This window comes from Phallusia mammillata, chromosome 6, assembly GCF_965637545.1.
Source record: "Phallusia mammillata chromosome 6, kaPhaMamm4.hap1.1, whole genome shotgun sequence".
Classification (NCBI taxonomy): Eukaryota; Metazoa; Chordata; class Ascidiacea; order Phlebobranchia; family Ascidiidae; genus Phallusia; species Phallusia mammillata.
Window position 1 is genome coordinate 13,417,295 of NC_137257.1, and position 70,757 is coordinate 13,488,051.

General features: G+C 41.9%; 4 protein-coding genes, 1 long non-coding RNA gene and 2 pseudogenes across 9 annotated transcripts; 1 reads left to right on the forward strand and 6 right to left on the reverse strand.

Moving 5' to 3' along the window:
* The first annotated feature begins 7,507 nt into the window (after nt 1-7,507).
* On the forward strand, nt 7,508-11,332 carry LOC145233548 (apoptosis-resistant E3 ubiquitin protein ligase 1-like). Of its 5 annotated transcripts, none has more exons than XM_080098302.1 (10): nt 7,508-8,171; nt 8,412-9,113; nt 9,189-9,263; nt 9,339-9,388; nt 9,515-9,610; nt 9,708-10,024; nt 10,172-10,353; nt 10,430-10,602; nt 10,814-10,888; nt 10,949-11,012. In XM_080098302.1, exons 1-9 carry the CDS (start codon nt 8,016-8,018, stop codon nt 10,884-10,886), a joined length of 1,824 nt encoding a protein of 607 aa, XP_079954428.1. In that variant the 5' UTR covers nt 7,508-8,015; the 3' UTR covers nt 10,887-10,888; nt 10,949-11,012. The 5 variants fall into 5 exon arrangements, with proteins under 5 accessions (XP_079954428.1, XP_079954424.1, XP_079954425.1 ...); XM_080098299.1 differs by having other exon boundaries at nt 7,512-8,171; nt 10,665-10,888; nt 10,949-11,332; XM_080098300.1 differs by having other exon boundaries at nt 7,512-8,171; nt 8,412-8,489; nt 8,580-9,113; nt 10,665-11,332.
* LOC145233549 (uncharacterized) lies at nt 11,324-12,826 on the reverse strand. The gene is made up of 2 exons (XM_080098303.1): nt 12,494-12,826; nt 11,324-12,384 (listed from the first exon to the last, which is right to left on the reverse strand). Exons 1-2 carry the CDS (start codon nt 12,610-12,612, stop codon nt 11,397-11,399), a joined length of 1,107 nt encoding a protein of 368 aa, XP_079954429.1. The 5' UTR covers nt 12,613-12,826; the 3' UTR covers nt 11,324-11,396.
* A 4,667-nt stretch (nt 12,827-17,493) lies between these two features.
* On the reverse strand, nt 17,494-19,163 carry LOC145232891 (CTP synthase 2 pseudogene; annotated as a pseudogene).
* Nucleotides 19,164-24,975: 5,812 nt separating this feature from the next.
* LOC145233721 (uncharacterized) lies at nt 24,976-27,647 on the reverse strand. Its single transcript, XM_080098497.1, has one exon. It carries the CDS (start codon nt 26,532-26,534, stop codon nt 24,981-24,983), a length of 1,554 nt encoding a protein of 517 aa, XP_079954623.1. The 5' UTR covers nt 26,535-27,647; the 3' UTR covers nt 24,976-24,980.
* Nucleotides 27,648-31,182: 3,535 nt separating this feature from the next.
* On the reverse strand, nt 31,183-32,769 carry LOC145234295 (uncharacterized). Its single transcript, XM_080099036.1, has one exon. The coding sequence runs from the start codon at nt 32,767-32,769 to the stop codon at nt 31,183-31,185; it is 1,587 nt and encodes a 528-aa protein (XP_079955162.1).
* Nucleotides 32,770-34,662: 1,893 nt separating this feature from the next.
* On the reverse strand, nt 34,663-36,263 carry LOC145233317 (uncharacterized; annotated as a pseudogene).
* Nucleotides 36,264-55,453: 19,190 nt separating this feature from the next.
* Nucleotides 55,454-56,219, reverse strand: LOC145232396 (uncharacterized). The gene is made up of 2 exons (XR_013860873.1): nt 55,989-56,219; nt 55,454-55,806 (listed from the first exon to the last, which is right to left on the reverse strand). It is a non-coding gene; the product is annotated as an uncharacterized LOC145232396 (long non-coding RNA).
* Between the last annotated feature and the right edge of the window lie 14,538 nt (nt 56,220-70,757).

Genomic DNA, 70,757 nt, shown 5'->3' on the forward strand with positions numbered 1-70,757 from the left:
TGATCGCATCGTTGCTGATGTCAAGCAAAGCCTATGCTGGGCTACCATGGTCGACTAGACAACCGATATTGCTACTTTGCAGCAATATATTACATTTGTTTAGTATGTCAATAAAAAGGGACGCCAGGCAACTGCATTTTTGGATATCCGTCGGATAGACGCTCGCGGGGCAACTGCTGCCAACCTATTCCGACTCTGGAAAGAGGTCGCTGCTGACTACAGTCTTGATGTGGGTAAACAGGTGGCTATTGCATGCGATGGAGCTGCTGCAATGATAGGCCGCCGAAATTCCCTCTCACAGAAATTGACTGCACAAAATCCGATTACCTACACAGTGCACTGCCATGCGCATCGCTTAGCCTTGGCATGTACGGACACGGTAAAGGAGCTACAACACATCCAGGATTGCGAACGTGGCTTAGTCCAGACGTGGAAGTACTTTTCAATTTCGCCGCTCAAGACCGCACAACTACAAGAAATGCAAACTGTTGATATTGATTCGTCTGCGCGAAAATTAGTTAAAGCCTGCCGTACTCGCTGGCTATCTCATGGTCAGGCTGTAATCGCAATGAAAGCAGAACTGCCTGCTGTACACGCTACGCTCCAATATTTTGCTACCGAGAAGAAAGATGCACAGCAGTTGGTATTCTTCATTTAATTTGCTCCAAACGCTTTCTTTTCTCCCTTTACTTGCTGAATGCTGCTTTGGTCCATCTCAACAAGTTATCGTTGTTGTTTCAAAAAGGTAGTTTTCACTTTTCTCACATGCAGTCGGCACTTTCAATATGCAAAAAAGAGATTAGGAGCATTGCCAATTCAGATCAGGTTTTAAACAGCCTAAAACTTGACTGGGAGAAGATTTCAAAAATTTTACCAAGATCTCAAAATACACTTCTTGAAGATGATTTTAAACTGCTGGGATTCACCACAGAAACATACTGTGAGGCACTGCTCTGTAATTTCGAAGAACGTCTCCCTGAGCCTGAGGTACTCTCTGCTTTTCGAGTCTTTGATGCTAATGAGATTCCTCTTGATACCCCTCAGCGCCAGCTTTATGGGAATGATGATCTCTCGCTGCTTATCAGAAGATTTGACATTGTTCCTGCTAGACAAACTTTGAAAGTACTAAATGACCAACAAACGTTGAAAGATAGAATGACAATGTCAGAATTTGAGTTCTGCCAAGATCCCGGTGATGTCTGCAGCAAAATTGCTCGAGACAACGTATTCCAGCAAATGTTTCCAGAGGTTCATCGACTTTGCTGCATTGCATTGTCAATTCCTCTAGCAACCGCCTGGCCAGAGCGAGGATTTTCGACTCTATGTCGTGTTAAAACCAACCAACGAAATAGGCTACTAGATATCACCCTGAATGCTCTAATCAACATTTCGATAAACGGTCCGGAGCAGCTCACTGAAGAGGATGCACAAAAGATAGCTGAGAAGTGGCAAAAAACAAAGGACCGACGAACAGTGACAGTGCGAGCATTGAAGGCGTTGGAATCTGCAAACAACGAAGAAATGGAAGCTGGCGGATGGGAACGGGATTGCGAATCTGTTTTGTTGCATGAGATAGAACCTGATAAATTTGGTCTGTGATTGTGCACTGCCAGTAGCCTAATAAATAATTCGTTTAAACAAATATGGCTATTTTTTGGTATTTAAATGAAACACTTGCGGTCTCTTAAAACTACTTAGCGGTCATCCAAACCAAACCTTTGAAAAAAAAACTGCATGCAGGTATTCGTAAAGTATTCGAATACAGGACGCATGTATTCGACCCCCCTTTTTTTTTTTTTTTTCACTTTTTTTGCTCTGCTATGTAGAGGCCCCACCTCGCCTCAACAAGTGACGACCAACCTGGTCTTGTTAGTGTCGTCTCCTTCCTATAGGAGCTGCTCTTAACTCTCAGGGAGCAAAAAAATTGTCAATAAAAAAATGAAAAGCAAGAAAAAGAATAAATGCACAAAAAAACAACAACATTACATAATGCGAAAAAAAGACAAGCGCATAGCGTTGCGATGAAGGAGAGAAGAGAAAGAAGGGTTTACAAAATTGCGATTTAAAAGTCGCAAGGTTGTGGTTAAAGGGATTAAAAATGTAATAAATATTTGATTTCTATGTTTACGCATTAGAACGTACACTTTTAAACAGGTTATGTTGCCATAACCGAAGTATTTATAGTAAGGTTTTTCGGGTTTATATTAAAGATTAGTTCAAAGTTTGTATCATCAAGGGTATTTGTAAAGTTTTTCAATTGTTCCATTAATATGTCCAAAATTTTTGCTGCCGTTCTTTTTACAAAGGGTTCGGGGAATTCTAAATATTCGTTTTTAATATCGAATTTGATTTTTTGTTTAATAATTTCCGTTCGCCAAATTGCAATCATTTTTAAAACAACTAATGGGATGTTTTTATCAAATAAGTTCAAAAGAATTAAATTTGGATTGATGTCGAATGAGATTTGGAACTGACTGGAAAGAATATATTTTATGTCGTTTAATATTTTTTGGGGTATTATGCATTCCGTTAAGAGGTAAGAGATATTGTCGGTATTTTTTCTACAGAATTTACAGTAAAGGAGTCGGGATCTGCCGGATTTAAGCGTAAAAATTTTCTTTTCTTTAAAGAAGTCGCCCCATTTGAATGCGTTATGGATAGTAAGATAGTAAGGTAGTATTGGCGGTCGTAGTTATTAAAGTAGCGTTTAATTCCTTTTTGGTATAAAAGGGCGTTTTGCCATTTAAAGTCGGGGTTGGAAGTTGGGCTGGTTATAATTTATTTTTTCTTAATCAATTTCGTAGTAAAAATGTCTCAATTTTGCTTTGGTCCAATTAAATTCATTGTTTAAGTCGATTAAGGTTTTATAATGTTCGAAAATGTTTTGCCATTCGGGGTTTGTTTTCCATGCTGTAGGTCTATTGTGATCGAATATGGTGGGTTTAATTTGTCGCAGTTTGAAGCCTAAATTATAGAGGGCCCATTGCTGCCAAATTTCAGGGTTTTTTTCGGGTACAATGAGGTCGCGTAATTTTTCCAATTGCGTTGCGTCGATTTTAGTTTGTAAATCTGGCATTTTAATTCCACCGTTGTTAATTTGCGCGATGAGTTTTTTCCTAGATAATTGTTCAATTTTTTTGGGATGCCAAAGGAATTGGTAGATAATATAATTAAGGTCTTTTAAGTGTTTTTGTTGCGGTGGGAAAGCCCTAGCTAAGAATAAAATTCGGGGAATTATCAGCGTATTAATTACAGATATTTTGCCGAAAAGGGATAAGTTTCTGTTTATAAATTTGGATACAATGTTTCGACTGTGATTAATAAATTCTTTCCAGTTCTTGTTTGTTTGCCAATTGTAGATTGAACATTGGATACCTAAAATTTTAACATTGTTTTTTATAAAATTTGGATAAATTCGCGTAATGTCAGATCTTAGGTTTTGGGAAAAAGAGATAATTTCAGTTTTGCTTTTGTTAATTTTTTGTCCAGATGCATAAAGTTTCATTAGTTCAAAAATTTGGTTCAGAGAAGGTTGGTTTGAGATTACAAAGGTCGAATCGTCAGCATATTGTTGTATTTTTGTTTCAATAGGGTCAATTTTAATTCCATTTATTTTCGAATTGTTGTTTGTTGTTTGAATTAAAGCTTCAGTTATGGCTACATATAAAAGCATTGACAGGCCACAACCCTTCCTCACGCCCCGTAGAATTTTAATTTCTTCCGTAAGTTTACCATTTACATTAATTTGGCTTGTTATGTTTTTGTAGAAAATTTTTATCCAATTCAGGGTATTATCGTTTATTCGTAATTTTTCCAGGACTTTGAAAATAAATTCATGGTTTAGGGCAGGGGTTCCCAACCGGTGGTACGCGTAGTGGTACGCGAAGGTTTTTCAAGTGGTACGCGAGTAGCTTCCGTTTTTTCACAAAAACCTGGATTCACAACTTTATATTTTGTTTATCTGGTTTTGTTTACAATTTTTTTCCTGATCCCTATTGTTACTGTTACGTAACTATTCCTGTTGTTTCGTATCATTACGATCTTCAAAATACAGGTCATGTCAATTTTTAACAAGAAGCACAGTTGCTTTGAAAAGCCGTGCAACGCTGTGGGACAGTGGGCGTTAATTTTGTCAAATGATTGCTCTTGATAGATACTGTTTTATAGCTTAAGCTACAAATAGCGTTTGATTCGATCAAATTAGTTGTTCTGCAGGAAGTGGTACGCGTGGCAGTACAGAGCGTCCAAGTGGTACGAGATCGTAAAAAGGTTGGGAACCCCTGGTTTAGGGTGTCAAAAGCTTTTTCGATATCTATTAAAACGAGGGCCAAAGGGGACGATTTTTGTTTTGCATATTCGATGATAGCTTTAATGTTGTAATGAATGTGTTGTATATATCTTTTTGGAAGGCCGCATTTTTGTTCTATTGCAATTTTATTCTTGAGTTCGTTTTGTAAGCGGTTTGCGATAGTTTTACTTGTAATTTTATAGTCCGAATTTAAAAGTGATATTGGTCGCCAATTTTTGACAAGGGTTTTATCCTGTTTTTTTGGAATTAGTTTAACGATCGCATTTTTAGATGATTTGGGGAGTTCTTTTTGAAGGTATATATTTTGTGTCAATTCGTGAAAACTATGTTTTAGCAGGGGCCAAAATTTTTCATAAAATTCAACTGGTATGCCATCTTGACCGGGTGACGAATTGAGATTCATAGCATTTATTGAGGTTTCTAATTCGATAAGGGTCAAAGGGGAAGTTTGGCTTAAATCGTCAGTTACATCAGTTTTAATATTACGAAGGAAATGATTTTGCGCATTTGCTGTCGATTTACTTTTGATTTGCCATAAGTTTGCGTAGAAATTATGCACCTCGTTTATAATTTGGTCATGGTCCGTTTCCATTCTGTTATTAATATTCAGCGTTCTTATACTGGTTGCTTCTTGTTTGGTATTTTCGACTCTAAAGAAAATTTTGTCAGGTCGTTCTTCGTTTGTTACTTGTTTAACACGGGATCTTATTTGCGCACCTTTCATTTCTTTTTCTTGTTGGGTTTTTAGTTTCTTTTTAATTGCAACGAATTTTATATTAGCTTCAAGGTTATTTGGGTCCATTTTTCCTACAAGGTCATCGAGTTCGTTTTGGTTTTGTTCGAGGTTTTTTTTTTTTTTTTTTCTTTTCTCAATCGCGAAAGTAATTGATTTCTTTTTAATTTTGCGTTTTAATTTTTCCCACCAAGTTATGGCGTTATCTATTTCATCTTTTTCATTTTCGAAATCTAATATAAGGTTATTAATTAAAACGTTATAATTTTGGTCGTTTAAAAGGTCCGAGTTTAATTCCCAAGAGGGTTTACCCCATTGTTTATTGAGATTGAAATTGAATGTCGTGGAGGGCGCGTAACAATGATCGGAAAATATAAATTGGTGGTGGTCGAATTTAATTACTTTGCTTAAAAGATATGTGTTGCAGTAGATTCTGTCTAAACGGGTCGAGGATTTGTTTCCTATTCGGGTGTAGAATTTTTTATTTGGGTAGAAGAAACGAAAGCAGTCGGTAAGTTTAAATCTTTTTATTGTTTGTCGCCAATTTAGGGTATCGCTTTTGATTTGATACGCGGAAGTCAATGAATCAATTTTGTCGTCAAGTAGATTGAAGTCGCCGCCAAGGATTTGGGCTTGGTTTTGGTGCTTTTCTAAAACATCGTTTATTTTATGGATATGTTCTATTCTTTTGTAGAGTGCAAGGTTTCCGGATGGGAGATATAAATTGATTAAAACTATTGGGATATTATTAAAAACAAAGGTTAATTTTTGGATGCGGTAGTCAATTATTATTTCGTGTTGGAAATTTATATCTTGCCCAACACTTTGTTTTATTAAAATTAGGGTGCCGTCGAATTTATGTTCTTTTTGGAATGGGTTAGACCAATGAGAGTTAAAGAAATATATTAAATTGTTTTTCAAAGACCAATTTTCGAAAAAAGTTTTGTTTAATTTGTGTACTTCTTGAAACAAAAAGATATCCGAATTCGATTTACGTATGAAATTTTCAATGTGATTATAATTGCGTTCGAAACCGTTTGTGTTCAAGGATAAAATTTTTAGATTATTGTGCGCCATGATAATTTAGAGGGGGGAGGAGGAGGAGGAGAGTGTTCTGTTTTTAGTTTTTTTAGTTTCTCTGTTGATTAAACTGTTATCGCCACTGCTGCTGCTGCTGTACTTCCGCTTTGTTCCTCCATCTTCTTCTTTGTCTTCTTGTTCTTCGCCTTTTTCTTCTTCTTTGCTTTGCTCTGCAGATTCATCTGTGTTGATTATTAAAGCTTCATTATCATCAGGAGAAGATTCGATGGGAGAGGTGTGTTCGTCAGGGCTGATAGTTGCGTTGGGAATAACTTGGGCGTTTTGGAGTGCATCTTTGTTTGGCTGAAGGGGGGTATGTAACGGAGTCTGAGGTATTTCATCCATAGAAGAGCTGGAATGTGAACCGAAAAGTAATTTTTGGCGGCGCCAACTGCAAAGAGATTTCTAAGTGTAGGACTTTGGTTTGATTGATTGCCAGATAGGTTTTGGTCGGATTTTGGTGTCTGGTTGGATGGTGAAGGGGGGTTTTCAGGTGCAGACTGCAACGCTAGTGGTGCAGAATTTATTAAGACTTCTAACGGTGGGATGTTCCTGATGGGCTGTGGTGTTCTGGTTTGAGGAAGACTAGAATTTGAGACATCTGGAAGAGCTTCTTTTTGTTTTTCCGACTCAGGGTTTATTGGTTGGTTTAGGATTTGTGTCTTTTTTTGTTCGAAACCTGCAATGAAGTGGGCTAAATTTTCTGGTCCTTTGTTGCTGAATTGGAAGCCAAGGGGGGTAGATTGTTTGTTCTTCTGAAATTTGTTCTGTTGCTTTTGGTTGGCATTTTTTGTAGAATTGGAGATATTTGCGCCCTGCTTTTCTATAGGCGAAGCGTATGGGCAGTCAGACAGTTTATGATCGGACGCTTCGCAGAGTTTACATTGGTCCCTTTTTATGCATTGGTTAGACCAATGACCTCTTTGCTTACAGGTTTGGCAAACCGGACCGAATGATTCTCCCGGCTTTACGACTTGAATTGTATGCCCAAATGCTGTTATTTCACTTTGTTTATTGGATAGTTCAATTCTTTCAAGGAATAAGTTCAGATGGCCGTTGCATATTGTAGGGAAATTTCTTTGTGTTAGGAATGTGTGCTTGTAGTAATTTCCCCATCCATATGTTTCGAAAATATGAATGAGATGCCTCTCGTTTATGGGGCGCCGTTTGTAAAAATATTTGTTGTCATTTCCATTCAGATTTACCTAAATCAAAACGGAAATGCCATTCCGCTTTAGTTAAATCAGAACGGGAATAACATTTTCATTCCGATTTAGCTAAATCAGAATGGGAATGTCATTCCGATTTAGCTAAATCAGAACGGGAATAACATTTTCATTCCGATTTAGCTAAATCAGAACGGGAATGCCATTCCGATTTAGCTAAATCAGAACGAGAGTCACATTTTCATTCCGATTTAGCTATATCAGAAAGGGAATGCCATTCCAATTTAGCTAAATCAGAACAGAAATAACATTTCCATTCCGATTTAACTAAATCAGAACGGAAATGCCATTACGATTTAGCTAAATCAGAACGGGAATGCCATTCCGATTTAGCACTGAACCATGACGAACTAAGTGATGGACCGAACCATTATAATCAACAGGGTGTTGGGGCTTAAATTACATGCTACGTTTCTGATTTCGTTCAGAAATCAGCTGTTCATTGACAACTGTACCATTTTATAAAAAATATAACCAAACAGGTTAGGACTGATAGTGACAAATACGGTTAAACATCAGCAATGCAGCGAACGAACGGCGTGAAAAATCTCGGTTCCAAAACCAGAAAAAAAATATTTTTATGTGAACTCCCGGTGGGTGTAACATAGAAGGTACTCGTTATCACGTAGGATTTGTTTCAGTTCGTTTTTTTGGGCGAAACGATAATATGGATGCAAACCTGCAAGAGCACATAAAAAAAGCTGTAGGTGACTTTGCTGCAGCAATTATTGGTACTGTAACCAACAATTCGGATTCTCCAACATGCTCTTCCACAACTGATAAAATTGGACCAGTGACACCCAACCATGAACAACCATCAAAAGTAAACTAAATTTCAATTCTGCCATTTGATTTACATTAGGTAACACCCATACAAAAATAAGTTATCTTTAGGCCAAACATTTTTACACTCCCAAATGGTTCTTGTTGGATTAATATCATTCAGTATTTGACACCTTAAAAATTAAAACAAATAAAAACTTTGTGCCCTGTAGGTATTTTTTGCATTTAAATGTATATAATCACTAGCATTATCATTTAAACATGTTGTACTTTAAATTAGGTGACAAGGCCTGGTGGAAATGAAGCAACAAAGCTGTTGTTTATAGAATCTGACAGTGATGATGACGATTTTAGAAAGGTAGTTTTGTATATGACAGTTAGTGTTTTTCATTCGGTTAATTCGGCTATTTGGGTTGGTTTTGTTGAAAAAAATAAAAATGTTTGGCAGGATTACAAACATTCACTACCCTCGTGCACAAAACAAAGAGGATCTAGGTATGTGCCAACCGCAGTAAAAGGAGGTAGAAGACGAACAAAACCAAAAACAATGTATTACACCCGAACTATAATTTGCATACCTGCAAATATAATGGAGCAAGTACAAAACAACTCGCACAACATTGCGTTTAAAATACCAAGAGGAAAAAACAGAAGTAAACTTGCTGCTATTGGGTTAGTTGCAAAGATTTCAATAAGTAACAGCTGGTCTGAACAGGAAGTAAGAAGAGAGATTTCAGATGTTTTCAAAAGTCAATTTACTCCATTTCAAACACCATTATTGTCAAAAGATTTACTACAGTTTGATTATCTCAGCAATTTGCCTGGTTTGAAAGTACTTGTTAAGCCAAAAGTAAGTGAATCATTTAGATGGGATGCTGCTGCAGTGCTTTCACTCGGTAAAAGCATTATTTACGTCACTGTACAAAAAGAACACCAACTTTTGAAATCCTCCATGAATCTTTTGACAGAAAAAACTGTTGAGGTAATATGAGTATGTAAATGTCAAATTAACAATCATAAAACAATAGGGAATGACAATTTTATAAATTTATTGCAGAAAGGTGACAAAACATGTTCAAACATTTCTTTGCATAAATATAATTCAGTTTTAGATGAAGATTTCAAGTGTGGGGTGAGCAAAACTTTCTAGTTAGATTTTCTAACATTTCAAATTATTTTTTATTGCAAAAATATTTTGTGTTTACAGGAGTGCTCAAATACCAAACCTGGCACATGTCAGACACCTTCTTTGTACATGTAAGTGGACACTTAAATTTATCTCTTAATTTTTTGTGGTTATTTGTAATTACTAAAATTGACTTGCACACAACAAAATAACTTCAGGTTTGTGTATTGGTTACCAAATTGCACTTATGTTGTTAGGGATTATGTAAACTTGATATCTGAGGAAATTGATGAGGACACTCTGATTCAAGAGGCAATTGAGGCTTCATTGCTAGAAACCCCAAACAAAGATAGGTACATGTTTCAGTGTTAGTTTTTTCGATGAGTTTGGAATTTGACACATGGTAGCAATATTTGGTACAAAGAAGGTTAATTAACTGTGTTTCTGAAGGTGCCAAGTTGAGGAATTATCTGCTCATGAGTCTATAAGGTGTATTAGAGACAGCATCGATGAAAGTCAAGTAAACTTCTTTAATGTCAATCGCCAAAATGTTCTGGACTGTGCTGTCCGTGCCATAAAGCGAAAAAGTTTTTGTGCTAATGCAAGAATGAGTGTGAAATTTAGTGATGATATTGGCCAGTCTGAGGGTGCTGTAGATGCAGGTGGACCTACCAGAGAATTTTTAAGATTAGTAATGCAAGCTGTGGCAAACAGCATAATATTTGAAGGAAATGAAACAGCAAAAATTCTCACAAGAAATGAAACAGGTACATAATAGTACATTAGATATACCTTAGTTCTACAGTTTGTTGATTAGCAAACAACTTTGTAAAATGTGTACTTTTGTTACGGTATATTGAAGCAAATTAAGAATGAAAAATACTACCAAATTAATAGTTGTGTTTATTTTATAGCAATTGCCAAGGACCTGTATTATGTGTATGGGTGTATTATCTCCCTTTCAATCATTCATGGTGGGCCTGCTCCACGCTTTTTTTCCCAGTTATTGTATGATCAAGTTCTTGATAGATCAAGAAATTTTTTGGACGCTCTTGCAACTATAAATGACCCTGTCTTGTTTTCCAAGTTAACAAAAGTAAGCGCTAATTCAATTGTATAGTATTTGTATGTTAAACTGTCAACTTTGTAAGATAAATTCAACTTGTCAACAGATCAAAAATACTGATACAGTAGAGGAATTAAATGTGGCATTGTCAGATATGGATGATTTCTTGTCTATTTGTGGTTCCATTACATTTGTGAAGGACCTGTCATGCAAAAATGACATTGTTGAAAAAGCAATTAAATTTTATACAGAGGATCGCCTTACCGAGTTATTGGCCAGGTATGGCTTAAAAGCAATGATTTATATTACTGAGACAGTAAGAGGTTTTTGTTTATTTCAAGGTTTAGACTTGGTCTAATGACACATAATTTGCTACATAAGGCAAAATTGGCACCAAATGGATTTGAGGATATTTTTCTGTGGCAAAACAATAAACCATTGAGTGGCATAGAAATTGTTGACTCAATTTTCATCAATTTAAATCTATCAGAACCTGGAAGCAACGAAAGATGCCAGGAAAATCGGGCGGTTTCCTTCTGGAGGGATTACATACTGGATGTTGAAGGTATTCACATTCAGCACATTAGCATACAACACATGACTTGTGTTTTGACTTTCATTTCAGATGGGGAATCCTTATGTTCAATAAAAGAAATTTTAATATTTGCAACTGGGGCAGATCAAGTGCCTCCTCTTGGTTTTTCTCCAACTCCATCCATTGAGTTCTCGAACGAGTCTATGTACCCTTTGGCAAACACTTGTGCGAACATATTGACTGTACCCACAAGATACAGCAAGTATGAAAACTTCAAAGAAGCAATGGATTTTGCAATCCTGAATTCCCCCGGATTTGGTGTTGCTTAACTGAAATATAACACAAATCTACCCTGATATTTTGGATCCTTTGAAATGGCTAGTTGGGTGTTCTTTTGTTTTTGATCTTTTTTAGCCAGTGCTTTTCTGGTCACTACCTGGATTTAAACCCGAAATAAATGACATCTTGCTGGCACATTTTTGTATTGTTTTCAAAACATGCAAATCAAAAAACTGTTACATTAGTTCATGCATCAAATTTACACTACCAAAGCATTGTGTTGTGTCCGGATTAAATATTCCAACGTTTTATTGACTGCATTTTTATACAAAATAATTCCATCTAGATTAGAGTTTTGCTGCAATAGGTCCTGTAGCTCACTCACACATTCATGTGGTAAATGGGGAATAGCGTCTACTTCAACAGAACTTGTACCTGGGCATACAATATCCTCACTATCTATTTTACCAGTATCGTTTAAAGTTTGCAGTTGAAGTAAATGTAAGTTAAGATGAAACAACTGTTCAGGAGTGCAATTTTTTTCAGTGGAAAGACTGTGCTTGTTCCAAGCATTAACAAACTCCTGGATTCGCTTATTAATGATGTGGCAAAACACAAAATGTAAACAAAACAAATCTGTATCATTTGTTGGGTCAAGCAAATTACTTTCTTCAAGAAAGAAAAAGTCATTGTAAAATTTATTTACAACTTGTGTGTTTATATCACGGTTGAACCTTTCAATGCGCTGGTTATGGACAGAGCTTCCAGTAATAACTGCATGATAGTTCTGATGCTTTTCTAGCATGTAATTCCACACTTGCACATTTTCTCCTCCATAGTCGGATCGAACATGTAATGGTAAACCATATTTTGCTTCAGCTTCCTTAAACAATTTTAACACTACAGATGATCTGTTATTGGTTGAACAGTGGCAGAATGTAATGAGACGACTAAAGCCATCCATAGCTGCATGTATGACAAATTTCCATCTTATGAGCTTATGTGTTCCATCTATGTGCCAAATATAATTAGGACACGGAACAGTGTAGGTCCTTCTGCTTATTGTAGTCAGCTGTCTTGCATGGATCCCCTCGCCATCAACTCGGTGAAGACTCTGACGCAATCTTTTTCTTTGGATACGTATACCCTGTGATTGAAGATGACCCTTCATCATTGCCTCTCCAGCTGCTGGGTGGTTTTGTTTTATGTTGCGGACTACATCATCCAACTCATTATTGGTCAACGAACTGCAAAATAAATACCCGACCTTGAGAAAATGTACTTTTTGAACCTGTGTATACACATTGATCAGATACAGTATACTCATTTAGAACCAAAACAAAGTTCATGATATACCTGTACTGATTAATATCCACATCGTTTTCTCTCATAACCCTTTTTAGGGTTGGTCGGGAAATTTCCAAGATTTTTGTAATTGAGACTTTAAGTTGCAAAAGTTCCAACAACCTGTCCATCGGAACTTGCTTTTTTGGCCTTCCCTTGAAGTAGAATAAAGAAAATAAAAAAATGCTCTTGCATGGATGTTACCAAACTAACCATAATAAAATACATGCAGGTCCGCCTCTACGACGTCCACGTTCCATATTTCTGGTTTTGGAACCGAGATTATCCACACCGTTCGTTCATTGCATTGCTAATGTTTAACTGTATTTACCTCTCCTGACCTAATTGATTGCAATTAAATAATATGTTACAGTTGTCAACTAACAGCAGATTTCTGACCGGTTGCGAATTAGACAAACCCCGAAACGTTGCATGTAATTTAAGTCCTTACACCCCGTTGGTTATTATGGTCCGGTCCATCACTCAGTTCGTCATGGTTCAGTGCTAAATCGGAATGGCATTCCCGTTCTGATTTAGCTAAATCGGAATGGCATTCCCGTTCTGATTTAGCTAAATCGGAACGGAAATTTTATTCCTCTTCTGATTTAGCTAAATCGGAATGGCATTCCCGTTCTGAAATAGCTAAAACGGAACGGAAATGTTATTCCCGTTCTGATTTAACTAAATCGAAATGAAAATGACATTCCCGTTCTGATATAGCTAAATCGGAATGGAACTGTTATTCCCGTTCTGATATAGCTAAATCGGAATGACATTCCCATTCTGATATAGCTAAATCAAAATGACGTGGTTCTTTACACATGCATATTTTTACAAAGGGCTTCATTATTTGGGCAAAAAAGGCTTTTTAGAAATGTCATTGATATTTTTACAAACGGCGCCCCATACTCGTTAAACTCAAGGGGGACTGGAAAAAGGGTTATTTTAGTGTTGGGCGGGGGGGGGGGGGTTTCAGCAAGAAGAGAAATTTTGTCGTTTCCATTATTCCCAAAGGTAAGGCCTCTATAAAGTCTTTCATAAAGTTTAGTATGTTTCTCTCTGCTTCTCTCGTCGTTTCTAAATGTGATTTTGAAAATCGATTTTTTCGGATTGAGGCATCGCACACCCTCAAGCGATTCTTCATAGAAAGGAAGAATCCCGTTGCGGGTAAACAGTGCGATAAAGTCAGCTAGATTGTAGTATTCGTGTGATTTCACAGTAATATGAAGAGATCTATCTTCCAAGAGGTGTCGTTCGATGTTTAGGGGCATTTTGGTAGTGGCTTTGAAGGTTGGTTGAGCAGTAGGGATGATTATAGTTTAAAGGTGGGGGGGCGCACGTTTACAGCAAATTGAAAAAATTACAGGAAAAAAGGGGGAAAGTGGGAGAGTTTTTTAAATATTAACAATACAGAATGGAGTTATGCAATTTCGATATTAATTGGATAAAAGAAAGTTTATTCGGATATCTTTTTGTTGTTTGATTTAAGTTTTGGGCAGATTTTAATTTTAGGGCGTGGCAGGGGTGTGGCCTGTTTTGGTTCATACATTTTCGCCTCTGTGCCCGCTGCATTATTCATTCATTGCTCTGAAGAAGCCCTACCGTTCTGGTGGGCGAAACGTCAGCAAAAATACAAGTTCGTGTAAACAACAACTAGTATTTTGTTTAGCATTGCACCAGTTGAACGAAATAATTTATTAAAGGTGTTTATATGTTTTATAAATGTATCATGTAATGTGGAAATTAAGTCACATCGAGTATTTACTATACTGGCTGAACTTCCAGAAGGTAAATATAAGTTAATTATTGCGAATTGTGTTTGACAAAATTCAAAAGATAACTTTTGTATTTTGTTTTCTGTAATAATTTCATGTTCCAAGTTTATGTCTTTTCCGAAATTTTCTTTAATCAAAATTAAAGTACCATCAAGTTGATTTTTCAAGTAAGAGTTATCCCAGAGCGCATTAAAAAGGGGTATCAGATGGTTCTGTTTAATCCAATTTTCAAAAATTGTTTGATGTATTTTGTGTATTTCTTGTACTAAAAAAATTTCCGAATCTTGTTTAATTAAATGTGATACATAAGCTAATTTATTTGCAAGTCAGTTTGTATTAAATGAGAGTATTCTACAACACGAATCAACTGCCATAGTTTAAGAGTTCTTGGAGGATCTTCTTGAGTGCTTCTTGTTCTTCTTCTTTGGTTTCTTCTGAGATGTACTTGAGCTATTCTTTCTTTTGTTTTTTCTCACTTCAAAGGGATTATCCGGTTCTGAATCTGTGCCTGAAGAGCCATTTTATTTGGTGCCCAGAAAAATTGAAATAAAATGTAATTTAGGTCTTTAATGTGTTTCTTTAGTGGTGGGAAAGCACGTGCTAAAAATACTATTTTTGGAATTATAAGTGTGTTTATTATAGTTATTTTACCAGGTAGTGTTAAATTTCTGTTTGTAAAACGCGTTGTAATGTTTTGGCGTGACTTGTAAATAGTTTCCAATTTTTATGTATAGCCCAGTTTTGTATAGTACATGTAATCCCGAGTATTTTTACTTCGCTTTTCAGAAAATTTGGATAAATTTGATTATTTCTGTTCTAAGATTTTGAGAAAATGCTATAATTTCGGTTTTTTCTTCATTTATTTTTTGTCCGCTGGCTATTGCGTACAAATTCATCTGTGTAAAGATTTCGTTTAGCGAGCAAGTGTTTGTAATGATAAAAGAAGTATCATCTGCGTATTGTTGGAATTTCGTTTCGGTCGGTCCTATTTTAATTCCGTTTATTTTTGTGTTCTGTTTTGTGCATGTGATGAGTGTTTCAGTTATAGCAACTTACAACAACATCGACAAGCCGCAACCTTGCCGAACACCTCTTAGTATATTTATTTTTTCAGTCAGTTTTCCGTTAACGTTTATTACACTAGTAAGCTTAATATTTTTACATAAAAATTCTAAAGATAACTTTTATATTTTGTTTTCTGTAATAATTTCACGTTCCAAGTTTATGTCTTTTCCGAAATTTTCTTTAATCAAAAATAAAGTACCATCAAATTGATTTTTCAAGTAAGAGTTATCCCAGTGCGCATTAAAAAGGGGTATCAGATGGTTCTTTTTAATCCAATTTTCAAAAATTGTTTGATGTATTTTGTGTATTTCTTGTACTAAAAAAATTTCCGAATCTTGTTTAATTAAATGTGATACATAATCTAATTTATTTGCAAGTCCGTTTGTATTAAATAAGAGTATACAACACGAATCAACTGCCATAGTTTAAGAGTTCTTGGAGGATCTTCTTGAGTGCTTCTTGTTCTTCTTCTTTGGTTTCTTCTGAGATGTACTTGAGCTAATCTTTCTTTTGTTTTTTCTCACTTCAAAGGGATTATCCGGTTCTGAATCTGTGCCCGAAGAGCTAGCATTTTCATCGTCTGAAGGGTTTTCTTTGTTTGAGGTTAAAGGTTTCGTTAGAATTGGAGCAGATTTTGTTGCATCTTTTCTTTTAGTCAGTGAAGGGTGAAGCGGAGTTTCATGGTCTGGGGTTCCATAGCGACAAGAGTCCGAAAGATTGGAATAATCAAGTTTTTTTCTTTGCATTGCCTTGGCCAATGTTGAAGATATTCGAAAGAGATTTGGAATTTGACTTGGAGAGTGAGCCAGAATTTGGATTGGAAAAGAGAAAGATGTTTGGAGTTGAAGAAGATGCAGCTTCTTCTGGAACCTTTCTTAAGACTTCTTTGTGTTCTGATGTATTTAGATTTATGTTTTCGTTCAAGATTTTCTTCTGAAGTTTTTCAAACTTTTTGACTTTGGGAAAGAGATTATCCGCTTTCTCTTTTTGATCAAGACTGCCAATTGGTGTAGACTGCCTTTGTTGTTTGCTCACTTTTGGGCCAAAGTTGATGTGCTGCCTGCTTCTGGTCTTATAGGCGAGGCGAATTTACAATCTTTGACGTTATGCTCACCATTGCAAATGAAGCAGAGATGTTTCGTCGGGCAATCAGTGGCCCAGTGACCCCGTTCGTGACAATGTTTGCACGTGGGGCCAAAGGACTCTCCTAGGTGAGTAATTTGCATGTTGTGACCAAAGAGTTTAATATTGCGTGGGACATTGTCTAGTTCTGCATTGTCCAAGAAGAGATGCATGTAACCATTGCACAACGAAGGAAAGTGTCGGTGTGTTAGGTATCTATGTTGTTTATACTTTCCCCATTCTAGACGAGATGTTACTTCTTCCCAATGCTCTTCTCCCAGTTCGAGAGGAACTGGGAAGAGAGTAATTTTGGTCAAAGGCTTCGGTGGATGTTCAGATTTAAGAGTAATTTTTTCTTTTAAGTTCTTTGTGGTAGAGACTTTTGCCGTTTTTAAATTCCTTGTGGAGCTCTCCGAGGCGTTTTACATCGCGCTCGGTGAAAGTGATTTTGAATAAAGGAAGTCTGCGGTTTATGCAACGAATTCCCTGCAGTGCGTCCTGGTATTTCTTAAAGGGCCCATATGACATGAAGAAACTGATAAAATTGTTTATGTAGCAGTTTTCCGATGACGTAACTTTAAAGTGAAGGGACCTGTTTTCTTCTATAAAACGGTTTAAAGCGAGATAATGTTCCATATTTTTTTTACAATATTACAATGCGGAAACAACGATGTTAATGTTTCAAGATGATTCGAAAAATGCGTTATAAGTCAGATTTTTTTGTGTTTGTTGGTTGCAAGGTGCGGCTTGTCGTTTGTGGCAGCGATCGACGTGGAGCACGTCACAAGTTTGGACTAAGACAAGGTATTGGTAATTCGCCCACACAGACTAATTAACCAATCAGTGACGTCACGAGGGAAAAAACCCAGGGGCTCTCTGGCTCTTTAGCCGGAGAGGGAGCCTGGAGAAGGTCTTGCACACAAAAAGGAAAGGCGCTCTCGATTCTATTGAAGTCCGGTATATGCTTACCTTATTCAAATAGAATCCAACCAACCGTCCGCAGCTTTAGGGAACCGATTTGAAATGATTAAAGTCGAAAAAATATTTTTTTTTTCAAAATCAAACATTTTATTTGCAACAAAAAGTCAGCTAGCTCAACCCACCAAACAAAATCGGTTTTCTGCAACGACTGTACACTTTGCACACAAAAACACATCTTAAACCTACAACATATCATGTCCAGTGAATATTGGCAGTGGACTATTTTGTTATTCAAGGATGGTATGCAAAAAAATCTTAAAAGAGTACCAACAAAAACATTTTGAATCGAACAAAAGGAACTAGGCAGTGGATTGTGAAGTTAAACTACATCTTCAACGCCAAGTTGGATCTCAACGTCATTTCAAGTTCACTTTCGGAGGTGTCTGGATCATTATCTATCACCACTGGGTGGGGTGTGTCGGGATTCATTTCCGTAGAGTTGACATCATTCATGCCTAAAATGTTCCTTGCAAATTCGATAGTTGCGACTTGTAACCCGAGACAAACACCAAGATATGGTTTTTGATTTTCTCTTGCCCATTTTGCTGCGGCAATTTTTCCTTCAACACCTCGATTTCCAAATCCACCAGGGACCAAGATACCATTAGCTATGCAGATTTTTTTCCAAGCCTCACGGTATGACACTGGATCATTCACCACAGTTTCTTTCTCCAAATGTGTTGCCTCAATTATAGCTAAATCTAATCTTCTGTTCACTGCCAATGCTGCGTGCCTTAGAGCTTTAATGACCGACGCATAAGAATCTTCAAGTCTTGTGTATTTTCCTACCAGGGCAATTGTGCATTTCTTTTGGATTCTATCATATTTATCTGCAAGGTTTTTCCACTTCGTAAGAAGAAATCTTGTTGGATAAGTTGGCAAGCTCAAACGTTTCTTTAAATACGTTGATAGATTTTGTGCTTCCAGAACTGATGGAACATGGTATATCGAACTGACGTCATAAACATTGATCACCTGTTCAGGAGCTACATGACAAAAATTGGAAACTTTGTCTTTAACGGACATTTCGATTGGTGAGACGCTTCTACAAACAATAAGATCAGGAAATAAAGCAAGACCTCGTAAAGCTCGGACACTGTGTTGTGTCGGTTTCGTTTTCTGTTCTCCAGTTGCACTCGGCTGTGAAACGAGGCTGACATGAATGTTGCAGAAGTTTTCTGATTTCACTCTGAATTGGAATTGACGAAACGCTTCCACAAAAGGCATCCCCTCAATGTCTCTTATCGTTCCACCCAACTCGATTATACAAACTTCCGGGGGTTCTTGATCACCGCTTACTGGAATCTTGGCGACTCGCTCCACCCATTCCATAATTGCGTCAGTAACATGGGGAACAACTTGTACAGTTTTTCCAAGGTAGCCCCCCTTTCTTTCTTTGCTGATGACATGTTGATAATTTTTTCCGGTTTGGATGTTGTTATCTTTGTGAAGCGTAACATTCAGAAATCGTTCATAATTTCCGAGATCCAAATCCACATCTCCGCCATAATCACACATAAATACATCACCATGTTCATATGGTGAAAACGTTCCCGCGTCGATATTTAAATAGGGATATATTTTAATGGCTGTGACACGAAGGCACATAATTTCAAAATTGTTCCCAAACTGCTTGAAATAACACCTTTTCCTATGCCACTTATAACACCACCAAAAACTAAAATGTATTTCATATTTTCAGAATCAGATTGCTTGGCATTCATAATGTTCTGTACTAAATGACAAATACCTCATTCAAATAGAATGATTAAAGTCGAAAAAAAGTAACACCGATGATTAAAGTCGAAAAAAGTAACACCGAAGTGTTGAAATCGTGAAATCTTATCTTATTCAAATAGAATACTGTTATAAGGTAACAGGCGGCTACCTGAAGGCCGTACATGCTTTATTTCAAGACACGGGATATTTTTACGAGTGAAATGGCAAGAAAAAATCCCCAGTCAGTCGGTGTCGCGCATGATATGTCCACTAGAGCAAAGTAGTGGCCAAAACAATGTGATACTAACTTTGTGCAGTGCTACTGTAACATTGTGGCGTGTTTTCCAATTGCGCAGACCTGTTCATGGTGACTTTATTCGAAGCATTGCAGGCACATAGGTGTGGTAGCCACCCGGTAATTACCGGGTTGGCTGCGGCGCGACTTGCTGGGGCCAGCAGGTCTGGCATAATTAGCCGACCAGTCCGTGCTGCTGTGCGCTTCAGCTCAACTTCTGCACCTCGAGGAGCCTCATTGGCGCCCCCACGACTTTGTGTAAGGCCCAGCAACACTTCTAATGGGTAATAATAATAAAAAAACCAACCAACCAACCGTCCGCAGCGTTAGGGAACCGATTTGAAATAATTAAAGTCGAAAAAAGTAACACCGAAGTGTTGAAATCGTGAAATCTTACCTTATTCAAATAGAATACTGTTATAAGGTAACAGGCGGCTACCTGAAGACCGTACATGCTTTATTTCAAGACACGGGATATTTTTACGAGTGAAATGGCAAGAAAAAAATCCCCAGTCAGTCGGTGTCGCGCATGATATGTCCACTAGAGCAAAGTAGTGGCCAAAACAATGTGATACTAACTTTGTGCAGTGCTACTGTAAAATTGTGGCGTGTTTTCCAATTGCGCAGACCTGTTCATTTTGAGTTTATTCGAAGCATTGCAGGCACATAGGTGTGGTAGCCACCCGGTAATTACCGGATTGGCTCCGGCGCGACTTGCTGGGGCCAGCAGGTCTGGCATAATTACCGAACCTAATTAGCCGATCAGCCCTTGCAGTTGTGCGCTTCAGCTCAACTTCTGGATCACGGGGAGCCTCATTGGCGCCCCCACGGCTTTGTGTAAGGCCCAGCAACACTTCTAATGGGTAATAAAAAAACAAACCTACCAACCAACCGTCCGCAGCTTTAGGGAACCGATTTAAAATGATTAAAGTAGAAAAAAGTAACACCGAGTGTTGAAATCGTGAAATCTTACCTTATTCAAATAGAATACTGTTATAAGGTAACAGGCGGCTACCTGAAGCCCGTACATGCTTCATTTCAAGACACGGGTTATTTTTACGAGTGAAATGGCAAGAAAAAATCCCCAGTCAGTCGGTGTCGCGCATGATATGTCCACTAGAGCAAAGTAGTGGCCAAAACAATGTGATACTAACTTTGTGCAGTGCTACTAGAACATTGTGGCGTGTTTTCCACTTGCGCAGACCTGTTCATGGTGACTTTATCCGGAGCATTGCAAGCACATAGGTGTGGTAGCCACCCGGTAATTACCGGGTTGGCTCAGGCGCGACTTGCTGGGGCCTGCAGGTCTGGCATAATTACCGAACATAATTAGCCGACCAGTCCGTGCAGCTGTGCGCTTCAGCTCAACTCACCACGGGGAGCCTCATTGGCGCCCCCACGACTTTGTGTGAGGCCCAGCAACACTTCTAATGGGTAATAAAAAAAAACCAACCAACCGTCCGCAGCGTTAGGGAACCGATTTGAAATAATTAAAGTCGAAAAAAGTAACACCTTTTTTTTTTTTTTCTTTTTTTTTTTTTTTTTTATTGTAGAGGCACCTCCCCGCCTCAACAAGTGACGACCGACCGACAAAAACGGTGATATTTACTATTGTCGTCTCCTCATTAAAAATAAATTAAAATGCAGGCAGGCGGCAACAGCACGTGTACTTAAAAGTTCAACGAAAAAAAGGAAAACAGGCTTGGCAACGAGAAAAAAAACGCGAAGGACAAGCATCGCACGTCGCGAACGGGATATGATTGCTATTGTCAACTAAGGGATTTCATATAAATTAATTTCATTTTTAAACAGGCAGGTGTAATAGTAATTTCAACTGTTGCCGCATTGAAAAAAAAAACATCACGAAAATGTCAGATAGGACAGACATCGCACGTCGCGAATAGGGTAACTAATTGGTAATAACAACTAAGAGGTTTCATTTAACTAAAAGACATTTTTGGCAGGCAGGTATAGTACGCATTTCAGTTGTTACCACAAGAACAAACATAACATTGCAAGAAAACATATCATTGCGAGTGGAAAACTCTACGTGGCTGTTTGAGGTGCGTGGATTTTTAAAGTTTTAAGCCGAATTTTTGTTCTATTTCTGTTTCACCAAATTTCTGTTCAAAGTAATTTAAGTCCTTTTTTAAAAGAACAAAAATTTTTGCTGCAAATTCTTTGCGAAAGCGGCTTTATTGGCTAGGTATGAGTTGAGAAACTCGAGTTTTTGTTTTATTATTTGCAGACGCCAAATTGCAGTAGTTTTTATTACTAGTAACGATGTTTCCGAATCGAAGTGATTGTACAATTTGAGATTTGCAGAAGGATCGAATGGAGTTTGGAATTCTTTGAGGAACAGATCATTTAGGTAAGTTATGATTAAGTTCGGAATTGGGCAATTTGTAAGTAGGTGTTCAACATTGTCGTTGCGATTTTTGCAAAAATTACAGTATAGTTTACGGGGATCACCATTTCTTAACCGCAAGAGTCCTGTTTGTCTATAAAAATCTCCCCATTTAAAAGCCTTATGGATGCTTAGGTAAGTGTATTGTCGTTCAAAATTATTGAAAAAATATCTTATCTCCTTTTTCAGGAGTAAAGCATTTTTCCAACTGAAATCGGTGATGTGTGATGGCGTGCTATCTATTTCTATCGTTTTAATGAGCTCATAATAAAAGTGTCTGAGTTTTGCCTTTTGCCAATTGAAGTCATTGTTCTGTTCGATAAGATTTAAGTACGTAGCGTAGATTTTTTGCCAGTCTCTATTGGGTTTCCATGCATGGGGTTTTAGGTTATCAAAAAACGTTGGTTTTATCTGTTTTAGCTTTGTACCTAGATTATATCTTGCCCATGCTTGCCAAATTTCGGTTATGTGTTCTGTTTTCAAAAAATCACGTATTTTTTCAAGATAGATTGCGTCAAGTTTTGTTTCCAGGTGTGGGACTTTAAGGCCGCCTTTTTGTAAGGTCGAAATGAGTTTCCGTCGGTTTAGTTGTTCGATCTTTCGCGGATGCCAAAAAAATTGGAAAATGATATATTTTAGTTGTTTGATATGGGCTGGGAAAGGTTTAACTGCACGTGCGAAAAAAAGAATTTTGGGATAAATTAGGGTATTAATTATGGCAATTTTTCCGGTAAAAGATAGTTTACGCGAGGAAAAGGTAGATGTTATGTGTTTCGATTGTCTAATTACTGGATTCCAATTTTCATTGTGATCAAAGTTGTTGTTTTTGCATTTTACACCTAGTATTTTTGCACAGGTTTTAATATAGTCCGGGTATATATGCGTTAGGTCTGTTTGGAGGTTGCGTGAAATAGTAATGATTTCAGTCTTTTCCTGATTGATTTTCTGTCCGCTTGCATTTTGATACCGTTTCATTAAGTTAAAAATTGTACAGAGGGATTCTTTATTCGAAATTAGGAAGGTAGAGTCGTCTGCGTATTGTTGGATTTTTGTTTGTATGGTGCCGATTTTTAAACCGCTTATGTTAGTGTTTTTGTTTATTGCACATATCAGTGATTCAGCAACTGCCACGTAGAGTAACATTGACAGACCGCATCCCTGTCGTACACCTCTGATTATTTTTATTGGTTCTGTTAATTTTCCATTCACATTTACAGTGCTATTTATGTCGTTGTATAGAATTTTGATCCATTTTATCGTGTATTCATTTATTTTTAAATTTTCCATAATTTTGAACATAAAATCGTGGTCTATCGTATCGAAGGCCTTTTCAATGTCAACCATTACAAGCGCAAGTGGGGACTGTTTTTCTTTACTATATTCTATTGCGGTTTTGATGTTGTAGTGAATGTGTTGGATGTATCTCTTATCGAGACCACATTTTTGTTCAATTGACAATTTTTCATTTAATTCATTCTGGAGGCGACGTGCAACGGTTTTACTGATAATTTTGTAGTCTGCATTAAGCAGCGATATTGGTCTCCAGTTTTTTATCAAGGTCTTATCTTTCTTTTTGGGGATAAGCTTAACTAACGCGTTCCGTAGCGATGTGGGTAGTTTTTGTGCCATGAAAATGTTATAAACTAGCTCAATGAAGTGCTCTTTTAAAGTTTGCCAAAAATGTAGATAAAATTCTACAGGGAGGCCATCGTTTCCGGGGGAAGAGTTTTTATTCATTTGGTTTTTGGACAATTCTAGTTCCTGGAGTGTTATTGGGGCGTCAATTGGGTTAGAGGGGTATGATTTCATTTGGGATACAAAGAAATTTTGGTCAGTATCATTTGTGATGTTTGGTTTCTGCCATAAGTCTGAGTAGAAAAGATGAACGTCGCCTAAGATTTTGTCTGCGTCGGTTTCAAGTTGATTATTTATTTTGAGCGAACGAATACTACAGCTTTCTTGTTTATGAGCCTCTATACTAAAAAAGGCTTTGTCAGGTTTTTCGTCGTCGCATTGGTCTTTTATTCTGGCTCGGATCTTAGCACCATGAAGGGTCGATTCGGTATTTGTTTTAAGCTTTTTTTGCAACTCCAATAGTTTAATGTTTACGTCTAGGTTTTGGGGGTCCATTTGCGCCATAATATCCTCAAACTGTTTTTGGGTTCTCGCTAGATCGCGTCTTTCAAGTTTTTTTAGATTAACCGCAAAGGTAATGGATTTTTTTCTGATTTTTCTTTTTAGAGTTTCCCACCATTCAGGGACGGACGGGTAGTGCTCTTTTTCAGCTTCGAAGTCAAGAATTAGTTTTTTTATAAGCGCATTGTATTCGGGATTTGCTAAAAGCGCAAGATTCAATTTCCATTGCGGTTTACCCCATCGTTTTCTTTTATCAAGGTTTAGACAAATGGTTGGTGCGAAGTTGTGATCGGAGAGCAAGGAGTGTTTATGGTTAGCGGAAATTAGTTGATGAAGCCTATTTATATTACAGTAAATCCGGTCAATTCTAGTTGAGGAACGCGCCGTGATTCGCGTATATATTTTTTTATTTGGTGCGAAAAAACGGAAACAGTCTACGAAACCGTATCGTGTAGTCGCTTCAACCCATTGTTTAGCGTCGCAAGCTTTGTTAAAATTGGGATTTAGAGTATCCAACTGAGTTTCTACAAAATTAAAGTCTCCACCTATGATTTGGCAGTAGTTTCGGTTATTTGCTAAGGTTTCTGTAATTGCGTTTAAGAGAGTGGTTCTATTTTTCAAATTTTTTGCGCCAGAGGGGAGGTATACATTGCAGATTATATAGTTTAGGTTATTAATTGCAAAGGAGATTGTTTGTATTTTCTGATAGACCAAGATTTTATGTGTGATGTCGAGGTTGTGCACGAAGGATTTTTTTATAAAAATCAGAGTGCCATCGTCCACATTTTTTGGGGCATCAGCGCTGTCATTTCGCCAGATTGAATTAAAATAGAAATCGAAATTGTTGTTTTGAGCCCATAGCGTGAAAAGGTTTTGGTCAATTTGATGTATTTCTTGGAGCAATACTATGTCCGAGTCATCTGTTTTTAAGAATGCAGATAAGTCGTTCAGTTTGTGTGCAAGTCCATTAATGTTTATTGAGATAATGTGTAACATTGTTTAGTTAGTGCTTCTTTCTTCTTCTTGTGACTTGTTCTTCTTCTTTGGTCTTTTCTTTCCGGAGCTTGAGTTTCTTCTTTTCTTTTCTTTTTGTTGTGGTACAAAGAGCTCGTCTAGCTCTTTCTCGTTACTTCCTACTGTTTTTTCATTGGTTAAAGAATCTTCGTCGAGGGAAGAAGACTCGTCAGCCGTGAAGCTTATTCTTTTGGAAACAAGTTTGACCTTGCTGGTTATGTGCATCTGGGTGTCAGGGTGTTTTTTGGTTGGATAAGAAGGTGTAGAGGGTTTTGCCGAGTTTTTAATTGGAGATGCCGGTGTGCCATAGGTCGAGTTTGAGGATTTTGTAGAGGAGAGAAAATCAATTTGTTTGGGGTCCAACTCTGATTTATCCTCTGTTGAGAGCGAGAGTTTTCCAAAGTCTTGAGAAAGATTTGGAGAAGAGAGTTTTTCCATAGATTCGTCAGGAGGAAATTTTGAAGTCTGGGAACGAACTGGTGTGGAGGGTTTATCTTTAGGTACCTCGGGGGGAGGGTTTGCCGTCTGGGCACGGTTTGGAGTAGAAGTTTTGTCATCTGGTTCATCAGTGACCATATTTGAAGTCTGTGGACGATTTGTCGTTGTGTCCTTGGGCTCCTCACTATTTCTGTGAGAAGGTTGGCTAGATGCAAGATTTACTTCTGGGCTATCTTCAATAGGGATTGATTGATTAAGCTTGTCTCGTTTTTCTTCTTGTATTTCGATTTGCCTTATAAGAGGAGAGAGGTCATCAGGAGTAGTCCGGGGGTCCGGTTTGTCTTTTGGGGTAGATTTCTTAGGGCCCTTTGTTAGTTTCGGAAAGTTCCTGTCATACTCTTCGTCCGAGGACGATTCACCGTGAGAGGAAGAGATTGATGATCCATAGGGACAATTCTTTGCAAAGTGCCCTTGCTCTCCACAGATACGGCATTTGAGTTTTCTTGGGCACTGGTTAGCCCAGTGTCCCCTTTGGTTACATGTATTACACGCAGGTCCAAAGGTTTCACCGGGCTTGGCTATTTGTATGTCATGGCCATACATTTTTACCGTTAGAGGTATGTTGTCTAACTCTACTTCTTCCAAGAAAAGGTGGACATAGCCGTTTAAGATGTGAGGATACTGTCTATAGGTGAGAAAAGTATGTTTGTTGTAGATTCCCCATTCAAGAATTGATGCTGCAGTGGTAAAGTGTTTTGTTTTAAATTCGGCCGGGACCGGAAAGAGAGTCAGACGTGTCAAAGGTTTTGGTGGAGTAAAGCTCTGGAGTATAATCGTGTCATCACCATAGGTCCAGCAAAAACTGTTCTTCAGTTTGCGGTGCAAGAGTGTCAAATCGTGTGTGTGGTTCTCAAAGAAAGATATTTTGTAGATAGATCTGGGTCGGTTGATTACACGGCAGGCTTCTAACATGTCTTTATATTTTTCTAAAGGAAATCCTTTTTCGAAGAGATTCATGAAGGCATCAAACTTGTAGTAATCCGCTGTTGTGATTTGAATATGGAGAGACCGATATTCAAGCATGTACTTGTCGAAAGGCATAGTGAACGATGTATGTAAGCAGATGACTCGGAGAAATAGAAGATAAGCAGAAGTGGAACCTACAGGGATGCGGTCTGGTAAGTACGGACGAGAAGGAAATTGAAAGGTACTGTTGTAAATCTGAATTAAATTATTTTTTTGATTTCTATGTTTTGGCTGTTTAGGGGAAGTCCCTTGACTGTTGTCGCAAAACAGGGAGTTTCCCGAAAGAAAGGCCAGAGAACAGATGGACAAAGGGGAATACCCTTTTACTTGCCGAAGACAAAGGGGAACTCCCTCCACGAAAACAAGATCTTGGGGGGGACGAAGAGTAGAGCAGCAAGACCAATTAAGCACGAAGACAAATGCGCTTAATTGGTCGGTAAGGGGGGAAGTCCCAGAGAGCACCTCAGGCACGGGCCTAGGAGGTGGTCAGTGGGGCTTTCCCTAACACACACAAAAAAAGAACAAAGGTACAACTAGCGAAACGCCGCCGTCGCAGCTCTTATAAGAAAAGCGTAAACAGGGACGTGGCGCTAGGGGGCAAACAAAAAAAGAAAACAAAATGGCGCTACAAAGGTTTAAGACGTGTTAGATTACCAAGAATTACAACCAAAGGTCACTAGAGGGCCTTACGGGCCAGAAGAGGGCGTTACCCGGTTTGAGGCCTTAAGGGCAAAAAGTTACAGCAGAAAAGCCTTAGAGGCTCTTAAGTCAGGTTACTAGTTAGTTTTTACCACCAGAGGACCTTTGAGATCCGGTTATAGTTAATTTCAAATTACAGTTACCAGTTTACAAGAGAACTAAGGTTTATTGGTTACACGGTTAGAAAAAAAGGTATAATAAAACAAACAAACAACAGCCCTGCAAGCGCCTTTGCGCACTTACTGTACAAAAAACAAAGTAAATAACACTGCCTGCCTGAAACAACTAAGGGTGAAACGCACCGATAAACATGCAAGAGTAAAACCACACCAAGCAACGTGCAATGCTTTCCGATTCTATTGAAGTCGGGTATGATGCTTACCTTATTCAAATAGAATACTGTTATAAGGTAACAGGCGGCTACCTGAAGACCGTACATGCTTTATTTCAAGACACGGGATATTTTTACGAGTGAAATGGCAAGAAAAACATCCCCAGTCAGTTGATGTCGCGCATGATATGTCCACTAGAGCAAAGTAGTGGCCAAAACAATGTGATACTAACTTTGTGCAGTGCTACTAGAACATTGTGGCGTGTTTTCCACTTGCGCAGACCTGTTCATGGTGACTTTATCCGGAGCATTGCAAGCACACAGGTGTGGTAGCCACCCGGTAATTACCGGGTTGGCTCAGCCGCGACTTGCTGGGGCCTGCAGGTCTGGCATAATTACCGAACATAATTAGCCGACCAGTCCGTGCAGCTGTGCGCTTCAGCTCAACTTCTGCACCACGGGGAGCCTCATTGGCGCCCCCACGACTTTGTGTGAGGCCCAGCAACACTTCTAATGGGTAATAAAAAAAAAAACCAACCAACCAACCGTCCGCAGCGTTAGGGAACCGATTTGAAATAATTAAAGTCGAAAAAAGTAACACCGAAGTGTTGAAATCGTGAAATCTTACCTTATTCAAATAGAATACTGTTATAAGGTAACAGGCGGCTACCTGAAGCCCGTACATGCTTCATTTCAAGACACGGGTTATTTTTACGAGTGAAATGGCAAGAAAAAATCCCCAGTCAGTCGGTGTCGCGCATGATATGTCCACTAGAGCAAAGTAGTGGCCAAAACAATGTGATACTAACTTTGTGCAGTGCTACTAGAACATTGTGGCGTGTTTTCCACTTGCGCAGACCTGTTCACGGTGACTTTATCCGGAGCATTGCAAGCACATAGGTGTGGTAGCCACCCGGTAATTACCGGATTGGCTCCGGCGCGACTTGCTGGGGCCTGCAGGTCTGGCATAATTACCGAACATAATTAGCCGACCAGTCCGTGCAGCTGTGCGCTTCAGCTCAACTTCTGCACCACGGGGAGCCTCATTGGCGCCCCCACGACTTTGTGTGAGGCCCAGCAACACTTCTAATGGGTAATAAAAAAAAACCAACCAACCAACCGTCCGCAGCGTTAGGGAACCGATTTGAAATAATTAAAGTCGAAAAAAGTAACACCGAAGTGTTGAAATCGTGAAATCTTACCTTATTCAAATAGAATACTGTTATAAGGTAACAGGCGGCTACCTGAAGACCGTACATGCTTTATTTCAAGACACGGGATATTTTTACGAGTGAAATGGCAAGAAAAACATCCCAAGTCAGTTGATGTCGCGCATGATATGTCCACTAGAGCAAAGTAGTGGCCAAAACAATGTGATACTAACTTTGTGCAGTGCTACTGTAACATTGTGGCGTGTTTTCCAATTGCGCAGACCTGTTCATTTTGAGTTTATTCGAAGCATTGCAGGCACATAGGTGTGGTAGCCACCCGGTAATTACCGGATTGGCTCCGGCGCGACTTGCTGGGGCCAGCAGGTCTGGCATAATTACCGAACCTAATTAGCCGATCAGCCCTTGCAGCTGTGCGCTTCAGCTCAACTTCTGGATCACGGGGAGCCTCATTGGCGCCCCCACGACTTTGTGTGAGGCCCAGCAACACTTCTAATGGGTAATAAAAAAAAAACCAACCAACCAACCGTCCGCAGCGTTAGGGAACCGATTTGAAATAATTGAAGTCGAAAAAAGTAACACCGAAGTGTTGAAATCGTGAAATCTTACCTTATTCAAATAGAATACTGTTATAAGGTAACAGGCGGCTACCTGGAGACCGTACATGCTTTATTTCAAGACACGGGATATTTTTACGAGTGAAATGGCAAGAAAAACATCCCCAGTCAGTTGATGTCGCGCATGATATGTCCACTAGAGCAAAGTAGTGGCCAAAACAATGTGATACTAACTTTGTGCAGTGCTACTGTAACATTGTGGCGTGTTTTCCAATTGCGCAGACCTGTTCATTTTGAGTTTATTTGAAGCATTGCAGGCACATAGGTGTGGTAGCCACCCGGTAATTACCGGATTGGCTCCGGCGCGACTTGCTGGGGCCAGCAGGTCTGGCATAATTACCGAACCTAATTAGCCGATCAGCCCTTGCAGCTGTGCGCTTCAGCTCAACTTCTGGATCACGGGGAGCCTCATTGGCGCCCCCACGGCTTTGTGTAAGGCCCAGCAACACTTCTAATGGGTAATAAAAAAACAAACCTACCAACCAACCGTCCGCAGCGTTAGGCAACCGATTTGAAATAATTAAAGTCGAAAAAAAGTAACACCGAAGTGGCATCTTTTGTTTATTGTAACGCCAATAAACGAAGCGATACGAAAAACTCAATGCGATAATAAAAACAAACAACGAAATCATCAGGCCGATGAATTTCGGGCACGTCACGCCTGACAACGCGGTGCCGTTACCCCTCGGGGTTGGTCAATAAGAGAAGAAGAAAGTCAGGGCCATTACTCCCCGCCTTGGCGGATATGCTTGGGCCCTGCGAGAAGCGGCGCGAAGTGAAAAGAAAAAGGTAAAGACGTCACGAGTACCCGACATAGAAATCGTAGTACGAATAACGAAAAATAAAACACGCACGCACGAACGAATATAAAAAACAAAAAAAAATGACGTCACCGGTACACGACATAAAAATCGTAGTACAAGAGACACGCACGAGAAAATAGAGAGCGAAACAAACAAGGGTCACGTGAAGCACGCAAGAAAACAAAAACGGTTGAGAATTGTAAGGCAAAAAGACAGGGTCTTCGCTCCCCGCCGACGACGGGTATGCATTGACCCTGGGAGAAGGGCGAAGAGGGAAGGTAGAAAGGAGCATTGCATACACTACCGATCTCAAACATTAATTTTAGGGGGAAGATCAGGATTAGAACCCGTGATCTGTTTATTACGGGACTTACGCCGTTACCACTAGACTATTCAATGGTAGTGGGCAACGGTTCAAAATTGTGGGCTTTTTCTCTTGGGAATTATCGGGAGGGGGAAACAAAAGAAACTATACTGTTAAGAAATGGAAAATACAAAGTCAGGGTCGTCGCTCCCCACAATTGGTGGATATGCTTGACCCTGGGAGGATGCGAAAAGAGAGAAGTAGAAAGCAAATTCATGCAAAAGTATCGTATTTTATGAAACTGAGAACTCCATATCGGGGTTTCTCGAAAGCGAAAATCGTTTCGACGCGGTCCGGACACCGCTGCCTAATTGAATAATACGCATGGCGCACAAGTCACCATGGTTTCGCCACTAGTCGTTTGTGGCGTGCATATATGCACACTGTTCAAGTACTCGGTGGAAGCGCTGCGGGTCTGCAGCAAATAAATACGGTAAATGGAAACAAAATTTTTCAAAACAGGGTCAATGAAAAAAAAGTAACTGGGGATGTTTGATGTTAATCTATGACGCTCTCGGTTGTCTTTAGGAGTTGCAGGGTGAATAGAAAAAAAAAGGCAATACAGTAACGGAAAAAAGGAATTAGTGTAAAAAATTTGGCTGTGCGTGAGAAACAAACAAAATGGCGAAACAAAATTAAGCAGGTCGTCGAAATTGGAATTTATGCAAATTAGTTCCTACGGTTGGTTGAGATCGGATTTTTATGTGACAACCGGAGACGTCCCTAGAAGCGTTAGTCTGCTACACCGTCAAATCCCTGAGGTCTTGAATAATATCCTTATGTGTTGTGTCAACCCTATTGTTTTCGACTGCAAGTCGATGTGCAATAGCTTTTTTAATGGTAGAAATTATGTGATGAGGTAAAATGTTTCTGTCTTCGTATTTTATGCGGTTTCTGGCTTTCCAGATGTGGTGCCGAGTGAGTGTAAAGATGTATACTAGGTGCTCTGTAAATATTTCAATGTTGGGTGGAATGATAAGTTTTATGATCATGTCTCCGCAGAGCGTGGTGTCAGTGTGTGTAATACGGTTTGTAAGGCGTTGTATGTAGTCCCGTACCGGGGAGAGTACGGGACACGAGGTGAAAATGTGAGTGGAGGTCTCTGGGCTCCTCCCACAGAATTGGCACAACGTGGTTGGGTCAAGAGAAAATGGAAAAAATTTGGAGGATACGGGTAGTACATCCCAAATAGTTCTGTAGTTGAACGACTTCATTGCGTTGGTGAGGATAGGGTGGTGAACATTGCCCCAGCGACGGTCGTGGGACGCTTGAGAGCCGCCCGCGCCAGGGATATTCGTTTGGGAACAGGTTATTAACCGATAAAGGGTACGGATGGATCCACGGACGAGTTGGTCAAAGGTTAAATTATATTTTTCAATAAGAGATAGGGTTTTACTATAGAAAGGTGAAGGACTAACAGCATGGGGATGGTTGTTGCGCAAGCGCAGATCAAACCGGTGGGAGAGCTGTAGTCCGATGTTATACTCGACCATGGCCATACCGGGGGAGGTTGGGGTGTCGTTCAATCTATGTCTACAGTAGGAAAATATAGGCTGCATAAAGAAAAGATCGCAGTAAAGTGGACAGTTCGCCACGTTGTAGCCTCCTCTGTCAAAAGGGAGTGCCAGAGTGTCAATGGGTATGATCAGTTTCGTGTTGTTCGTCATAAACACCTCGCACGCGCTATTCACCCTTCGCCTAAGGGAGTGGGGGATAGGGTATGTCGAGGCCTGGTAAGTGAGTAGGGGTAAAAGTTTGGATTTAGAGATTAATGATTTGGCATTCCAGGTGAGTATGTACCGAGTGTGGTAAGTCATAGAGGAACGGAATGTGCGATAGTGGGCACGCCAGCTCTCGGTTACGCTACTGGCATTGCCAATAACGGTCCCCAAGAGACTGATGTGGGATGACGTCCACTCAAGAGGTGGTAAAGAAGCCAATGGGGGATTTGGCTTGGTAAAGAGGCCTTTGGATTTCGACACATTAAGTGCTAGTCCAGAGGCCGAGTAAAGGAGTTCGAGATGCTGGAATGCACGTGTAACAGAGTAGGGATGCGTCAGGGTGAGGGTTGTGTCATCGGCGTAACTGGGGCACTTGATCACGTGTCTCCCAGGTACGTCGATGCCACGGACGCTTGTGTCTGCCGTAAGGGCTAGTGAGAAAGGGGTTGCGGCGATTAGGTAGAGGAAGAGACTCAGGGGGTCCCCTTGCCTCACTCCTCTACCCACAGTGAACAGCGGGCTTTGGTGTCCATTAACTAGAACATTCGACTGCGCGTTTGTGTTAAGTGACTGAACTAGTTTTACAAAGTGTTCAGGGAAACACATTTTAGTCATAACCGAATAAAGCCATTCATGGTCAACTGAATCAAAAGCCTTCTAGAAGTCGAGCGAAATAATGAAAGCATCTGTGCCCCGCTCTATCGCATCACAATAGAGATCTCTCAGCAAAACAGTGGCGTCGGCAATTCGACGGGCGGGCGCAGCAAATTGTTGGGGGTGCAAGACCTTGTCCAGAAGCGCGCGCATGCGATTTGCCAGAATCTTGGTGTAGATTTTAAGGTCAGTGTTAAGCAACGAGATCGGGCGGTAGTTCTTCAGCAGTGTTGTGTCGTTTTTCTTATGGATTAGAGTAACTGTGCCACGTTTCATCTCGTCCGGGACGGTTCCCGACGAGTGTATCGTATTAATGACGTCAGTTAAATCCTGGCCAATGATACGCCAGCACGAGCGGTAAAACTCGACGCTGACGCCATCGGGTCCAGGGGATTTCCCCAACGACATTTGCATAATTGTGTTCAGCACTTCCTCAGCCGTTATGGGCTTACCTAGTGTATCATCATTCGAGTCAAGTTTAGGGGTGACGTGTTGCAGGAAGTGCTGCTGAGCTGCTGTACATGTAGGGCGTTTCGTGTAAAGTTTACTGTAAAAGGTGTGGGCGATGTTAAGCATCTCGTTAGTGTTTTCCGTGTGGCGACCGGAATCATCACACAGTTTAACAATACCAGTATTAGATCTATGTTCAGTGAAGCGCTGAAAGAACTCCTTGGTACCCCGATCACCGCGGTCAAAACAGGAAGCTTGGGATTTTAAAATTTTGGCGCGAGCAGATTGTCGCTGGGTGTTGGCCGAAAGGCGTTTTAAAGAGAGGTATTCGGGGAGGAGGGTAGGGTCCCTTGCCAATTGCCCCCAAATAGCCGTAACCCTTTCCTCAAGCTGTTTGGCTTCCGTGTTTGCCTGTTGTCTGTTCTGTTGTGAGTGTGCTATGTTCATTAATTTAATGCGGTGTTTCATGTCGAGCCACCAAGAGAATTTATCCTTGAAGCAGGGGACCTGTAGCGTTCGCCACAAGGCCCACCTGCGTTCAAGTTCCTCCTGGAAGGCGTCTGTTGTGTAAGTGCTAGTGTTATTCTTCCAGATCCCCTTCCCCCTAGGGGGCTGAGGCTCTCTCCGAATCTGTAGTGTTATGATGTCGTGGTCTGAAAGTGAATTTTGTGTGCCAAATTCCGAAATGGGGTGCACATGAGATGAAATGTAAAATCTGTCTAGACGTGATTGAGTGTTATGTTGTCTACGTGTGTAAAAAATACGGTTGCCGTACAGCTTTCGGAAGGAATCCGACAACTGGAGGTTCTCAACAAGGGCGATAAGACCTGACAACTTTTCGTTACTACCACGTAAGGGGGGGAATCGCTCAAGTATCGGGTCCTGCACACCGTTGAAATCACCGGCCAAGAGAGTGGGATGCCTCGAGTAGGTGTAGGTATAAAGGGAGTCGAAGAAAGCATTCCTTAAGGGAGTGCTTTCGGTACGGTTAGGGGCATACACGTTTACGACGTGTATGATTGAATGGTAAAGTCTAATGTCGGCAGCCAAAATTCTACCGTTCCCATCCCCAGAGTGAGAAACAAAGCTAAGGGCGTTATGCTTTAGCAAGATCCCGACTCCGTTCTCCGATCGGGCCCCCGAAAGAGAAGACCAAAAAATCGCTTTATTCGGCTCCCATTCGACGCACCACCCACCCTCCGTCACAGGAGAACTATGCGTCTCCTGGAGGAGAATGATGTGGGCGTCTAACGACCGGAGGGATGACAATACAGCGGATCGCTTAGCTGGATCGGCCATCCCCCCGACGTTGAATGTGGCTATTTTTAGGAAATTCGCCATGACTATTGATATTGGCGTGTTACAACGGTGTATCAAAAAAAACGCTTCTAGTCCCTAAACGGTATAGTTAAGAGCGTGCATGGGGAAAAACGTTTTACACTCAGAGCATTGGCTACCTTGCCCATCCCCTAACGGATGAGCATGGCCACACGAGCATTTAATGTAGCACTTTTTACAACCCGGGCAAGTTATGGCTTCTCCCTCTTTAGATAGAAGCGTGTCCTGCCCGCACTCACACGAAACGATATTGTGAAAATTTTCAAAACAGGCCCGCTTTCGGTCATCGCCAGAGTTCGACGACGACCTATCACGCTTATTAAGTACCGGTACCTTGTCCTCTCCGCTGGAGTCAGAGAGGTCTCTTGCAGCTTCCAAAAGGTCTTCGAGGATTCCCTCTTTCAGTTGGATTTCCTTCTCTTCGGCCGGGTCGGCCAATAAATCCACTTCTTTGTCTTCAGCCGGGTGGGCCAATAAATCCAAATCTTTGTCCAATAAATCCAAGTCCGGATCCTGTGTTGGCGGGGATCTGGGCCCTGTTTTCCCGCCGGTAGGGTCGGGGGCACCCGAGGTACCACCCTCAGGATCAGGTGTGGGCCCAGATTTCCGCGGGGTTTGCTTCTTTGTCGCCCCGGGTTTCTTGGCTGCGGCACCCGAAGTGCCTCCCGCGCTCTTCTTTGGTTTCCGCGGCGGGTTTCGTTGTGGCCTTGGGCCAGGAGGGGCGGGGGCACCCGAGGTGTCGCCCTCCGGATTCTGAAGATCCTTTCCTTTGTCGGGGGCACCCGAGGTGCCGCCCTACGGATACTGAAGATCCTTTCCTTTGTCGGGGTCACCCGAGGTGACGCCCTCCGGATTCTGAAGTTCCTTGTTGGCCTCTGTTGTTAGAGGCTCCAGTGCCTGTGCAACCAGGGTGCCTGTCTCGGTGGCACTGGACTTCAGGGGGTTGGCATTCGCGTTGCCGCTTTTCTTTCGGTTTCGGCGTCCCTGGACCACCTGAAAACCGTCGTTCTTCTCCGCCCGCACCGGGGTGGAGGTAGCCGAAGGTAGAGGCGGGCCCTCGACCGCTTCCTCTACCGAGTTTTCGGGGGTGTTTTCCCGGCTTTTGAGTGCCTCGCACTCGTCACGCATGTGCCCAAACTGGCGACATACGAAGCACTGCGGTGGTTGGTTGTCATATTCAATGACAAAGGCCAAACCACCCAGTCTGATTTTCGGACCAATTGGGCTTTCCTTGAGGTCAACCGTTTTTGTGTCGAAGGTTCGTTTGCCATCGTACAGGCCCCAACGATCCTTGACCTTCTCGTGCTTCTTGACCTCTCCGTGCTTACGTTCGATGTATGCACGGATTTCCTCGTTGGAGTACCTGGGTGGAACCTCCTTCACCCAAACCCGGGTCCACTCCGAGTCGTAGAGTTTTGCATACTCCACGTTGGGGTGCGACCCGAGTTTCCTTGGCAGCGTGCGCGCACCCTCCTTGGTGCGGCACGTGAAGTCCATGAGCCTTCCACGGCGCTCGACGATGCCTTCGAGCTCCTGCGCCGGAAAGTTGACCTTTTTCAACAGTTCATAAATGAACTGTCGAGTCTTCCGGGCAGGAAGCTTGGCTAGTACTTCAGTCTCCCGACTGAAAGGTGGAAGGTTGCGGCTTGCAACGACATTCCACGCCTTTGCCATGGTCGAAACTCGTTCAAGCGGAACGGTGAGTTTCGACGTTAATCCTCCTTCAAAGGTCGACCTTGCAGCAGGAAGGTTCGACCGTGACGTCACTAGGTCGAAATCGACTTCGACTTGCTGTGACGACGTATCAGCAGTTGGGCCGGCGCCCTGCACGCTGGGTGACCGACTGGTCCTTTCCACGCAAGAGCCCTGAAAAGGGCTGGGAGCCCCGGACGTTCGTCGGTCTGGGATGGGGGTGGGTGGGTGGAAAAAGCGGGCCGGGGTGTCGTGGGTGCTGGTGTCGAAGGTTTGGGCTCTGCCTTACCGGGCTGGGGTCGCGCTCGGGGGCAGGCTTGGGGGGGCACAGGCCTCGTGTCCACAAGGTGACGCACGAGGTGGCCGGGGTAGCAGGTGGGGAGTCAACTACCCTTTGTGGTGAACACACGGGGTAGTTGGGGTAAGAACGTTTGCGACGGCAATAGAAGTCCGCACAAACGTTAGGCCTAACAGGGGTGGAAACAGTAGATGGGGTAAACGTACAGGGAGCCGAAATGACTTCTATTCGCGCCAGTTCCACGTGTAAATCTATTGACTTAACTTGCTGATGGCACGGATAAGGGGCAATCTTTTTGTATTGGCGCACCAGGTCGCACAATAAACATAACATGTCTTAAAACAACAAAAGACGTACCACAAGGGGTTGATAGCGGATAAACAAAGAATAGGTTAAGGAACAAAAAAGATGTTCATAACGGGACGAAGAACACGATGGCGCCAAGAAATAGGAACGCTGGGAAAACGAAAATAAGAAAGCCCTGTTTGATTGGCCCACCGGGCGGCCAATCAGAGGCTTGGGGCGTTATGCACATGAGACCGCATAAGAGTACGAAAAACGGCAAAGTACAATAATGAAAAAAAAAAAAAGGCTTGACCAAAAATGACAAAGACGCACGTAAAAGCGCAAATGTACGGGGAAAAAATAAATAAATAAATAAATAGGTCTCGCGGTAAATTAGGGGCTGCCAGGCCGCGTACGTTGTACCGTTAGGCGGTCAAACTGAGGCTTGAATATATATTAACTAGACGAAGAGCGCGCACGACGGCGCAGACTAAAACACAAACAAGCGGTAGCTACAAAACGCTAGCTCTGTATGAGTGGACGGTTAGTCGGCCAATCAGAGGCTGGTCAGGTAAACAACACTAGCGCGCGCAAAGTAGGGCCTACGACCCACGGCGACGAAACAGAAGTAAACAAACGCACTACTACGATGGAACACAGCATAGGGCTGTTGAAACTTGAATGATTGGTCAACGCATTGACCAATCAAAACCAAGGCTTTTCTTAAAAAAGGGCGGTTATAGGACAAGTACAAGAAACAAAATCACCACTAGGGTTTTTGCTAGTAAGCGTTCTAGTGGTACAAGTATGAAAGTTAGGACACTTCATGGTTGTATTGGGGCTCTGCTTTAAGCAAAAGAACCCTACTTAGACAGGAGTGATAATACATCTAAATAACAACACCCTAATAAAATGCATCTAATGATGCAGGCGTTTTAATAAAGTAGCGGGGAAAACGGGCTCTATTTGCCGCTATTTAAATAGAAAGATAGGTTTAGCAATGTTACATTGTTATATTACCATTAATTGACCAAACAGGGGCGTGTATCTTATCGCTAACAAAGTACGCGCACTAGAGCGCAGACATGTAAAAAAACACTAAACACACACAAGAAAAGGCCCTGTATGAACGGGCTATTAAGTAACCAAACAATGGCTTACCACTAACAAAGCACGCGCGCTAAAGCACAACATACAAAGTTACTCTAAAAAAAAAACTCCAAGTAATCTAGGCCCTATGTGATTGGTCCGGTAAACGACCAATCAGAGGCTAGGCGCAGTAACTTATAGGTGGCAAAAGTGTTAGGACGTAAAGGTTTACCATGTAACGTTTACACCATGTGGTGGCTGCACTATGTTGCCACAGCGCGTGCATGATTCGGGGTAACCACCTGGTAAATTGTTAATTTCGTTACAGCAATCACAGCGACGAAAATAACTTGTACAACTAGGGCAAAAACCGTCACCCTTTTCTGGTGTGATATACACATCAGCCCCGCATTCGCACGGAGCAGCATTTTGATCTGCGCATACACGTTTACTCGAGTGCGGACTGGATGAAGAGGAGGAAGAGTGCATTCGTTTGATGAATGCCTCAACCTCTTCTTCGGTACTACTACTGTTTAGTTCTGTAGAGTTAGATAGTAACCTTAACTCGTGTATGAATTCCGGGTCTCCCAGCGGTAAGTTCCTGATACTCGAATCGGGAGGTGGCGGCTGCGCCCATGGGTTCTTCTTGTCCGGATTCCTCCAAACGGTCTTCCTCCTTGGTCCTCCTTGGGAAACGGGGGCGCCCGAGGCGCGGCCCTCAGGATTCTCCGTGGCTACTGCGGGGGTTGTCACCTCCATAACGCCGTCGTTCTTTGCGGGGGCGCCCGAGGCGCGGCCCTCAGGATACTCCTTGTCCTCTGCGGGGTTGATCACCTCCGTAACGCCGTCAGTCTGTGCGGGGGCGTCCGAGACGCGGCCCTCAGGATACTCCTTGTCCTCTGCGGGGTTGATCACCTCCGTAACGCCGTCAGGCTTTGCGGGGGCGTCCGAGACGCGTCCCTCAGGATACTCCTTGTCCTCTGCGGGGTTGATCACCTCCGTAACGCCGTCAGTCTTTGCGGGGGCGTCCGAGACGCGGCCCTCAGGATACTCCTTGTCCTCTGCGGGGTTGATCACCTCCGTAACGCCGTCATTCTTTGCGGGGGCGTCCGAGACGCGGCCCTCTGGATTCTCCTTGTCTTCGGCGGGGGCAGGTGCCTCTGTTTCCCCGTGTTGGTTGTCGGGGGCGTTCTCAACCTCGTTGCCGGGAATTTGCACTTCATTAGTGGGGGAGCAGGACGCTGCATCCCCGATGTCTGCTGTTGGAATATCGTTTGTGGGACATTCCTGCACGACAGATGGGATCGATATGGTAGTCGCATCCTTCTTCTTCTTTTGGATAGGTGTGGAGGTCATCTGCGGACCGTCTTGCTGATCCCGATCATCGGTAAGTGCCGGGTAGTTGTCTTCTCGGCTCTGGAAGACGTCACATGCATCTCGCATGTGACCAAAGTTTCTGCAAACGTAGCACTGTGGGGGTTGTCCCTCGTACTCGGTTTTGAATGACAGACCCCCAATGCGTATTTGTGGCCCGATAGGGCGCAATCGTAGCTCAGCAGTTTTGATGTCAAACGTCCGTTTGCCATCCTGGAGACCCCAGCGGTCTTTACACTTTTCTGGCTTCTTAAGCATGCCATGCCTGACAGCCAGATATCTGCGCACTTCCTCGACCGAGAATCTCGGCGGGATTTCCTTGACCAGGACTTTCGTCCATTCTTGGTCGTACAAGCGTGCAAACTCAACAGCACGAAGCTTCTTGAGTTTCTCCACCAAATCGATGGCGTTCTGGCGGGTCCTACATGTAAAATCTGTAAGACCCCCTCGTCTCTCAACAATCCCCTCCAAGTTACTGATGGGGAATTGTATCTTTGCAAGCATCTCGTATATAAAATGACGAGATTTTTTCGTCGGCAACTTTGCCAAGACCTCTGTCTCTCTCGTGAATTCCGGCACTCCCCGCGGGAGCCCTTGATTCACCACTTTGTTCCATGCTCTGGGAGCATTGGGTTGCTTTGACGTCATCGTCGAGTTCGACTCGAGTGACGTCGAGATTGACCCTTGTCGTCAATCTGGTATGCAAATTAGGCGGACTCGAGATTGACTCTTGTCGTCAATCTTTATGCAAATGAGTCGGCGTCGAGATTGACCCTTGTCGTCAATCGAGTATGCAAATGAGGCGGCGTCGAGATTGACCCTTGTCGTCAATCTTTATGCAAATTAGTTGGTCTCGAGATTGACCCTTGTCGTCAATCGAGTATGCAAATGAGGCGGCGTCGAGATTGACCCTTGTCGTCAATTTTTATGCAAATTAGTTGGTCGGGATTGACCCTTGTCGTCAATCGAACATGCAAATTTCGTCGGCGTCGAGATTGACCCTTGTCGTCAATCGAATATGTAAATTAGTCGGCGTACAGAAAAACCCTTGTCGTCAATCTGAACACGACTATGGCGATAACCGACTAGCCCTACCACGCAGGGGCCCTGAAAAGGGCCGGGGAGCTAGTAGCGGTTGTGGGGAAGGGGTCCCGTACGTCTTATGGACGTACAGGTGGAGGGAATGGAAGGGACCGAACAATCGGCCACTACGGCACAATTGTCGGATAGGAAGTGGTGGAGAGCTTCCCTTTGTGGTGCGAGCACCACTCCGGGAAATGGGAAAGGGGAACAGCCAATTCTCTAAACTGCCCTTGGCGTTGGTGGTCCTGAAAAAGACCCAACGGGCGGCTGCGGGGAAAGGGTGTGGGTACTAGGTGGGAAAGGGGAGTAGGAAAACGTTCTGGAGCCAACTTTATCGGAGCCAACTTTTCTGGAGCCAAATTGTTGCGGAGCCAACTTTTCTGGAGCCAACTTCGTTTTAGTGGAGCCAACAAGCTTCTAAAGCAGGGTAGGGTCCACCTTAAAACAGTATGATGCTTCGTCGGCTGTCTACCTCCACTCAGCAAGGGGCACAGGCACGATCCTGATGCTTACCTTCTGCAAATAGAATACTGTTATAAGGTAACAGGCGGCTACCTGAAGACCGTACATGCTTTATTTCAAGACACGGGATATTTTTACGAGTGAAATGGCAAGAAAAACATCCCCAGTCAGTTGATGTCGCGCATGATATGTCCACTAGAGCAAAGTAGTGGCCAAAACAATGTGATACTAACTTTGTGCAGTGCTACTGTAACATTGTGGCGTGTTTTCCAATTGCGCAGACCTGTTCATTTTGAGTTTATTCGAAGCATTGCAGGCACATAGGTGTGGTAGCCACCCGGTAATTACCGGATTGGCTCCGGCGCGACTTGCTGGGGCCAGCAGGTCTGGCATAATTACCGAACCTAATTAGCCGATCAGCCCTTGCAGCTGTGCGCTTCAGCTCAACTTCTGGATCACGGGGAGCCTCATTGGCGCCCCCACGGCTTTGTGTAAGGCCCAGCAACACTTCTAATGGGTAATAAAAAAACAAACCTACCAACCAACCGTCCGCAGCGTTAGGCAACCGATTTGAAATAATTAAAGTCGAAAAAAGTAACACCGAAGTGTTGAAATCGTGAAATCTTACCTTATTCAAATAGAATACTGTTATAAGGTAACAGGCGGCTACCTGAAGCCCGTACATGCTTCATTTCAAGACACGGGTTATTTTTACGAGTGAAATGGCAAGAAAAAATCCCCAGTCAGTCGGTGTCGCGCATGATATGTCCACTAGAGCAAAGTAGTGGCCAAAACAATGTGATACTAACTTTGTGCAGTGCTACTGTAACATTGTGGCGTGTTTTCCAATTGCGCAGACCTGTTCATTTTGAGTTTATTCGAAGCATTGCAGGCACATAGGTGTGGTAGCCACCCGGTAATTACCGGATTGGCTCCGGCGCGACTTGCTGGGGCCAGCAGGTCTGGCATAATTACCGAACATAATTAGCCGATCAGCCCTTGCAGCTGTGCGCTTCAGCTCAACTTCTGGATCACGGGGAGCCTCATTGCCGCCCCCACGGCTTTGTGTAAGGCCCAGCAACACTTCTAATGGGTAATAAAAAAACAAACCTACCAACCAACCGTCCGCAGCGTTAGGCAACCGATTTGAAATAATTAAAGTCGAAAAAAAGTAACACCGAAGTGTTGAAATCGTGAAATCTTACCTTTTCAAATAGAATACTGTTATAAGGTAACAGGCGGCTACCTGAAGCCCGTACATGCTTCATTTCAAGACACGGGTTATTTTTACGAGTGAAATGGCAAGAAAAAATCCCCAGTCAGTCGGTGTCGCGCATGATATGTCCACTAGAGCAAAGTAGTGGCCAAAACAATGTGATACTAACTTTGTGCAGTGCTACTAGAACATTGTGGCGTGTTTTCCACTTGCGCAGACCTGTTCATGGTGACTTTATCCGGAGCATTGCAAGCACATAGGTGTGGTAGCCACCCGGTAATTACCGGGTTGGCTCAGGCGCGACTTGCTGGGGCTGCAGGTCTGGCATAATTACCGAACATAATTAGCCGACCAGTCCGTGCAGCTGTGCGCTTCAGCTCAACTTCTGCACCACGGGGAGCCTCATTGGCGCCCCCACGACTTTGTGTGAGGCCCAGCAACACTTCTAATGGGTAATAAAAAAAAAACCCAACCAACCAACCGTCCGCAGCGTTAGGGAACCGATTTGAAATAATTAAAGTCGAAAAAAGTAACACCGAAGTGTTGAAATCGTGAAATCTTACCTTATTCAAATAGAATACTGTTATAAGGTAACAGGCGGCTACCTGGAGACCGTACATGCTTTATTTCAAGACACGGGATATTTTTACGAGTGAAATGGCAAGAAAAACATCCCCAGTCAGTTGATGTCGCGCATGATATGTCCACTAGAGCAAAGTAGTGGCCAAAACAATGTGATACTAACTTTGTGCAGTGCTACTGTAACATTGTGGCGTGTTTTCCAATTGCGCAGACCTGTTCATTTTGAGTTTATTCGAAGCATTGCAGGCACATAGGTGTGGTAGCCACCCGGTAATTACCGGATTGGCTCCGGCGCGACTTGCTGGGGCCAGCAGGTCTGGCATAATTACCGAACCTAATTAGCCGATCAGCCCTTGCAGCTGTGCGCTTCAGCTCAACTTCTGGATCACGGGGAGCCTCATTGGCGCCCCCACGGCTTTGTGTAAGGCCCAGCAACACTTCTAATGGGTAATAAAAAAACAAACCTACCAACCAACCGTCCGCAGCGTTAGGGAACCGATTTGAAATAATTAAAGTCGAAAAAAGAAAATTTAACTTTTAAAGAGGGATGTAAAGATAACAGAACGGTAAATGTTAAACTTAAAGTCTTCTCGTTAGTTTTTATGGGATTTATTGCACTACGCAATAATAAACATAGTTTTGAACATAAAAAAGGTTGCGAGTTAACTGAGTGACGTTTTTAGCGTAAGTGAGAGTAATACAATATATATAATACGATAAGCACAAAACAATGCACTGTGCGTAATACATAATAATTCATTAAACCAGTATGTTGAGCTTTACGTGGCGGTGTTTATTCCTAATTTATCTAGATCCAAGCCAAATTTCGTTTCAATGTAGTCGTTTCCAAATTTATGAGCTAACACTTCAAGTTGCGATTTAAACGTTGCGTAGATTTTGGTGGAAATTCGCCTCGCAAAGAGAAATGAGTTTTTGACATATTCGTTGCGAAGGTCGAGATTCTCTTTTTCTTTAATAATTTTAACTCGCCAGATTGAGTATATTTTTATTAGCCAGATTGGGGTTTCTAGGTTGTAGAAGTTATATTGCATAAGGTTTGGGTCGCTTGGGAGACGAATTTGCAAATTATTAAATAAAATGTGGTCAAGATTATTTGCGATTTGGTTGTGTACCGGGCAGTTTGAAAGCAGGTGCTCTACGTTGTCGTTTTTGTTTTTACACAATTTACATCGAGTGATTCTTACGTCTTTGTTTTTTAAATGAAATGAGTTTTTGGATCGATAAAAATCGCCCCATTTGAAGGATTTGTGTATTGTTAAATGAGCAATTTGACGCTCGCCGTTGCTGAAAAGGGGCCTCATCCCCGTTTGGAGGAATAAGGCCTTCTTCCAGCTAAAGTCGGTGAGGAAGTTTGGAGTGCTATCAATTTCTTTCTTTTTTATTAGTTCGTAATAGAAGTGTCTTAATTTGGATTTTTGCCAATTGAATTCGTTATTTATTTCCATTAAAGTTTGATAAGTTTCGTAGATTTTTTTCCAATTTCGGTTAGGTTTCCACGCGTTTGGTTTCGTGTTATCAAATAGTGACGGTTTAATTGGTTTGATTTTTGTTCCTAAGTTATAAATGGCCCAGCGCTGCCAGACTTCCGAAATGTTGTCAGCATTAATTAGATCTCGCAGTTTTTCTAAATATAGGGCTTGTATTTTAGTTTCGATGTCGGGAAAATTAAGTCCGCCTTTGGGTTTTGAGGATATTAGTTTCTTTCGCGCTGTTAGTTCCATTTTCCTGGGGAACCAGAAAAATTGGTATAGGATGTAATTTAGATCTTTTAAGTAGGTTGGGGTCGGTTCTACTACTCTTGCAATGAAGAGCATCTTGGGGAGAATTAGCGTGTTGATAATTGCAATTTTGCCGATATGCGATAGTTTTCTAGGAGCGAAAATAGCTGATATGCGTTTTGCGTGCTGTAAAATGGGGTTCCAGTTATCATGTGCCGAAAAAGATTTGGCGTTGCACTTTATTCCTAGTATTTTCACGGTGGGTTTTACGTAGTCCGGGTAGATGAAGTGAAGTTCGTTGCGTAGATTTTCTGAAATAGCGAGTATTTCAGTTTTATCTTGGTTGATTTTTTGGCCCGAGGCTTTCTGGTATAAATTTAGTAGTTTGAAGGTTTCCGCAATTGATTGTTTGTTCGTTATTAGGAACGTCGAGTCGTCCGCATATTGCTGTATTTTAGTTTCAATTTTTCCAAATTTTAGACCGTTAATATTATCGTTGTTATTTACAGCTTTAATTAGTGTATGACACACGGCCACGTAAAGCAACATCGAGAGGCCACAACCTTGGCGTACGCCTCTGTTGATGTGTATTTTCTTTGTCTGTATACCGTTAACGTCAATTGTGCTGTCTATGTTTTTGTACAAAATGTGTACCCAGTTCCGTGTATATTCGTTAACATTTAATGCTTTCAATACCTTGTGAATAAAGTTGTGGTCTACTGTATCGAATGCCTTTTCAATGTCGACGAGCATGAGAGCTAATGGAGTTTTGCGGTTATGTGAGTATTCGATTGAGCTTTTAATGTTATAAAGGATGTGTTGAATGAATCTTTTATCGAGGCCGCATTTTTGTTCTGGTGCAATTTTGGTGTTGAGTTCGAGCTGCAGTCTGCGCGCAACGGTTTTACTAATTAATTTATAGTCTGCATTTAGCAGTGAAATAGGTCTCCAGTTTTTGAGTAGGGTTTTATCGTGTTTTTTAGGTATTAGTTTGACGTGGGCGTTTTTGAGCGATGGCGGTAGTTCTTTGGTCATATAAATGTTGTAGACTAGTTCAATTATATTTTCTTTCAGTGGTTGCCAAAAGTGTTGGTAAAATTCGATCGGGAGACCGTCGTTACCGGGTGAGGAATTTTTGTTCATGAGGTTTAAGGAAACTTCTAATTCGTCAAGGGTTATAGGGGAGTCTATTGGTTGTGGGGGGTAGGTTTCAATTTGGGATAAGAAGTGATTTTGCGCGGAATTGTTAGTATCGTTCTTAATTTGCCAGAGGTTTTTGTAAAAGAGGTGCACTTCTTTTACAATTTGTTCTGCATTGGTTTCCAAATTGTCATTAATTTTTAGTGATCTAATGCTAGTGCTTTCTTGTTTTGTCGCTTCTGTGCTAAAGAAAGATTTATTAGGTCTTTCTTCGTCACAGTTGTCTTTTATTCGGGCACGAATTTTTGCGCCGTAGAGACTTTTTTCTGTGTGTATTTTTAACTTCTTTTGTAGATCCAGGAGTTTGAGGTTCGCGTCTAAGTCGTTCGGGTTCATTTTAGCCATTAGATCTTCGAATTGTGTTTGCGTGTTTTGGATTTCTTGTTTCTCGATTTGTTTTAAATTTATTGCAAATGAAATTGATTTCTTTCTGATTTTCTTTTTAAGAGTCTCCCACCAGTCAAAAACTGACTGGTAGGAGTCTTTTTCATTTTCTAAATCAGAGATTATGTCCTTAACTAAGGAGTTATATTCCGCGTTTTTGAGTAGCGATAAGTTCAATTTCCAGGACGGTTTTGCCCATCGTTTTTGTTTGTTATGGTTTAGCGTGATAAAAGGTACAAAATTGTGGTCCGAAAAGTGTATGTGTGTGTGATTAGCGAGTTTTAATTGATGTAGCAGTGGGATATTGATGTAAAAACGGTCAAGTCGAGTTGAGCAATGGGAAGTGACACGAGTAAATACTTTTTTTGCAGGGTGCAAGTGACGGAAGCAATCTATAAGGCCGATTTGGCTGATGGTTTGCGTCCAGGTTCTATAATCGATGTCTTTTCTGATTTGGTTTGTTAAGGTGTCCAATGGGCTTTCAAGAAAGTTAAAGTCGCCTGCGATTATAAGGTTAGCGTTGTTATTTATTGAGTCAGCTATGGTCGTAATTAATTTGCATCTAGCGTGTGCATTTTGAGTACCCGAGGGGAGGTATAAATTTATTATGTTGTAGGTGTTCTCATGAAGTGTAAACGTAATTTTTTGAATTTTTTGGTTGACCAATATTACGTGTTTGATGTCTGTTCCCAGTTTTTGTACAAATTTCTTTTTAATTAAGATCATAGTACCGTCAAATTTATGTTTAGACGTATTTTGGTTTTCGTGTCGCCAAATTGAGTTAAAAAAGTAATCAACATTGTTTTTTCGAGTCCAGTTTGTGAAAAGGTTTTTGTCTATTAAGTGGATTTCTTGTAAGAGTAGTATTTCCGAGTCATCGGCATTTAAAAAGTCAGTAAGGTTATTTAGTTTATTTTCAAGTCCGTTAATATTTAACGAAGTTATTTTTAACATTGTTAGTTAGTGTTTCTTCTTTCTTCTCCTGACGAGCTTGTCTTGTTCTTGCTTTTCTTCTTTCTTCTTTTTTTTCCTGAACTAGAGTTCCTTCTTTTCTTGGGTGCGGTTTGGTTTGTACTGTCTAGTTTAAAGAGTTCGTGTAACTCCGAAGTGTTGAAATCGTGAAATCTTACCTTATTCAAATAGAATACTGTTATAAGGTAACAGGCGGCTACCTGAAGACCGTACATGCTTTATTTCAAGACACGGGATATTTTTACGAGTGAAATGGCAAGAAAAACATCCCCAGTCAGTTGATGTCGCGCATGATATGTCCACTAGAGCAAAGTAGTGGCCAAAACAATGTGATACTAACTTTGTGCAGTGCTACTGTAACATTGTGGCGTGTTTTCCAATTGCGCAGACCTGTTCATTTTGAGTTTATTCGAAGCATTGCAGGCACATAGGTGTGGTAGCCACCCGGTAATTACCGGATTGGCTCCGGCGCGACTTGCTGGGGCCAGCAGGTCTGGCATAATTACCGAACCTAATTAGCCGATCAGCCCTTGCAGCTGTGCGCTTCAGCTCAACTTCTGGATCACGGGGAGCCTCATTGGCGCCCCCACGGCTTTGTGTAAGGCCCAGCAACACTTCTAATGGGTAATAAAAAAACAAACCTACCAACCAACCGTCCGCAGCGTTAGGCAACCGATTTGAAATAATTAAAGTCGAAAAAAAGTAACACCGAAGTGTTGAAATCGTGAAATCTTACCTTATTCAAATAGAATACTGTTATAAGGTAACAGGCGGCTACCTGAAGCCCGTACATGCTTCATTTCAAGACACGGGTTATTTTTACGAGTGAAATGGCAAGAAAAAATCCCCAGTCAGTCGGTGTCGCGCATGATATGTCCACTAGAGCAAAGTAGTGGCCAAAACAATGTGATACTAACTTTGTGCAGTGCTACTGTAACATTGTGGCGTGTTTTCCAATTGCGCAGACCTGTTCATTTTGAGTTTATTCGAAGCATTGCAGGCACATAGGTGTGGTAGCCACCCGGCAATTACCGGATTGGCTCCGGCGCGACTTGCTGGGGCCAGCAGGTCTGGCATAATTACCGAACATAATTAGCCGATCAGCCCTTGCAGCTGTGCGCTTCAGCTCAACTTCTGGATCACGGGGAGCCTCATTGGCGCCCCCACGGCTTTGTGTAAGGCCCAGCAACACTTCTAATGGGTAATAAAAAAACAAACCTACCAACCAACCGTCCGCAGCGTTAGGCAACCGATTTGAAATAATTAAAGTCGAAAAAAAGTAACACCGAAGTGTTGAGATCGTGAAATCTTACCTTATTCAAATAGAATACTGTTATAAGGTAACAGGCGGCTACCTGAAGCCCGTACATGCTTCATTTCAAGACACGGGTTATTTTTACGAGTGAAATGGCAAGAAAAACATCCCCAGTCAGTCGGTGTCGCGCATGATATGTCCACTAGAGCAAAGTAGTGGCCAAAACAATGTGATACTAACTTTGTGCAGTGCTACTAGAACATTGTGGCGTGTTTTCCACTTGCGCAGACCTGTTCATGGTGACTTTATCCGGAGCATTGCAAGCACATAGGTGTGGTAGCCACCCGGTAATTACCGGGTTGGCTCAGGCGCGACTTGCTGGGGCCTGCAGGTCTGGCATAATTACCGAACATAATTAGCCGACCAGTCCGTGCAGCTGTGCGCTTCAGCTCAACTTCTGCACCACGGGGAGCCTCATTGGCGCCCCCACGACTTTGTGTGAGGCCCAGCAACACTTCTAATGGGTAATAAAAAAAAACCAACCAACCAACCGTCCGCAGCGTTAGGGAACCGATTTGAAATAATTAAAGTCGAAAAAAGTAACACCGAAGTGTTGAAATCGTGAAATCTTACCTTATTCAAATAGAATACTGTTATAAGGTAACAGGCGGCTACCTGAAGACCGTACATGCTTTATTTCAAGACACGGGATATTTTTACGAGTGAAATGGCAAGAAAAACATCCCCAGTCAGTTGATGTCGCGCATGATATGTCCACTAGAGCAAAGTAGTGGCCAAAACAATGTGATACTAACTTTGTGCAGTGCTACTGTAACATTGTGGCGTGTTTTCCAATTGCGCAGACCTGTTCATTTTGAGTTTATTCGAAGCATTGCAGGCACATAGGTGTGGTAGCCACCCGGCAATTACCGGATTGGCTCCGGCGCGACTTGCTGGGGCCAGCAGGTCTGGCATAATTACCGAACATAATTAGCCGATCAGCCCTTGCAGCTGTGCGCTTCAGCTCAACTTCTGGATCACGGGGAGCCTCATTGGCGCCCCCACGGCTTTGTGTAAGGCCCAGCAACACTTCTAATGGGTAATAAAAAAACAAACCTACCAACCAACCGTCCGCAGCGTTAGGCAACCGATTTGAAATAATTAAAGTCGAAAAAAAGTAACACCGAAGTGTTGAAATCGTGAAATCTTACCTTATTCAAATAGAATACTGTTATAAGGTAACAGGCGGCTACCTGAAGCCCGTACATGCTTCATTTCAAGACACGGGTTATTTTTACGAGTGAAATGGCAAGAAAAAATCCCCAGTCAGTCGGTGTCGCGCATGATATGTCCACTAGAGCAAAGTAGTGGCCAAAACAATGTGATACTAACTTTGTGCAGTGCTACTAGAACATTGTGGCGTGTTTTCCACTTGCGCAGACCTGTTCATGGTGAGTTTATCCGGAGCATTGCAAGCACATAGGTGTGGTAGCCACCCGGTAATTACCGGGTTGGCTCAGGCGCGACTTGCTGGGGCCTGCAGGTCTGGCATAATTACCGAACATAATTAGCCGACCAGTCCGTGCAGCTGTGCGCTTCAGCTCAACTTCTGCACCACGGGGAGCCTCATTGGCGCCCCCACGACTTTGTGTGAGGCCCAGCAACACTTCTAATGGGTAATAAAAAAAAACCAACCAACCAACTGTCCGCAGCGTTAGGGAACCGATTTGAAATAATTAAAGTCGAAAAAAGTAACACCGAAGTGTTGAAATCGTGAAATCTTACCTTATTCAAATAGAATACTGTTATAAGGTAACAGGCGGCTACCTGAAGACCGTACATGCTTTATTTCAAGACACGGGATATTTTTACGAGTGAAATGGCAAGAAAAACATCCCCAGTCAGTTGATGTCGCGCATGATATGTCCACTAGAGCAAAGTAGTGGCCAAAACAATGTGATACTAACTTTGTGCAGTGCTACTGTAACATTGTGGCGTGTTTTCCAATTGCGCAGACCTGTTCATTTTGAGTTTATTCGAAGCATTGCAGGCACATAGGTGTGGTAGCCACCCGGTAATTACCGGATTGGCTCCGGCGCGACTTGCTGGGGCCAGCAAGTCTGGCATAATTACCGAACCTAATTAGCCGATCAGCCCTTGCAGCTGTGCGCTTCAGCTCAACTTCTGGATCACGGGGAGCCTCATTGGCGCCCCCACGGCTTTGTGTAAGGCCCAGCAACACTTCTAATGGGTAATAAAAAAAAAAAACCTACCAACCAACCGTCCGCAGCGTTAGGCAACCGATTTGAAATAATTAAAGTCGAAAAAAAGTAACACCGAAGTGTTGAAATCGTGAAATCTTACCTTATTCAAATAGAATACTGTTATAAGGTAACAGGCGGCTACCTGAAGCCCGTACATGCTTCATTTCAAGACACGGGTTATTTTTACGAGTGAAATGGCAAGAAAAAATCCCCAGTCAGTCGGTGTCGCGCATGATATGTCCACTAGAGCAAAGTAGTGGCCAAAACAATGTGATACTAACTTTGTGCAGTGCTACTGTAACATTGTGGCGTGTTTTCCAATTGCGCAGACCTGTTCATTTTGAGTTTATTCGAAGCATTGCAGGCACATAGGTGTGGTAGCCACCCGGCAATTACCGGGTTGGCTCAGGCGCGACTTGCTGGGGCCTGCAGGTCTGGCATAATTACCGAACATAATTAGCCGACCAGTCCGTGCAGCTGTGCGCTTCAGCTCAACTTCTGCACCACGGGGAGCCTCATTGGCGCCCCCACGACTTTGTGTGAGGCCCAGCAACACTTCTAATGGGTAATAAAAAAAAACCAACCAACCAACCGTCCGCAGCGTTAGGGAACCGATTTGAAATAATTAAAGTCGAAAAAAGTAACACCGAAGTGTTGAAATCGTGAAATCTTACCTTATTCAAATAGAATACTGTTATAAGGTAACAGGCGGCTACCTGAAGACCGTACATGCTTTATTTCAAGACACGGGATATTTTTACGAGTGAAATGGCAAGAAAAACATCCCCAGTCAGTTGATGTCGCGCATGATATGTCCACTAGAGCAAAGTAGTGGCCAAAACAATGTGATACTAACTTTGTGCAGTGCTACTAGAACAGGGGCGGGCAACTTCTCCAGTCGGCGGGCCTGATATGGGAAAATGAAGTACTTGGCGGGCCGGATTCCTGAATCGATACATTAATCGCGTATTTATCCAGTGATTTGAAACGGATTTTTGACCACATAAACCAGGGGTGGGGAACCTTTTTGTTTATAAAGGCTACCAAACGATTTATCGACACTCGTGTAGGCCGCATAGACTATTTTCCAGGCCAAGGGCAGTGATGTTCAAACTTTTTGACTTACAGAATGGTCGTTTTGCTATTTCCTCGTAGTTTGTAGGACTTACGGTCTCAGCTAATTAAAATTCCTCACTACATTTTCATCTTCACTACAACATTCAGGATTTATTTAACCTAGAAATTGCTGAACCTGGAGTTTTTGGTAGTCCTAACTATGGAAATCGCTTTATGTACCACTATGGGACCACATGGGTCTTGTTTGAAAACCGCTGCCCTGGAACTAATCAAAAAATAATCTGCAATAAAGTCAAAAATACGTTTCTGTCTATTTTTTTCAGCGCCTGGTGCAGTCGGTTATATCAACATCTTAAAAATGTATTTTGCCATCGAAAGCCGCACTTAGTGCCCTAAAAGGCCTCATGTGGCCTTTAGGCCGCAGGTTCCCCACCCCTGAACTAGGCTATACGTGTGGAAACAAAGAAAACCGTTAAAGTAGGACACACACAAGGTTGGTAGTTATGTCGTAACAATGGACGTATGGTGCAATGGTAACAACGGCGGGAATTTTTTTTGCTATTGGGGAGCGTTACTGTGCGTTACAACTGTAATTTGACGTAGTAAGCAAGTAATGGGGGATTGCGGCAGACTGTGGCCGCGGGCCACATTATCATGTAAGACCGGAAACTGTCCGCGGGCCGCTTAAAATCCCGTCGCGGGCCGGATCCGGCCCGCGGGCCGTATGTTGCCCACCCCTGTACTAGAACATTGTGGCGTGTTTTCCACTTGCGCAGACCTGTTCATGGTGAGTTTATCCGGAGCATTGCAAGCACATAGGTGTGGTAGCCACCCGGTAATTACCGGGTTGGCTCAGGCGCGACTTGCTGGGGCCTGCAGGTCTGGCATAATTACCGAACATAATTAGCCGACCAGTCCGTGCAGCTGTGCGCTTCAGCTCAACTTCTGCACCACGGGGAGCCTCATTGGCGCCCCCACGACTTTGTGTGAGGCCCAGCAACACTTCTAATGGGTAATAAAAAAAAACCAACCAACCAACCGTCCGCAGCGTTAGGGAACCGATTTGAAATAATTAAAGTCGAAAAAAGTAACACCGAAGTGTTGAAATCGTGAAATCTTACCTTATTCAAATAGAATACTGTTATAAGGTAACAGGCGGCTACCTGAAGACCGTACGCATATTTCCAAAATGTTTCCGAATTCGAACCACAGGGCTTTTTAAGCCAATCACAAAGGCGGGTTTTCCCGGGTCATGTGACTTTTTAACCAATCAGCCTAGTCGACTCATTGAACCAATCTCACAACAGCTTGCGTAGTAACCAGTCAATCTGCCTCGAGTTACAATATTTGAAAGTTAAGGTTGTGCTTGGTTTTATAATTGTATTACTAAAATATAAGCATTTTAAAAGGCATTTTTAATAATTAATTATAAGCTTTCTTGTAAATAATCATCTGATATTGTTAAGTGGATTCCCTGCAGCAAATGGTGGAACTTGGAGAAAAATTAGTAACAAAAGGAAATGAAGAAATGGTTTTTAGATTGACCTTACAATCAGCAAATAATGGGACGAGTGGCTTGAGTCTTTTTGTGTAGTTTCTATTTCTAGCTGGAATGTATACAAAACATTTCTAAACCCTAAAATATTTTGGGGAAACCTTTGAAGTTTTGCCAACATGAAGCTGGTGTATCAAATTCAACACTTTGTGTCCTGTGTCTATGGATGTTAAGATCAAACTTTACACCAAGTCAACTAAACATCACATAAGTTGGTTTCTACTCATCCATGTATAGTAAGTGTGGCAGTTAACCACAATCACTTGCTTAAAGCTGCCAGAAACCTTGGTTAGCTAAAGATCAGTGAATCTACAAGAAAGATTTTCTTCATGTATTTTTGGCAATGATTGTCAGTGTCTCAAGCATTACAAACCCATGAGACCAAGTTGCTTGTTACAGATGGAATAAGTGCAGTCACTAACAACTAATCCAAAGCCCTGCTCTGTGTACTATCTCTGGGATCAGTGGCGTAAATGTAACTTTGGGGCATAAAGTGGTATAAATTTGTTTTGTGCTATACAGAAGTATGCTGAAGAATCTGAGGCTAAGATCCGCTTTGTTATGTTTGTGCCATTGTAACGCTGATCATGGAAAGAATCCACAAAATGATGTTACAATCTTCTGAGATAGTGTTTGTGGCTTCTACAACCAATCTGGTTCAGACTAATGCCTCACTTACAGTCCTGTTATGTGGTATTCCAATTGGGGATGTATCAGGGATCAGCACCTCAGAAGCAAATGTATGCAGGCGTTGCATTGGGTCAGGAGCAGGCACCATCTGTGGAATTCTTTAGTGATTTGGCCACTACACATCAACATAAGATCATGGTGGCTGTTCAAATGCCATGGAAATCAATCCAACCACTTCATTGTCTGATAGCATTGCTGGACCATCACATAAACCAGTGACTGAATGTCCAGACTACACTGCAGAGAACTTTTCTTAAATTTAATAGTGTTCTGAGTTTATAAAGACCAAGCACTCTAGTGACTTTAATTAAAAGGAAACTAAAAAAGCATTAGAAAGGTTTAAGAACTCTATCTCTTCTGCTCATTTCGTTGCACAAATAAGATCAGCACTTCATTCATTTGGAAGAAACTCAATTGGCAGCCGCAATGCTGGAGCAAAATACATTGGGTTTTTTTGGTACTGACATTAAAATTATATATTTTCTTGGTATAGGAGGTACAAAAATTCATTTCCTTATGTGTTTTACTTTTTTTCCTGCAGCTTTTCCGTGCATTTTTGTATAAATTGTTAAAGGGTCTTGGATAAAATTGTTACTGCTGGTAGATATCATATTGCTTACTATTATTACCTAATTGGTTTGTAGATTGGGGCAATTGGCTTTTGATTAATTTATTGGATTGTAGGTTGGGCTATTTGCTATTCCAGAACCTGCATGGATGCATAATCATATTTGCTGTTTAACAATTAGAATTTACTTTTCCATGCTCCAAAGTGATTATACCTATAGCTTAGTGTGCCTTTAGCCACCAGAGCTTAGGCCTGTATGACTGGAACCAAGGAAGAGCAGTTGCGCTGCCAAAACAAATAAAACCTTGAGAAGGGATGGACTAAAGGAAAGGGCAGGGCAGATCGGAGACATCAAGCACTCCAAGTTAAAAGGCATTTGCTTGACATTTAGCTATAACTAAAGTTATTGTACTAGTAAACATATTGACTATCATGGAGAATGTGATACCAATAGATTATCATTGGATCTACTTTATAGAACTGTGTTGACTGATTATTTTTAACTGTGGTTACTGCATGTATAATAAACAAACTTTTGGAGGACTGTTGGAATGAGTGATATAATTTAGGTGCAACTGCTTTGTTCCATATAAAGAGTTGCAAATAAATAAACTGATGTAAACCATGAAGAAAAATAATTAGCCTGTGTAGCAAGGTCAAGACAAACTAATTTAACTTGCTGACAAATAAGACTGGTCATATAGAGTGCTGTCAATAGCCAAGCTTGCCCTAATTTAGAGCATTGTAAGTAAAAAGGTGTTTTGTTTCATACATGAGATTGCAAATAAAATAAAAAACTGGTGTAAACAAGAAAAGATAAAATAACTGAGAAAAAGCTGCTCACATGAGGTGAGATAAGAAAATAAAATTCTGACACTGCTGCATAGGTGTTTTTAGGTGGTAGCTATTCATTACAACATTTTTTGGGACTATTATCATTTCAATGTCACAAGAAAAACAATAAATATGCTAGCACAAGTAAATCTTCTCATAATTTACTTTATACTGTAGTAGTTTTTTTAAATCCTGCTTTGGCTCTCAAGCACACTACTTCAATTTGCTATTCAAGATCACTTCTGTTTTATTGTAAACTTACGACAAAATTCCAGCATGCACAATAAAAATAACATATACATTGATGGCACAGAACAACATTCATAACTGAAAATACTGGGAGTTGTTTGGAACAACTATGCAAATGGTGTGCCTAGTGTACACTTATGTCAGAACTGCACTGTGTACAATAATAAACCATTCATCTCTGTAGGTTAGGAACAGTTTGTTGATCCCAAGGTATGACATGCATAATGTGTTAAATTGTGTTGATCATAGGTGCTTGCACTAGAGACAATGAGGCATAATACACTGTTTTTATGCCATGCAAACTTGACTGCATGAAGGGGATGCGTTGCTATCCTAAACAAACACATACCATTAATAACAGAAAATATTTTGCTCAAAAGCTATTTCAGACTTAATAAAAAGTATGAGTGTATAGTTTACCATTTATGAAGCATATATTGCACAAAAGTGATTTTACACTCAATAAAAATTATGTGTGTATAATTTACTGCTATACATAACCTAATAAACATTACCTTCAGTTCAAACATCCAAAATGCATGAGTCTTCACCATGTTCTGACTTGTAAAAACGTTTTTTTGAATCAAAACTGACATAAAACTTGCAACGTCGACAATACTGAAGTCAAAATAACCGCTTAGCAACCTAAACGTGACGTAACGGCAACCCGCAGATTTGCGCTGCTGTGATTGGCTTAAAAAGCCCTGTGGTTCGAATTCGGAAACATTTTGGAAATATGCAGACCGTACATGCTTTATTTCAAGACACGGGATATTTTTACGAGTGAAATGGCAAGAAAAACATCCCCAGTCAGTTGATGTCGCGCATGATATGTCCACTAGAGCAAAGTAGTGGCCAAAACAATGTGATACTAACTTTGTGCAGTGCTACTGTAACATTGTGGCGTGTTTTCCAATTGCGCAGACCTGTTCATTTTGAGTTTATTCGAAGCATTGCAGGCACATAGGTGTGGTAGCCACCCGGCAATTACCGGATTGGCTCCGGCGCGACTTGCTGGGGCCAGCAGGTCTGGCATAATTACCGAACATAATTAGCCGATCAGCCCTTGCAGCTGTGCGCTTCAGCTCAACTTCTGGATCACGGGGAGCCTCATTGGCGCCCCCACGACTTTGTGTGAGGCCCAGCAACACTTCTAATGGGTAATAAAAAAAAACCAACCAACCAACCGTCCGCAGCGTTAGGGAACCGATTTGAAATAATTAAAGTCGAAAAAAAGTAACACCGAAGTGTTGAAATCGTGAAATCTTACCTTATTCAAATAGAATACTGTTATAAGGTAACAGGCGGCTACCTGAAGCCCGTACATGCTTCATTTCAAGACACGGGTTATTTTTACGAGTGAAATGGCAAGAAAAAATCCCCAGTCAGTCGGTGTCGCGCATGATATGTCCACTAGAGCAAAGTAGTGGCCAAAACAATGTGATACTAACTTTGTGCAGTGCTACTAGAACATTGTGGCGTGTTTTCCACTTGCGCAGACCTGTTCATGGTGAGTTTACCCGGAGCATTGCAAGCACATAGGTGTGGTAGCCACCCGGTAATTACCGGGTTGGCTCAGGCGCGACTTGCTGGGGCCTGCAGGTCTGGCATAATTACCGAACATAATTAGCCGACCAGTCCGTGCAGCTGTGCGCTTCAGCTCAACTTCTGCACCACGGGGAGCCTCATTGGCGCCCCCACGACTTTGTGTGAGGCCCAGCAACACTTCTAATGGGTAATAAAAAAAAACCAACCAACCAACTGTCCGCAGCGTTAGGGAACCGATTTGAAATAATTAAAGTCGAAAAAAGTAACACCGAAGTGTTGAAATCGTGAAATCTTACCTTATTCAAATAGAATACTGTTATAAGGTAACAGGCGGCTACCTGAAGACCGTACATGCTTTATTTCAAGACACGGGATATTTTTACGAGTGAAATGGCAAGAAAAACATCCCCAGTCAGTTGATGTCGCGCATGATATGTCCACTAGAGCAAAGTAGTGGCCAAAACAATGTGATACTAACTTTGTGCAGTGCTACTGTAACATTGTGGCGTGTTTTCCAATTGCGCAGACCTGTTCATTTTGAGTTTATTCGAAGCATTGCAGGCACATAGGTGTGGTAGCCACCCGGTAATTACCGGATTGGCTCCGGCGCGACTTGCTGGGGCCAGCAAGTCTGGCATAATTACCGAACCTAATTAGCCGATCAGCCCTTGCAGCTGTGCGCTTCAGCTCAACTTCTGGATCACGGGGAGCCTCATTGGCGCCCCCACGGCTTTGTGTAAGGCCCAGCAACACTTCTAATGGGTAATAAAAAAAAAAACCTACCAACCAACCGTCCGCAGCGTTAGGCAACCGATTTGAAATAATTAAAGTCGAAAAAAAGTAACACCGAAGTGTTGAAATCGTGAAATCTTACCTTATTCAAATAGAATACTGTTATAAGGTAACAGGCGGCTACCTGAAGCCCGTACATGCTTCATTTCAAGACACGGGTTATTTTTACGAGTGAAATGGCAAGAAAAAATCCCCAGTCAGTCGGTGTCGCGCATGATATGTCCACTAGAGCAAAGTAGTGGCCAAAACAATGTGATACTAACTTTGTGCAGTGCTACTGTAACATTGTGGCGTGTTTTCCAATTGCGCAGACCTGTTCATTTTGAGTTTATTCGAAGCATTGCAGGCACATAGGTGTGGTAGCCACCCGGCAATTACCGGGTTGGCTCAGGCGCGACTTGCTGGGGCCTGCAGGTCTGGCATAATTACCGAACATAATTAGCCGACCAGTCCGTGCAGCTGTGCGCTTCAGCTCAACTTCTGCACCACGGGGAGCCTCATTGGCGCCCCCACGACTTTGTGTGAGGCCCAGCAACACTTCTAATGGGTAATAAAAAAAAACCAACCAACCAACCGTCCGCAGCGTTAGGGAACCGATTTGAAATAATTAAAGTCGAAAAAAGTAACACCGAAGTGTTGAAATCGTGAAATCTTACCTTATTCAAATAGAATACTGTTATAAGGTAACAGGCGGCTACCTGAAGACCGTACATGCTTTATTTCAAGACACGGGATATTTTTACGAGTGAAATGGCAAGAAAAACATCCCCAGTCAGTTGATGTCGCGCATGATATGTCCACTAGAGCAAAGTAGTGGCCAAAACAATGTGATACTAACTTTGTGCAGTGCTACTAGAACAGGGGCGGGCAACTTCTCCAGTCGGCGGGCCTGATATGGGAAAATGAAGTACTTGGCGGGCCGGATTCCTGAATCGATACATTAATCGCGTATTTATCCAGTGATTTGAAACGGATTTTTGACCACATAAACCAGGGGTGGGGAACCTTTTTGTTTATAAAGGCTACCAAACGATTTATCGACACTCGTGTAGGCCGCATAGACTATTTTCCAGGCCAAGGGCAGTGATGTTCAAACTTTTTGACTTACAGAATGGTCGTTTTGCTATTTCCTCGTAGTTTGTAGGACTTACGGTCTCAGCTAATTAAAATTCCTCACTACATTTTCATCTTCACTACAACATTCAGGATTTATTTAACCTAGAAATTGCTGAACCTGGAGTTTTTGGTAGTCCTAACTATGGAAATCGCTTTATGTACCACTATGGGACCACATGGGTCTTGTTTGAAAACCGCTGCCCTGGAACTAATCAAAAAATAATCTGCAATAAAGTCAAAAATACGTTTCTGTCTATTTTTTTCAGCGCCTGGTGCAGTCGGTTATATCAACATCTTAAAAATGTATTTTGCCATCGAAAGCCGCACTTAGTGCCCTAAAAGGCCTCATGTGGCCTTTAGGCCGCAGGTTCCCCACCCCTGAACTAGGCTATACGTGTGGAAACAAAGAAAACCGTTAAAGTAGGACACACACAAGGTTGGTAGTTATGTCGTAACAATGGACGTATGGTGCAATGGTAACAACGGCGGGAATTTTTTTTGCTATTGGGGAGCGTTACTGTGCGTTACAACTGTAATTTGACGTAGTAAGCAAGTAATGGGGGATTGCGGCAGACTGTGGCCGCGGGCCACATTATCATGTAAGACCGGAAACTGTCCGCGGGCCGCTTAAAATCCCGTCGCGGGCCGGATCCGGCCCGCGGGCCGTATGTTGCCCACCCCTGTACTAGAACATTGTGGCGTGTTTTCCACTTGCGCAGACCTGTTCATGGTGAGTTTATCCGGAGCATTGCAAGCACATAGGTGTGGTAGCCACCCGGTAATTACCGGGTTGGCTCAGGCGCGACTTGCTGGGGCCTGCAGGTCTGGCATAATTACCGAACATAATTAGCCGACCAGTCCGTGCAGCTGTGCGCTTCAGCTCAACTTCTGCACCACGGGGAGCCTCATTGGCGCCCCCACGACTTTGTGTGAGGCCCAGCAACACTTCTAATGGGTAATAAAAAAAAACCAACCAACCAACCGTCCGCAGCGTTAGGGAACCGATTTGAAATAATTAAAGTCGAAAAAAGTAACACCGAAGTGTTGAAATCGTGAAATCTTACCTTATTCAAATAGAATACTGTTATAAGGTAACAGGCGGCTACCTGAAGACCGTACATGCTTTATTTCAAGACACGGGATATTTTTACGAGTGAAATGGCAAGAAAAACATCCCCAGTCAGTTGATGTCGCGCATGATATGTCCACTAGAGCAAAGTAGTGGCCAAAACAATGTGATACTAACTTTGTGCAGTGCTACTGTAACATTGTGGCGTGTTTTCCAATTGCGCAGACCTGTTCATTTTGAGTTTATTCGAAGCATTGCAGGCACATAGGTGTGGTAGCCACCCGGCAATTACCGGATTGGCTCCGGCGCGACTTGCTGGGGCCAGCAGGTCTGGCATAATTACCGAACATAATTAGCCGATCAGCCCTTGCAGCTGTGCGCTTCAGCTCAACTTCTGGATCACGGGGAGCCTCATTGGCGCCCCCACGACTTTGTGTGAGGCCCAGCAACACTTCTAATGGGTAATAAAAAAAAACCAACCAACCAACCGTCCGCAGCGTTAGGGAACCGATTTGAAATAATTAAAGTCGAAAAAAAGTAACACCGAAGTGTTGAAATCGTGAAATCTTACCTTATTCAAATAGAATACTGTTATAAGGTAACAGGCGGCTACCTGAAGCCCGTACATGCTTCATTTCAAGACACGGGTTATTTTTACGAGTGAAATGGCAAGAAAAAATCCCCAGTCAGTCGGTGTCGCGCATGATATGTCCACTAGAGCAAAGTAGTGGCCAAAACAATGTGATACTAACTTTGTGCAGTGCTACTAGAACATTGTGGCGTGTTTTCCACTTGCGCAGACCTGTTCATGGTGAGTTTATCCGGAGCATTGCAAGCACATAGGTGTGGTAGCCACCCGGTAATTACCGGGTTGGCTCAGGCGCGACTTGCTGGGGCCTGCAGGTCTGGCATAATTACCGAACATAATTAGCCGACCAGTCCGTGCAGCTGTGCGCTTCAGCTCAACTTCTGCACCACGGGGAGCCTCATTGGCGCCCCCACGACTTTGTGTGAGGCCCAGCAACACTTCTAATGGGTAATAAAAAAAAACCAACCAACCAACTGTCCGCAGCGTTAGGGAACCGATTTGAAATAATTAAAGTCGAAAAAAGTAACACCGAAGTGTTGAAATCGTGAAATCTTACCTTATTCAAATAGAATACTGTTATAAGGTAACAGGCGGCTACCTGAAGACCGTACATGCTTTATTTCAAGACACGGGATATTTTTACGAGTGAAATGGCAAGGAAAACATCCCCAGTCAGTTGATGTCGCGCATGATATGTCCACTAGAGCAAAGTAGTGGCCAAAACAATGTGATACTAACTTTGTGCAGTGCTACTGTAACATTGTGGCGTGTTTTCCAATTGCGCAGACCTGTTCATTTTGAGTTTATTCGAAGCATTGCAGGCACATAGGTGTGGTAGCCACCCGGTAATTACCGGATTGGCTCCGGCGCGACTTGCTGGGGCCAGCAGGTCTGGCATAATTACCGAACCTAATTAGCCGATCAGCCCTTGCAGCTGTGCGCTTCAGCTCAACTTCTGGATCACGGGGAGCCTCATTGGCGCCCCCACGGCTTTGTGTAAGGCCCAGCAACACTTCTAATGGGTAATAAAAAAACAAACCTACCAACCAACCGTCCGCAGCGTTAGGCAACCGATTTGAAATAATTAAAGTCGAAAAAAAAATTTTTTTTTTTTTTTCCTGTAGAGGCCCCGACCCCGCCTCAACATGTGACGACCGACCGATAATAAAATTATCATGTCGTCTCCAGTTAAAATAGGTACGGATAACCAAAATAAAAGTTGGCTAACAAAAAAGTGGCGTGAATAATACAAGGAAATATGGCGCAAGCGGCAGTGAGATGTTAATGACGTTACGAGTTACTTTACAATTACGATGGAAAATTTAACTTTTAAAGAGGGATGTAAAGATAACAGAACGGTAAATGTTAAACTTAAAGTCTTCTCGTTAGTTTTTATGGGATTTATTGCACTACGCAATAATAAACATAGTTTTGAACATAAAAAAGGTTGCGAGTTAACTGAGTGACGTTTTTAGCGTAAGTGAGAGTAATACAATATATATAATACGATAAGCACAAAACAATGCACTGTGCGTAATACATAATAATTCATTAAACCAGTATGTTGAGCTTTACGTGGCGGTGTTTATTCCTAATTTATCTAGATCCAAGCCAAATTTCGTTTCAATGTAGTCGTTTCCAAATTTATGAGCTAACACTTCAAGTTGCGATTTAAACGTTGCGTAGATTTTGGTGGAAATTCGCCTCGCAAAGAGAAATGAGTTTTTGACATATTCGTTGCGAAGGTCGAGATTCTCTTTTTCTTTAATAATTTTAACTCGCCAGATTGAGTATATTTTTATTAGCCAGATTGGGGTTTCTAGGTTGTAGAAGTTATATTGCATAAGGTTTGGGTCGCTTGGGAGACGAATTTGCAAATTATTAAATAAAATGTGGTCAAGATTATTTGCGATTTGGTTGTGTACCGGGCAGTTTGAAAGCAGGTGCTCTACGTTGTCGTTTTTGTTTTTACACAATTTACATCGAGTGATTCTTACGTCTTTGTTTTTTAAATGAAATGAGTTTTTGGATCGATAAAAATCGCCCCATTTGAAGGATTTGTGTATTGTTAAATGAGCAATTTGACGCTCGCCGTTGCTGAAAAGGGGCCTCATCCCCGTTTGGAGGAATAAGGCCTTCTTCCAGCTAAAGTCGGTGAGGAAGTTTGGAGTGCTATCAATTTCTTTCTTTTTTATTAGTTCGTAATAGAAGTGTCTTAATTTGGATTTTTGCCAATTGAATTCGTTATTTATTTCCATTAAAGTTTGATAAGTTTCGTAGATTTTTTTCCAATTTCGGTTAGGTTTCCACGCGTTTGGTTTCGTGTTATCAAATAGTGACGGTTTAATTGGTTTGATTTTTGTTCCTAAGTTATAAATGGCCCAGCGCTGCCAGACTTCCGAAATGTTGTCAGCATTAATTAGATCTCGCAGTTTTTCTAAATATAGGGCTTGTATTTTAGTTTCGATGTCGGGAAAATTAAGTCCGCCTTTGGGTTTTGAGGATATTAGTTTCTTTCGCGCTGTTAGTTCCATTTTCCTGGGGAACCAGAAAAATTGGTATAGGATGTAATTTAGATCTTTTAAGTAGGTTGGGGTCGGTTCTACTACTCTTGCAATGAAGAGCATCTTGGGGAGAATTAGCGTGTTGATAATTGCAATTTTGCCGATATGCGATAGTTTTCTAGGAGCGAAAATAGCTGATATGCGTTTTGCGTGCTGTAAAATGGGGTTCCAGTTATCATGTGCCGAAAAAGATTTGGCGTTGCACTTTATTCCTAGTATTTTCACGGTGGGTTTTACGTAGTCCGGGTAGATGAAGTGAAGTTCGTTGCGTAGATTTTCTGAAATAGCGAGTATTTCAGTTTTATCTTGGTTGATTTTTTGGCCCGAGGCTTTCTGGTATAAATTTAGTAGTTTGAAGGTTTCCGCAATTGATTGTTTGTTCGTTATTAGGAACGTCGAGTCGTCCGCATATTGCTGTATTTTAGTTTCAATTTTTCCAAATTTTAGACCGTTAATATTATCGTTGTTATTTACAGCTTTAATTAGTGTATGACACACGGCCACGTAAAGCAACATCGAGAGGCCACAACCTTGGCGTACGCCTCTGTTGATGTGTATTTTCTTTGTCTGTATACCGTTAACGTCAATTGTGCTGTCTATGTTTTTGTACAAAATGTGTACCCAGTTCCGTGTATATTCGTTAACATTTAATGCTTTCAATACCTTGTGAATAAAGTTGTGGTCTACTGTATCGAATGCCTTTTCAATGTCGACGAGCATGAGAGCTAATGGAGTTTTGCGGTTATGTGAGTATTCGATTGAGCTTTTAATGTTATAAAGGATGTGTTGAATGAATCTTTTATCGAGGCCGCATTTTTGTTCTGGTGCAATTTTGGTGTTGAGTTCGAGCTGCAGTCTGCGCGCAACGGTTTTACTAATTAATTTATAGTCTGCATTTAGCAGTGAAATAGGTCTCCAGTTTTTGAGTAGGGTTTTATCGTGTTTTTTAGGTATTAGTTTGACGTGGGCGTTTTTGAGCGATGGCGGTAGTTCTTTGGTCATATAAATGTTGTAGACTAGTTCAATTATATTTTCTTTCAGTGGTTGCCAAAAGTGTTGGTAAAATTCGATCGGGAGACCGTCGTTACCGGGTGAGGAATTTTTGTTCATGAGGTTTAAGGAAACTTCTAATTCGTCAAGGGTTATAGGGGAGTCTATTGGTTGTGGGGGGTAGGTTTCAATTTGGGATAAGAAGTGATTTTGCGCGGAATTGTTAGTATCGTTCTTAATTTGCCAGAGGTTTTTGTAAAAGAGGTGCACTTCTTTTACAATTTGTTCTGCATTGGTTTCCAAATTGTCATTAATTTTTAGTGATCTAATGCTAGTGCTTTCTTGTTTTGTCGCTTCTGTGCTAAAGAAAGATTTATTAGGTCTTTCTTCGTCACAGTTGTCTTTTATTCGGGCACGAATTTTTGCGCCGTAGAGACTTTTTTCTGTGTGTATTTTTAACTTCTTTTGTAGATCCAGGAGTTTGAGGTTCGCGTCTAAGTCGTTCGGGTTCATTTTAGCCATTAGATCTTCGAATTGTGTTTGCGTGTTTTGGATTTCTTGTTTCTCGATTTGTTTTAAATTTATTGCAAATGAAATTGATTTCTTTCTGATTTTCTTTTTAAGAGTCTCCCACCAGTCAAAAACTGACTGGTAGGAGTCTTTTTCATTTTCTAAATCAGAGATTATGTCCTTAACTAAGGAGTTATATTCCGCGTTTTTGAGTAGCGATAAGTTCAATTTCCAGGACGGTTTTGCCCATCGTTTTTGTTTGTTATGGTTTAGCGTGATAAAAGGTACAAAATTGTGGTCCGAAAAGTGTATGTGTGTGTGATTAGCGAGTTTTAATTGATGTAGCAGTGGGATATTGATGTAAAAACGGTCAAGTCGAGTTGAGCAATGGGAAGTGACACGAGTAAATACTTTTTTTGCAGGGTGCAAGTGACGGAAGCAATCTATAAGGCCGATTTGGCTGATGGTTTGTGTCCAGGTTCTATAATCGATGTCTTTTCTGATTTGGTTTGTTAAGGTGTCCAATGGGCTTTCAAGAAAGTTAAAGTCGCCTGCGATTATAAGGTTAGCGTTGTTATTTATTGAGTCAGCTATGGTCGTAATTAATTTGCATCTAGCGTGTGCATTTTGAGTACCCGAGGGGAGGTATAAATTTATTATGTTGTAGGTGTTCTCATGAAGTGTAAACGTAATTTTTTGAATTTTTTGGTTGACCAATATTACGTGTTTGATGTCTGTTTCCAGTTTTTGTACAAATTTCTTTTTAATTAAGATCATAGTACCGTCAAATTTATGTTTAGACGTATTTTGGTTTTCGTGTCGCCAAATTGAGTTAAAAAAGTAATCAACATTGTTTTTTCGAGTCCAGTTTGTGAAAAGGTTTTTGTCTATTAAGTGGATTTCTTGTAAGAGTAGTATTTCCGAGTCATCGGCATTTAAAAAGTCAGTAAGGTTATTTAGTTTATTTTCAAGTCCGTTAATATTTAACGAAGTTATTTTTAACATTGTTAGTTAGTGTTTCTTCTTTCTTCTCCTGACGAGCTTGTCTTGTTCTTGCTTTTCTTCTTTCTTCTTTTTTTTCCTGAACTAGAGTTCCTTCTTTTCTTGGGTGCGGTTTGGTTTGTACTGTCTAGTTTAAAGAGTTCGTGTAACTCCGAAGTGTTGAAATCGTGAAATCTTACCTTATTCAAATAGAATACTGTTATAAGGTAACAGGCGGCTACCTGAAGCCCGTACATGCTTCATTTCAAGACACGGGTTATTTTTACGAGTGAAATGGCAAGAAAAAATCCCCAGTCAGTCGGTGTCGCGCATGATATGTCCACTAGAGCAACAAAGTAGTGGCCAAAACAATGTGATACTAACTTTGTGCAGTGCTACTAGAACATTGTGGCGTGTTTTCCACTTGCGCAGACCTGTTCATGGTGACTTTATCCGGAGCATTGCAAGCACATAGGTGTGGTAGCCACCCGGTAATTACCGGGTTGGCTCAGGCGCGACTTGCTGGGGCCTGCAGGTCTGGCATAATTACCGAACATAATTAGCCGACCAGTCCGTGCAGCTGTGCGCTTCAGCTCAACTTCTGCACCACGGGGAGCCTCATTGGCGCCCCCACGACTTTGTGTGAGGCCCAGCAACACTTCTAATGGGTAATAAAAAAAAACCAACCAACCAACCGTCCGCAGCGTTAGGGAACCGATTTGAAATAATTAAAGTCGAAAAAAGTAACACCGAAGTGTTGAAATCGTGAAATCTTACCTTATTCAAATAGAATACTGTTATAAGGTAACAGGCGGCTACCTGAAGACCGTACATGCTTTATTTCAAGACACGGGATATTTTTACGAGTGAAATGGCAAGAAAAACATCCCCAGTCAGTTGATGTCGCGCATGATATGTCCACTAGAGCAAAGTAGTGGCCAAAACAATGTGATACTAACTTTGTGCAGTGCTACTGTAACATTGTGGCGTGTTTTCCAATTGCGCAGACCTGTTCATTTTGAGTTTATTCGAAGCATTGCAGGCACATAGGTGTGGTAGCCACCCGGTAATTACCGGATTGGCTCCGGCGCGACTTGCTGGGGCCAGCAGGTCTGGCATAATTACCGAACCTAATTAGCCGATCAGCCCTTGCAGCTGTGCGCTTCAGCTCAACTTCTGGATCACGGGGAGCCTCATTGGCGCCCCCACGGCTTTGTGTAAGGCCCAGCAACACTTCTAATGGGTAATAAAAAAACAAACCTACCAACCAACCGTCCGCAGCGTTAGGCAACCGATTTGAAATAATTAAAGTCGAAAAAAAGTAACACCGAAGTGTTGAAATCGTGAAATCTTACCTTATTCAAATAGAATACTGTTATAAGGTAACAGGCGGCTACCTGAAGCCCGTACATGCTTCATTTCAAGACACGGGTTATTTTTACGAGTGAAATGGCAAGAAAAAATCCCCAGTCAGTCGGTGTCGCGCATGATATGTCCACTAGAGCAAAGTAGTGGCCAAAACAATGTGATACTAACTTTGTGCAGTGCTACTGTAACATTGTGGCGTGTTTTCCAATTGCGCAGACCTGTTCATTTTGAGTTTATTCGAAGCATTGCAGGCACATAGGTGTGGTAGCCACCCGGTAATTACCGGATTGGCTCCGGCGCGACTTGCTGGGGCCAGCAGGTCTGGCATAATTACCGAACATAATTAGCCGATCAGCCCTTGCAGCTGTGCGCTTCAGCTCAACTTCTGGATCACGGGGAGCCTCATTGGCGCCCCCACGGCTTTGTGTAAGGCCCAGCAACACTTCTAATGGGTAATAAAAAAACCAACCGTCCGCAGCGTTAGGCAACCGATTTGAAATAATTAAAGTCGAAAAAAAGTAACACCGAAGTGTTGAAATCGTGAAATCTTACCTTATTCAAATAGAATACTGTTATAAGGTAACAGGCGGCTACCTGAAGCCCGTACATGCTTCATTTCAAGACACGGGTTATTTTTACGAGTGAAATGGCAAGAAAAAATCCCCAGTCAGTCGGTGTCGCGCATGATATGTCCACTAGAGCAAAGTAGTGGCCAAAACAATGTGATACTAACTTTGTGCAGTGCTACTAGAACATTGTGGCGTGTTTTCCACTTGCGCAGACCTGTTCATGGTGACTTTATCCGGAGCATTGCAAGCACATAGGTGTGGTAGCCACCCGGTAATTACCGGGTTGGCTCAGGCGCGACTTGCTGGGGCCTGCGACTTTGTGTGAGGCCCAGCAACACTTCTAATGGGTAATAAAAAAAAACCAACCAACCGTCCGCAGCGTTAGGGAACCGATTTGAAATAATTAAAGTCGAAAAAAGTAACACCGAAGTGTTGAAATCGTGAAATCTTACCTTATTCAAATAGAATACTGTTATAAGGTAACAGGCGGCTACCTGAAGCCCGTACATGCTTCATTTCAAGACACGGGTTATTTTTACGAGTGAAATGGCAAGAAAAAATCCCAGTCAGTCGGTGTCGCGCATGATATGTCCACTAGAGCAAAGTAGTGGCCAAAACAATGTGATACTAACTTTGTGCAGTGCTACTGTAACATTGTGGCGTGTTTTCCAATTGCGCAGACCTGTTCATTTTGAGTTTATTCGAAGCATTGCAGGCACATAGGTGTGGTAGCCACCCGGTAATTACCGGATTGGCTCCGGCGCGACTTGCTGGGGCCAGCAGGTCTGGCATAATTACCGAACCTAATTAGCCGATCAGCCCTTGCAGCTGTGCGCTTCAGCTCAACTTCTGGATCACGGGGAGCCTCATTGGCGCCCCCACGGCTTTGTGTAAGGCCCAGCAACACTTCTAATGGGTAATAAAAAAACAAACCTACCAACCAACCGTCCGCAGCGTTAGGCAACCGATTTGAAATAATTAAAGTCGAAAAAAAGTAACACCGAAGTGTTGAAATCGTGAAATCTTACCTTATTCAAATAGAATACTGTTATAAGGTAACAGGCGGCTACCTGAAGCCCGTACATGCTTCATTTCAAGACACGGGTTATTTTTACGAGTGAAATGGCAAGAAAAAATCCCCAGTCAGTCGGTGTCGCGCATGATATGTCCACTAGAGCAAAGTAGTGGCCAAAACAATGTGATACTAACTTTGTGCAGTGCTACTAGAACATTGTGGCGTGTTTTCCACTTGCGCAGACCTGTTCATGGTGACTTTATCCGGAGCATTGCAAGCACATAGGTGTGGTAGCCACCCGGTAATTACCGGGTTGGCTCAGGCGCGACTTGCTGGGGCCTGCGACTTTGTGTGAGGCCCAGCAACACTTCTAATGGGTAATAAAAAAAAACCAACCAACCAACCGTCCGCAGCGTTAGGGAACCGATTTGAAATAATTAAAGTCGAAAAAAGTAACACCGAAGTGTTGAAATCGTGAAATCTTACCTTATTCAAATAGAATACTGTTATAAGGTAACAGGCGGCTACCTGATCCCCGAACATGCTTCATTTCAAGACACGGGTTATTTTTACGAGTGAAATGGCAAGAAAAAATCCCAGTCAGTCGGTGTCGCGCATGATATGTCCACTAGAGCAAAGTAGTGGCCAAAACAATGTGATACTAACTTTGTGCAGTGCTACTATAACATTGTGGCGTGTTTTCCAATTGCGCAGACCTGTTCATTTTGAGTTTATTCGAAGCATTGCAGGCACATAGGTGTGGTAGCCACCCGGTAATTACCGGGTTGGCTCAGGCGCGACTTGCTGGGGCCAGCAGGTCTGGCATAATTACCGAACATAATTAGCCGACCAGTCCGTGCAGCTGTGCGCTTCAGCTCAACTTCTGCACCACGGGGAGCCTCATTGGCGCCCCCACGACTTTGTGTGAGGCCCAGCAACACTTCTAATGGGTAATATAAAAAAACCAACCAACCAACCGTCCGCAGCGTTAGGGAACCGATTTGAAATAATTAAAGTCGAAAAAAGTAACACCGAAGTGTTGAAATCGTGAAATCTTACCTTATTCAAATAGAATACTGTTATAAGGTAACAGGCGGCTACCTGAAGACCGTACATGCTTTATTTCAAGACACGGGATATTTTTACGAGTGAAATGGCAAGAAAAACATCCCCAGTCAGTTGATGTCGCGCATGATATGTCCACTAGAGCAAAGTAGTGGCCAAAACAATGTGATACTAACTTTGTGCAGTGCTACTGTAACATTGTGGCGTGTTTTCCAATTGCGCAGACCTGTTCATTTTGAGTTTATTCGAAGCATTGCAGGCACATAGGTGTGGTAGCCACCCGGTAATTACCGGATTGGCTCCGGCGCGACTTGCTGGGGCCAGCAGGTCTGGCATAATTACCGAACCTAATTAGCCGATCAGCCCTTGCAGCTGTGCGCTTCAGCTCAACTTCTGGATCACGGGGAGCCTCATTGGCGCCCCCACGGCTTTGTGTAAGGCCCAGCAACACTTCTAATGGGTAATAAAAAAACAAACCTACCAACCAACCGTCCGCAGCGTTAGGCAACCGATTTGAAATAATTAAAGTCGAAAAAAAGTAACACCGAAGTGTTGAAATCGTGAAATCTTACCTTATTCAAATAGAATACTGTTATAAGGTAACAGGCGGCTACCTGAAGCCCGTACATGCTTCATTTCAAGACACGGGTTATTTTTACGAGTGAAATGGCAAGAAAAAATCCCCAGTCAGTCGGTGTCGCGCATGATATGTCCACTAGAGCAAAGTAGTGGCCAAAACAATGTGATACTAACTTTGTGCAGTGCTACTAGAACATTGTGGCGTGTTTTCCACTTGCGCAGACCTGTTCATGGTGACTTTATCCGGAGCATTGCAAGCACATAGGTGTGGTAGCCACCCGGTAATTACCGGGTTGGCTCAGGCGCGACTTGCTGGGGCCTGCGACTTTGTGTGAGGCCCAGCAACACTTCTAATGGGTAATAAAAAAAAACCAACCAACCAACCGTCCGCAGCGTTAGGGAACCGATTTGAAATAATTAAAGTCGAAAAAAGTAACACCGAAGTGTTGAAATCGTGAAATCTTACCTTATTCAAATAGAATACTGTTATAAGGTAACAGGCGGCTACCTGATCCCCGAACATGCTTCA

Bases quoted from the DNA above. Each gene is read 5' to 3' on its own strand.
- LOC145234295 (XM_080099036.1), bottom strand. From the start codon at position 32,769: ATGTGTTTCCCTGAACACTTTGTAAAACTAGTTCAGTCACTTAACACA.
- LOC145233721 (XM_080098497.1), bottom strand. From the start codon at position 26,534: ATGCCTTTCGACAAGTACATGCTTGAATATCGGTCTCTCCATATTCAA.
- LOC145233549 (XM_080098303.1), bottom strand. From the start codon at position 12,612: ATGGACAGGTTGTTGGAACTTTTGCAACTTAAAGTCTCAATTACAAAA. The intron at 12,385-12,493 runs GTATATCATGAA...TTTATTTTGCAG, and splicing joins GTGGATATTAATCAGTACAG to TTCGTTGACCAATAATGAGT.
- LOC145233548 (XM_080098298.1), top strand. From the start codon at position 8,016: ATGGATGCAAACCTGCAAGAGCACATAAAAAAAGCTGTAGGTGACTTT. The intron at 8,172-8,411 runs GTAAACTAAATT...ACTTTAAATTAG, and splicing joins ACCATGAACAACCATCAAAA to GTGACAAGGCCTGGTGGAAA. The intron at 9,114-9,188 runs GTAATATGAGTA...AATTTATTGCAG, and splicing joins TGACAGAAAAAACTGTTGAG to AAAGGTGACAAAACATGTTC.